We start from the raw sequence: 72,089 nt of genomic DNA on the forward strand, positions 1-72,089 counted from the left end.
ATTTCTTGTGTTTTTCAAATATGCTATAACTAAAAAGCAGAAATTTCTGAGTATAAATACAATTTCTAATCAAAAGCATGTTACTCTTCAAGGCTTAGTACAAGAAGGCAGAAGTAGAAGTGCACGCAAAAGTAGAACACACTTTTAGAGAATGTCAATATCTTTTTGGAAAGAAATCACACCTACCCGATCCTTCTCTTTCCTTTGCAAAAGTAGTGATAGTTGTCATATATTCCTACATTTTTATAGCCATTTTGGTGCAATTATGAGATGTTTCTTATGCTTTTGAACTTTGTGTGTTGATTTTTATTTAAGTTTTGAATAATTGTTTTCTATAGTTTAACTTTAAATTTTATTTCCTTCTACACTTGATCTTGTTTATTTTTTGTGAGTTTTGAAGGAAGTTTTGGAGAAGAACTTAGAGCTCTATCAATGACATTAGAGGAAAAAATGAAGGATCTCAAAAGATTCAAAGGAGTCAAAAAAGAGCTAAAAAATGTTGAATTTAGTTCTTGGAAAATAAGCACGACCCCTTCCATAACCTCATGCATAGGGCGTGCAGATCAGTCTCCGCTTCAAAAATTATGCAGGCCCCTTGCATAATATGCACGACCATTTACATAACTCCATGCATGAGACGTGCAAATTAGTCTAGATCTCTACTTCAGAAATTATGCACAAATTAGTCTCTACTTCAGAAATTATGACCAGCCCCCTACATAATATGCATAGTCCCCTGCATACCCTTGCGACTTAGCAAGCCCATTAAGCTTATAAATAATTTAGGTTTAGCTTTTGTTGGGAAGGCAGATTCTAGGCTATTTTAAGAGAGAAAAGCTTGTGGTAGCATCTATGCCTAAGGATTCTTCTCCATCTTTTTCTTCATCATCAAATTTTACCTCTTCCATGGCTATGAGTAGGTAAATTCATCATTTGTTAGGGTTTAATGTAATTAGATTACTACTCATGCAATTGCATTTTATTTCTATTCAATAAAGATTGTTATTGTTCTTCTTCTATGGTTAATGCTTATATTTGGTCTAATCAACCAATTGCATGATTCTATAATTTCTATTGTAATTGAAAAATTCTTTTAAATTGCAAATTGAAGAAGACAAACCAATCATTTTTATGCCTAAGGATAGGATAAAGAGAATTGATCATTGTTAAAGCCAAATTACTTTGGTTACAGTAATTTAAGGGATTGATAATGGAATCAATCAATTTAGGTTCTTTTCCTTAAAGAATTAAGCTTGAATAATTTTTTGGGTTGATGGTAATTAAATGTTAATTGAGTAGGAATAGTGAGTGATTGCATGTGAAAGACATCTAATGAAATTAAATCCCAACAATTTCTTCTATTGATATAAACTTTATTTTTTGTGCGTCCATATCAAGTGTTAGACGAAATTCTACAACCATATTTCTTCTCTTTAATTTATTTAATTTCTTGCAATTATCTTTATTTGCAATACCTTAAACTGTCTATAATTTTACTATTATTATCCAAGGATCGCACAAGTTCATGTAGAGGTGATACTTACATATAACTGTGCTACATTAGCAATGTGGTACTCTTGTTAATATCCCAACAAGTGGACATGTCAAAAGCAAAAACATGTCAACCTCTTCATGCATTAAATGAAGGCTCGAAACAGGAAGAAAATAAAGGATTCTTTCACAACAAAACCATGGTGTGATATGAACAGTAGATAATCTTGTTTTTTAAACATGTATCTTAGATTTAATCCTTAACTTATGGGTATGAAAAAATATCTTTTGAGAAAAATCAATTCCTTAAATGAATCTCAATGCTTTAAGTTTATGTTTGGAAGAAGAGAGAACAATTCCTTAAATGAATCTCAATGCTTTGGGTTTATGTTTGGAAGAAGAGAGAACAATTCGTTTGAGAGGCAAAAGAAAAGCGAGAGGAAGCAAGTTTGTAAAAAAATTTAGAGGAATTATTAGGGAACTAAAATTGATATACTTTTTTATTTTTTAAAATATAATTTCCTAAATCTACGGCTGTTAACTGTACACTTAGAAACATTGACTCAAATTATGGCATTTGACTAAACTCCCGCTACTCTTATTTAAACCGCCGCAAAAATCAAGCGATGACAGTTTAAGTGGAACCGTCATAAACCTAGTACCGTGAATTGACAATTTTCTTGTGGTGATACCTTGATTTGCACAAATAAAAGAAAAGACACATATAATCGGGGATGGACCCAAATGTAGAAACTCGGGGTACAAATATAATTAACCTTCAATGAATTTATAATAAAAGAAAAATCTATATTAACTGTATTTTTTTATTAAAATGAAGACTTAAAAAAAAGAAAAAAAAATATTTGTCTAGAAGGAGAAAAAATGTCATTATTTTCACGATGAATATATACTATATAAAAGGGAACAAAATATTTTGTAAAAAATAAAAAATAGATAAATAATAAGACTTAAATACTATTATTTCTATAATCAAACTTTTCACAAACATGACTTTGGGCTGGTTCCATCCTAACTATATTATTAGTTAGTGTAAATTATCCAAATTCGATCAGACTTTCAAATTCCAAGAGGTGGCCTACCTCATTTGCTCGAGCTCAATCCAAAAAAATCAATGAGAAGATGAAAATTTTCTCTGTATCAACCAAAAGTATTAGTCTTCATAAGCCTTTAGACTAGTGAATCCAACGAGGCAGGGAACAAAAACCATTTTGAAAAGCCGCAAGTTCAGGGGCTGCCATCAAGCCATATTGCTTTCACATCTCTCTTAGAGGCTAGAGCATGTTTAGTTGTTCACTATCCAAAGTGAAAATGAAATAAAAATAAAGAAAAATAAAAATAGAAGGAAAGATGTGGACGAAGCTCTTACAAAAATTCCTTTCATGTAACTATCATTTTTATTCTATACGGCACAAGGTACCTATCCTTTCTTTCCGCTCTTCTTTTCCTTTTCACCCAATTTTGTATACCCAAAAAACCCAATATATGTAATAGCTAGCAAATAACATTTGGCATGTTACTGGTATTTCAAATAATCTTAATTGTGTTAATTTTAAATGTATGTGTTTTAAACTTCCCTAATTAAGATTACTTAGGCTTATGTAATGAATAAATAAAGTACTTTTTCTCCATGCTATCACACCCAATTATTTAACTAAAGTCTAATAATGCCTTTCATGATTTGAAAATCTCTAATACATATTTTTTGTTCCTACCAATAAAAAAAAATACTACCGCACATGGAAATGTGAAGTACAGAGTTAAATACAGTTTATTAATAACATCACTTTAACTTAAAAAGAATCTATAACTAAGTATAAAGAAAAGAACTGTCTTTAATTTTATACACTCCATTATCTCATACAATACTGACTTCAACATTGAAACCTTTGCATATATCCTATCAAAACTTGGTGATAACAATTAAATACGAGTTATTTTTTATAATAAAAATATATTTAAAAATAATTATTTAGTAGTTATTTTTTACTTAAATGTTAGCAATTGATATTTTTCTTATTTATGATTTACAAATATGAAAAGGAGAGATTAAAAACAAAAAAGATCCCAAAAATATAAAAAATATGAATAAGGAAGATTTTTTACATCAGGTCCAAGTCCACTCCAACAATTATAAGAAGGGAGTCAAGTCAAAGAGAAAAGACATCACCCCAAAGACTCAGAGTTCTCTAATGAATACATCCTAAGCCTGAGTGTCTACAGTAGGAGAAATCTTTCTTTTTCTGTCCTTTTTCCATCCCTTCTCTTCCATTAGTTTCTAAACTTTTTTTCAAGTGTAAGACCCCTTATGGCTATGAGAGGCTAAATCCTTAATTAGGGTCTGACAAGCCTAAAAAGTCAAAAGATGTATTGTACACTTCATAATTATCAATGCAAACAGGTGTTTTCTTTCCTATTATTTTTTCTTATTTTAATTTCATGTATCATTCATCCTTACATCATCTTTAGGGGTTCGATGTTCGACAGAGGGTAATCCTTAATAGAAATACAAGGAATGTCTTACATGCATCAATTTTAGGGATTAGTCGTTCGATAGAGGATAATTTCTAATAAAACTAAAAAGAAATGGTATCTTAATAAAATCATTGCTAGACATAGAGTGATTGCATTATGCCCATCATTAAAGCAAACATCTAGAATTAACATTTTATCTATTGAGTCTTTGCAAAGACATTTGGGAGATGTGATAGGAAAAATAAGGCAAGTTAGGTCCCAACATTATCACATCCTCAATTTGTCTTTCTTTATCTTCATCTTAATCTTTTATTTTTCTTATTTTTTACTTTTCTTATCTTATCTTTTTTTATCTTCTATTCTTATCTTTATCATCTTTTTATTTAAATATTTTATCTTTTCTATCTTCTATTTTTATCTTTAAATCTTTTATCTTTTCTTTTAAATTTTTGTCTTATCTCCTATCTTTCTTTATCTATTATTTTATTTCCTTATCTCTTAGTTGTAAATTGGGTTTGAATCCATGTCAGTACAAATAAAGTCTCAGTAAATTCAACACTCGGACTTCCGAATACTTTAATATTTGTCACAAATTTGATGTACTTGTCAACAAGTAACACTTGGCTTATAAAAAAACAACTTTGATTCCAAAATTTGTCTTAAATATTCTTTGCCTAGAGCTGATGTTGAACAAAATTTTATTGATATTTTTTTTTACTTTTATTAAATGTTGTAATTTATTATGAATAGCTCAGTTGTAGAGTATATGAATTATTGTAAACTCACTTTAACTTTCATTAATGCCATTAAAAAAGTACATTGGTCAGTCTCAGAATAACTTTCTTTCGTGTAAATTAAATAATTCTGCCTTAAAATATACATAAAATATTTGAAAGAATAAAATTTATGCAAATATTATCAATGAACGCAAGCATGTACGGTATCCATTAATGTAAAAAAAAAAGGAAAATAAATATAAGATCATGATATAAAAATAGATATAAAATGTTGAGGGCAGTGGAATTTGGTACTGTCTAGGAGAAACTGCCCAATGAAATGCATGGTGGAGATATGGTGATGGGAATGACATGCAGCAGAGTTATAGTGGTTCGGTTAGTAAGGGACAGCCAACGGGAACTTTGGCCTCATCAAATCTATTCTGCTTCCAAATTTCCAATATTATTACACATGTTTTCTTACTGTGCTAGAAAAAAAAAATTTAAAATATATCTTTCCCGTGATTTAATTTAGCATGTCAAACTGCCAGAATTAACTGTGGATGTATAACTTTAACTTGTAACAATATGTTTCACCTCCTTTTTATTTTTTCATCACGTTTCTCTTTTAAGATACTTGGTTAGTCAATCAATAGAACTTGTTATATTTATCGGATTTTTTCTATTGATAGACTATGTAAATTTTATTATAAATTTTTGTCATTTCCTAACATTACAAGGAGGTGTATTATTTTTCCCTAATCTGATTTAAAACAAAAAATTACTTGATTAGTTAAAAATAGGAGTGTAAGTAGCCCGAATTAGATTGAATTTTCTCTATTTTTTTAATCTAATCAATTTAATTAACTGGATTAGATTGAGTTTATTTTTATTTATTTTGTCAATCCAAACTACCTTGGGTTGAATTGTGTTAATGATCTGGGTCATTAAAAAACTATCTCGTGTTTATGTCTTGAAAAAAAATATCAAACTAGCTAAAAACTAATAAGTATATTTTAGCAACAATATTTTTAAAAATTAATATTCATAAAACATAGTATTATTCATATGATAAACAATAAAAAAATCATAAATATATATTCACAATATTATTTATAAAATAATGTATTCCCTTAAAATAAATAAAAAAAGATAAATTTTAAAATAATATATTACCTTAAGATAAACAACACATGATAATGAATGAGTTACACTTAATTTAAGATTTTTATATTAGTAATTAATTTAATCATATACAAGTAAGATTAGGTTTTGATTAAATTTAAAACTCGAAACTCATCATTCAATTTAATTTTAATTGAATTTATTAAATTAAAATCAATCTTAAAGACATGATAAATTTGATTAAATTAGATTGAATTGAACGGTTGTTGCAATCCAGTTACACCGGTAGTCAAAGGTAAGCAAAGCATAATTATGTATATCCTGCATTATTAAATGGGAATGGCACAACACCCTCAATGTTCATGCTGATGCCACACAGCATGCAGTGCATCGTTTTACATAGTTTGCTTTTTAATTCATGATGAGTTTACATCCTTCTATTTACCAATATATACTCTTCCTTTTGGCTATCATCCATAAGTTAAATCACGTAAGTTAAGCATTCTCGATTTAAAATCTTATATATATATATATATATATATATATGATTTTATCATATGAGATGATGTCACATGAGTATTTTATATTTATTCTTTCAACATAATTCAATTAATTAATGTAAATTTTATATTTATTTTATTAAATTAATTTAATCATTCCATTAAATCTTAAATTTATATATATATATATATATATATATATATATATATATATATATATATATATATATATAAAGGATAACAGTGTAATTTTATATAATTTTTCATCCTAAAAAGAAAATATTTTTTAGCTCATAATTTCAAGGCTAAAATAGTAATTTTAAATGTTCTATTCTTTTTAAAGATAAAAGTATAATTTTAGAAGTATTTTTATATTATAATTATCATTTTATATTTAAAATGTTATATTTTTATTTAAAACGTCATATGTAAATTGAAGTAAATAAACATTTTTTTATAAAATGATATACTAATAATTTTATATATCAGAATTTAATAAAGGAAAGTAATAAATATATTTTCAATTATCATTTATGCATAATTGATTAATAATATAAAAGGAAAATAATAAATGAATAATTTAAATCAATAAATAATTTTGTTCATGAATATAAATAAATGTTATGTTACAATTAGGAGCATTTTGTGGATCAATTACACATATAATTGGAAGAAGAAAATTGGATATGATTAACTCAAATTCGTGTAAGATAATTTGAAATGACATTAAAAAATTTAAAATAAAATAAAATTAAAAGGAAAGTAAAAAATATATATTCAATTAACTAATTAACTAATAATATAAAAGGAAAATAATAAAGGATCTTAATCAGATTATATTTTTAGTTGTGTTTCTTAATCAAAATAAACAAATTAATATTTACGTATTAAATCACTAATTTTAAAAGCAAATTGAAAGAAAATTAATAAATATATTCTTTATTAGCATTTGTACGTATAAAATTAATGAATATATTATTTGAATTGATGAATAATTTATTATAAATTACCCACCATTCATTTCAAGCTAGTTTCTCCCATTTATCATTTTCTCACTCAGTAAATTTCAATTGCTTCTGCCTCATTTTTCTTTGAATTTTCTTCATTTGAATCTACATGGTTTAATTTTTTTAATCTCACTAAAGCATACTAATTTTGTTTTCTTCTATTTGCATATACATATTTGAGTTGGGAAAGTGGATTCTTTAGGTGGGAAATATTCGTAATATTTTTTCCTCCTTTCTCATGATGAATTTTTTTTACATGAATTTGCATCTATTTATCTCACAAAAGCATACTTTTTTTTTGTGTAGATACATATTTAAATTGTGAAAGAAGATTCTTAGGTTGTGAAACAAATTGAGTAACCACCTTTATTTTTAAAATTAAGTAACTACCCTTATCTCATGTATTTTTTTTTCTTCTTCAGAGAATCAGTGTTACATATCCCTCTACAGAGGAAGCAAGTTGGTTCCATGTTTTCCTTTGAACATTAAGAATTGTGTTAAAAGATATGATAATATATTCTAATTTTATATACTTGTTATATTTATTAGATTTATCTTTAATTATATCTTTAGCTATTAGGTTTATCTTCAGTTTTATAGTTGTTATATCTATTAGATTTATCTTTAGCCATATCTTTAGCTTATATATCTTTAGCTTGTAATCTTGTATATAAGCGAATGGTGCTTAATGAATTATTGAAGGAAACAATTTCTTTCATGGTATCAGATTGCTTAGGGAAGGATTTTTTAACCTTCCTCAGCCTTCTGCACACAGGCCCTAGCGTCGTTCAACCCCTTTCTTCTTCTTCTCCCATTCTTCTCCATCACCATGACTGACTTAAAATCTACCTTTCACCCTGCTCTTGCTGTATCCAACATCAAGAATCATGTCCCAATCATTCTTGAGATGGAAAATGTCCAATACGCGACATGGGCTGAACTTTTCAAAATTCACGCACGATCCCATAGGGTAATTGATCATATAATTCCTCCGCAGGATGGCAAGCAGAAGACACCACCAACGGAGGAGGAGACAGAACTCTGGTTGACACTAGACGCCACCATTCTACAATGGATTTATGCCACCATTTCTCATGATCTTTTACATACTATTCTTGAACCCGATACCACGGCAATGGAGGTTTGGAATAGGTTGCATGATATATTCCAAGATAACAAACACTCTCGTGCCGTTACAATACTTGAGTATGATTTCACCCACACAACCACAAAGGCCTTTTCAAGTGTCTCTGCTTACTGTCAACATCTCAAGTCATTGTCGGATCAACTCAAGAATGTCGGCTTTCCAGTCGATAACAGTAGGTTGGTTCTGCAATTGGTGTCCGGTCTCACTGAACCCTACAAGGGAGTGGCCACACTCATCCGTCAAAGTGATCCCTTGCCTCAGTTTTATCAAGCACGGTCGATGCTTGTTCTTGAAGAATCTGGCCTCAAGAAGGCGGCTCAGACCTCGTCCTCCGCCATGGTGGCTCGTGACTCGGATGAATCTCAAGAGATGTCTGATCATTCATTAGCACGCCGCACAAATAATGGTGGAAAACTGTATTCAAATCGTGGCAATTCTAGAAAGAGTCACAACAACACTGGTGGTCGTGATAACTCAGGCGCTGGCAAGGGAGGCTCTGGTGGCGGGGGTAAAGGTGACGGTGGCAGCAATCGCGGGGGTGGACAGCAGCAGCCCCAGAACAACCCCTGGCCTGCAGGTCAGCAATGGCCTTGGCCATGGATGTAGTGGGTCGTTCCACCTTGTCCATACCTAGCTGCTCCATGGGCCAGGCTCAATTATCAGCAACCTCCGTGCCAACAACCCGGTATTCTTGGGTCCAGACCTCAGCAGGCATACACAGCCACAACCCTCGGTATTACTTCTCCAGATCCGAATTGGTATATGGACACCAGTGCCACCTCTCATATGAAATCTACCTCAGGTAATCTCACGTCTTATTTTGATATGAGCAATCATCGTGGTATCACTGTTGGTAATGGTCAATCAATTCCTATTCGTGGTTATGGTCAAATTATCTTGCCTTCCCCACATCCTCCTTTAGCCTTGAAAAATGTCCTTCGTGCTCTTAAACTAATCAAAAACTTAGTGTCGGTTAGAAAATTTACCACTGATAACTCTGTGACTGTTGAATTTGATCCCTTTGGGTTATCTGTGAAGGATTTTTAGACTGGGATGCCTCTAATGAGGTGTGAGAGTCGGGGCACGCTTTATCTATCACCGAGTCCACCACTCCAGCCACTTCTTCCTCTACTTTTGCTGCCTTGGCTCCTTCTCTTTGGCATGAGCGGTTGGGATACCCGGGAGTATCTATCTTGCATTCTCTTAAGAAGAATGAATTTATTGAATGTAATCAAATTAGAGATTCTTGTATTTGTCATTCATGTTCTCTTGGAAAACATATTAAGTTACCTTTTGTTTTGTCACATTCTCATACTCTTATGCCATTTGATATTGTTCACACTAATCTTTGGACATCACCTGTTTTGAGTTCCTCAGGGCACCGATATTATATCTTGTTGTTAGATGATTATTCTAAATTTTTGTGGACTTTTCCTTTGTCAAACAAATCAGATGCTTATTCCACATTCATAAATTTTAGAACTTTCATCCGAACTCAATTCGAACGGGAAGTAAAGAATATACAATGTGATAATGGTAAAGAGTTTGATAATAAGCCTTTTTGGGATTTTTGTAAAGTGAATGGTATTTCTTTCCGATTGTCTTATCCTCATACCTCTCCTCAAAATGGGAAAGCCAAAAGGACAATTCGTACAATTAACAATATTGTTCGTACTTCACTTGCCCATGCGTCATTACCTCCTTCCTTTTGGCATCATGCCTTGCAAATGGCAACTTACCTTCTCAATATTCTTCCTCATAAGTTATTAAATTATAAATCTCCTCTTAGGGTTCTTTATCATAAGGATCCGACCTATTTTCATCTTCGAGTTTTTGGGTGTTTATGTTATCCTCTATTTCCTTCCACTACCATAAATAAACTTCAACCCTGCTCTACTCCATGTGTTTTTTTGGGATATCCTTTGAATCACTGTGGTTATAAAATGCTATGACTTATCTTCTAAGAAAATAATTATAAGTTGTCATGTCATTTTCGATGAGACACAATTTCCATTTGCTAAAATACATACTCCTCATATTCATACTTATGATTTCTTAGATGATGGCCCAAACCCATACGTGGTCCACCATTTAGTGTCTCAATCCACTACTCCTAATGCTCAAACTCCTAGTCTAGTTCCATTCAGGCCTAACTCCCCTAATATTGCAACCGGCCCAACCATTGAGCCAATGAAGAATATTGTTAATTGTACGAATTGTCCAGGGACTGCTTCCCCTCCTCCTAGTCCAACCCCTTCTTCACGTCCTAGCCCACCTCCTCGGGTTGTTACACGCAGCCAACATGGGATAGTTAAGCCAAAGAAGATCTTTAATCTTCATACCACTGTTGTTAAATCCCCTCTGCCACGTAACCCCGTGTCAGCCCTTCAGGACCCGAATTGGAAAAAGGCTATGAATGATGAATTTGATGCTCTTATTAAAAATAAGACGTGGGAGTTGGTGCCCCGTCCGCCTGATGTTAATGTAATTCAGTCATTGTGGATTTTTGTTCATAAAGAAAAATCTGATGGTTCTTTTGAGAGGCATAAAACCCGTCTTGTAGGTGATGGCAAAACTCAACAGGTTGGCGTAGATTGTGGTGATACATTTAGTCCGGTGGTCAAACCAGCAACTATTCACACAGTTCTGAGTTTGGCTTTGTCTAAGGCATGGCCCATTCATCAACTTGACATCAAAAATGCCTTCTTACATGGTGAACTTAATGAGACTATCTACATGCATCAGCCTATGGGTTTTAGGGACCCACAAAAACCTAATCATGTTTGTCTGTTAAAGAAGTCTCTATACGGGCTTAAATAGGCACCACAGACTTGGTATAAGAGATTTGCTAATTTTGTTCATACACTCGGGTTCTCTCATAGCACTTCGGATCATTCTCTTTTCATCTATCGACAAGGTACTTCTATGGCTTATTTTTTGTTATATGTGGATGACATCATTTTGACTGCTTCCTCTGATGAGCTTCGTAAGTCCATTATTACCCTTCTTAGCTCGGAATTTGCTATGAAGGACTTGGGACAATTGAGCTATTTTTTGGGCATTACTGTAACTCATCATGCAGGTGGTTTGTTTTTATCTCAAAAGAAATACGCCATGGAGATTATTGATCGTGCTGGCATGTCTTCTTGTAAGTCATCACCTACCCCTGTTGATACTAAACCAAAGCTTAATGCTACATCAAGCACTCCATTTGAGGATCCGACTCTCTACAGGAGCCTTGCTGGGGCTTTACAATACCTTACTTTTACCAGACCTGACATTACATATGCAGTGCAACAAGTGTGCTTATTCATGCATGACCCAAAGGATGAGCACATGCACGCTCTCAAGCGCATATTGCGCTACATTCAGGGTACTATAGACCATGGTCTTCATCTTTATCCATCATCTACATCCACTCTTGTTTCTTATACGGATGTTGATTGGGGTGGATGCCCAAATACGAGATGGTCTACTTCTGGGTATTGTGTATTTCTTGGTGATAATTTGATCTCTTGGTCAGCTAAACGACAGGCTAGTTTGTCCAGATCTAGTGCACAGGCGGAATACCGAGGGGTTGCCAATGTAGTTTCAGAGTCATGTTGGTTGCGAAATTTGCTTTTGGAGCTTCACTGTCTGACCCAGAAGGCTACATTAGTTTATTGTGATAATGTGAGTGTGATATATCTTGCAGGCAATCCGGTTTAACATCAACGCACTAAACACATTGAGATGGATATACATTATGTTCGTGAAAAGGTTGCTCGTGGTCAAGTTCGAGTTTTACATGTCCCGTCTCATTATCAGATTGCAGACATATTTACCAAAGGACTTCCTTTGGTGTTATTTGAGGATTTTCGAGACAGTCTCAATGTCCGTCAACCTCCCGCTTCAACTGCAGCGGTTTGTTAGAAGATATGATAATATATTCTGATTTTATATAGTTGTTATATATATTAAATTTATCTTTAATTATATCTTTAGCTATTAGGCTTATCTTCAGTTTTATAGTTGTTATATCTATTAGATTTATCTTTAGCCATATCTTTAGCTTATATATCTTTAGCTTGTAATCTTGTATATAAGCGAATGGTGCTTAATGAATTATTGAAGGAAACAATTTCTTTCAAATTGTTACTAACTTCAAAAAAGAAAAAGAAAGTGAAGAGAAAATTTTGATGTTTTGATCTAAATAGAGAAGGAAAAAAGGTAGGTGAAGAGTTAATGTGCTTCTTTTTCTTCTTCATCTTTTTTTAATTTTTTTTAATGTCTTTCTTCTTATGTGTTCTTTTATTGGGAAAGAAGAGAAAATTTGTTTTTTTCTCTTGCATGCTTAAGTCTTTTAATTTTTTTTATGTATTTGTTTTGATGATAAGTGATAACATGAGAACAATATTTACGGTTACATGTACGTTCATGTTGTAATAACATTATACTCAAAATTTTCTTATGTTTTGCGTTTTTTTATTTATCTATTTTGTTATCTTTTTCTTCATCATTTTTTTTATCTCATCAACTCTTTGTTTCCTTTTCTTCATATTAACCAAATTTATTTTTAATGTATTTTGTTATTAAATCATAGCAATTGAATTTGATTTTCAATCTGAAATTCCTTAATCATTTTTGCGTGTCAAAATCCTTTAATCCACACTCATTGTTTTTTCCTGCTAATTTCAATTTAAAATCATTTTTTGACACAAAAAATACTTGTTTTTTCTTTCTTTATTTTGCTTATATTTTCAATGGAAAAAGTTCTAGCAATTTTTGAATTAATGGTAAATTAAAATTTAAAATATCTTTCGTATAATTATTTTTATTTTATTTTTTTAATTAGTCGTTGGTTGGTTGAATAATTAATTTTTTTAATAACAATTGAATTTAAAATTCCTTGAAGTAAAGTAAGAATGATTTTTTTTATATTTTTAATGATAATTGAATTTTCTTAAAGTTGTTAAGTATACAGAGAAATCAAATAGAGTGACGATATAGTGAGCTTGAGATAAATAATGAAATCTATACATTATTAAACATGATTTATATATTCTAATTAAATTGCTTTCAGAGACTAGGTAAGTATATAAGGTGAAAAGGGAGAGCAAAATAAAAAAAAAATTGTTAGATTCAGAATGTACCTTTTTTATAACATGAGTTCCTCTATAAAATGTCATTTAAAATTAATTTTAAATTATTTTACAAAAATTGAAAATTTAAATGTTAATTGACAGTTTACATTAAATTAATGTTAAAACATTAATTGATAGTCTATATTTGAATGATCTGTTAACACGATTATATGTTTTTTTTTTATAAATTTCAATAAATTTAGTTTTTTTAGTAATACATGTCCTTACTTCTCCAAATCTTCACCAAATTAATTTGAAATTAACCTTTTTCATTAATATCAATAAACAAAATCGTCATTTGTTTTCCTAAATTTTAAGGAGGCTAAGAATCATCTTAAAATATAATTATTGCTTGGTCTTGAACTTAAGGGTGATTTTTATGATTACAAAGTGATTATAACTGTAGATAAATAATATATTTTCTTTGGCTTTTGTCAATTTATGTATGTTTACACTTGCATAATATTTTTAACATATTTTTTTATGTGTTTATATAATATAATAATAATCAAAGTTTTTTATACTATTGCATTACGAAATTGGGTAATGTACAAAATTTAACATATTGAATTAACATATTATCTTATTAGATATATATGAACTAACCTTAATGATCTACTTTTTAATTTACAGATCCAATTAAAGAAAATAGTTTATAAATTCATTTATAAATTTTCAAATGGTTCAAAAACTTACAAAAAGGAATTAAATTCATTTATATTTTTTCTATATAAATTAAAAAATTCTAACTAGATCAATATATTTAAAGGAATTAAATTTAAATTACAAGTGAATTACATATTAATGATGAAAATTATGAAAAATAAATTAAGTAAATTATGAGATATATTAATGATATAGTAAAGTGTAAAATAATGAAACAAAAAGAAAAAACCTATCAAGTTTATATATAATATATTTTTTAAAATTTGAAAAGTCAATTATTATGATTAACCAAATAAAACGTAATTCAGCTTCTTAAGATATGAAATTATATAAATATTTTGTTAACGGGTGTGCCATATTTATAGAAGTGAATAATGTAAAGTAATTTCATAAGGAAAGAAAAACAGCCATTAACTTCATATATATTGGTGCTTTGTTTTTATAATTACATTTAATTATTTACTTTGATTTAAAATTAAAAATGATTATAAAAAAATTCAAATAACTATATAAACTGATTTTATAACAGATAAGTTGATTATAAAACTTTATAATTTTGACTAAAAATATTTAGATATAGTTAAAATGGTCTGTAACTTTATTTATATACATATATAATTTTATTTTATATCATAAAATGTTAATTTTTAAAAAAAATTAAATTAAGAATTTATTAGAGACTATTATCCACTCTCTCTGATATTATAATTCCTTTAAAATTTCAGGGTAAACCATTTTTAATAACACTTTCTTTTTGCGATGACAACAAATAAGAGTATTCTCTTAAACATGTTTTTTTAAAGGATATTCTCTTTAACATGTTTTTGACTATGACAAACTAAAATAAAAATAGATTTATGTCTTCATGTCATATTATTTTTATAAAAATATATTCATTTCTTTTTATTCTTTTTAAGTTTTATTTTTTTTTAAATAATAAAAATATTACTCTCCTATGAATAGTTTGTTTCGTGCATATCACAGAAACATGCATTATATATATTTATATTTAAATTTAACGTATACACTTTTATATGAATGCTATTTATATTTTTTTATATCAAAATATTATTCATCTTTTTTTTAATTTAAAGTTATAAAAATTATTTTTTTAAACTATTATATAATCTATTTTATGATAAGATGATCCATATTTGTATTCATCTATTACATGAGTAATTATATTATAACAAATTCATTGAGATTATTAAATTTTTTATAATCATTTATTTTTTTATGTCAAGAGATTCTAAAATATTCATATTTAAATTTAATATATATCACTTTTATATGCATGATATTTACATTTCTTTTTATGTCAAAACATACTTCATTTTTTAATTTAAAAGAAAAAAATTATACATTTTAAACAATTATATATTTATGTCGCACTAGTCCATATTTATATCCATATGTTACACAAGTAATCATTCTAGGACAAATCCTTAGGAATGATTGAATTTATTTTATAATCATCATTTTGTTTTGTGTTTAGAGTGGAACTCTTATATATTTATATTTAAATTTAATGTATATAAATCTTATACTTTATATTAATAATGTTTACATTTCTTTTATATAAAAATATCATTCATTTTTTTTAATTTGAAAATATCAACTATATTTTTTAAATTATTATATATTCTATCTATGTTGTGCCAATACATATTTATATTCATTTGTTGCATGGGTATTCATATTAGAGCATATCCATTTTTTATAATCATTGGTTTTTTTTTATGTTAAGTAGGTATTGATATTTAATTTTAATGTACACTTTCATATTAATGATGTTTAATTTTTAAAATTTTGAAAGTATAAGAAATTATATATTATATTTATGTTATATTAATTCATATTTATATTCTTGCATTGCACGGGTAATCATATTAAAATAAATTTATTAGGATGATTAAATTTTTTATGATCATCATTTTCTATGTAGATTCTTAGATATTTATATTTAGATTTATTGTATACCATTTTTATATTAATGATGCTTAAACTTATTTATATGAAATTATCCTTCATTTTAAAATTTTAAAGTGTAAAATTATATTTTTTGAACTATTATATATTCTATTTATGTTTAATTAATCTATATTTATATTTATTTGATTCATGAGTATTCTGTACTAGAGAAAATTCATTCGAATAATATTTTTTTAACCATTAATTTTTTATGTCAAGAGACTCTTAAACATTTATATTTATTTTTAATGTATACAACTTTTATATAATGATGTTTAATTTTTTTATATCAAAATATTATTTTTTTTAATTTGACAATATAAAAATTATACTTTTTAAATTATTTTATATTCTATTTATATTGCGTTAATCCATATTTATATTCATGCATTTGACGGTAAAAAAATTGATGATAAATATATTAATTGATTGATTCAACCATATATATATATATATATATATATATATATATATATAATAAATGTTTGATTTTATTTGGTGATACCGCGTGTCAACCCATATTCATTTCTTCTAAAAATATTAAATGATATTATTCTATTTAATAATTAATTCAAATCAATATTATTCTATTAGTAAATAGATTTTATTTTATTATCCATTCTATTATAGCTATATTATTATTCTATTAAATGCAAACAATTCTATCTTTAGAATTTTTATTTTTAAAAAATTATTTCATTCATCTTTTAGTATTTTTTAATAAAAATTCTAAAATTCTTTAATAATGTAATATGAAGATGATCAGCCAGTTTATTTCATTTTTTTCTTAGTATTTTTTAGTTAACAATATATTTTTCTAGGCAATATGTATTAAGCTATAAATGCAAACTCATGTTTCGTATCATATAATTAAAAATTATAAGAATAAAATATAGAAAGAAAATATTTAATTTATGAATCAAATTTAAAAATTAATTGATAAAAATATTTTCAAATGTTATTTGAAGTTTTAATAATAACATTCACCCATTTGGAATAAGTTTTTAGTTCAAATCAAAATTTTTTCTTTATTTCAAGCTTGATGCATGTATATGAAAATACATCATACAAAATTTTGGTGTAATTTTTGTAACAATTAACATTTTATTGTATATTAATATAGTTATTGTGTGTATTTATATATACACTAATATATTTTATTAATTAAAATATACTTCTTATGTACTCATATATAAGTGATAAAATTATCTTGTATGTTGAACTTAAATATAAATAAATTTAATTAATTTTGTCTTATTTAATGTTATCATTCATAAAATATCATTCTAGTTTTATTTTCAATCACTCTTTTTTATTTATGATATCAAATTTCAATGAAAGATATTTTAAAAATAACCTTATTTTTAACTTGAGATTAGTAAAATTAAATAATATCAACTAATTAACTTTATTAACCAATACGAAATTAGTTATTTTTACTTATATATAAATACATAAAAAATAATAGATAAATATATATAAAAAAATTAATATACAAAAAATCATAAATTATAAAATTAATAAACACAAGATACGATATAATAAACTAGTTTTAAAGGAATAATGGAGCGTGGGAGCGCACACACAATTGTGGGCGTTTGGTGACTCCTTGGTTGCACGGTTTATACTGATTAATTATGACGTGGATATATAATTTATTTGAGAATAATTAAAAAAGAAAATAATAACATTTTGAATGGAATAATTGCGAAAATAAAATAAATATAATTTTATAAAGATTATGTTGAAGTAAACAATATATAAAATGTTGAAGAACAATACTAAATTACCTTTACAGTATATATATATGAAAGAAATATTTTAGAATAATAAAAATATTTATCTATCCAATAGTTATTTTTAGGCTTATTGTAAATTTTACTATTCAATTTTTATTATTTTTTAAATTTTATCATTCAAGTTTTATTTTATTATAAATTTTACCATTTAAATTTTTAATTTTTATGCATTTTACCACTACTAATGTGTCACAAAAATAGTTAAATATAAAATAAAATGACTTCATTTTGTTACCAACGTGATAAAAAAATGTATAAAAAAATTGATGGTAAAAAAATTGGTAAGAATGATAAAATTTGTGAAAAAAAATTAAGTAATAAAATCTGTGAAATTATAATTATGGAAGTTAAGTAGTAAAATTTGTCAAAATAAAATTTGAACAATAAAATTCCTAAAATAATAAAAATTTGGTGGTCAAAGAAATTAATCCTTTTTATGTGCCTATTCAATAGACATCACTATGTTTTTATACAAAAAATTAATTTACACATACGATATTAAATATTTATCCTAGTGAGATAGAAATTAATGCAGTTACAAGCATGTAATGTTTTCATTCCTATAACGTAAATATTTATCCTATCATTTGAATTAATGTAAGGTTTTAATACTCAGGGAAAATAGATACTTGAGATTTAGATATAATACAATTTAGATATAAAAAAAAGTAGCCTTATCCTAAGTTAACTAATTTAATTAAAAGTGTTTGATAGAAAAATTTATTTTAATACTCATTCCATTTTTTTATAATATTTTTTTTAATTAATTCATACCTTTGATTAATTTAGTTAATAACATTAAATTAAATTCATCAATGATATGTAATGTTGTTCTAAAAGTACTCTTAATTTTTTTAACCTAATCACAACTCTTTTATTGCTCCATTGTTTATCTCCTAATTGTTAATTTCATTTTCTCCAATCCTAATTAAAGAGAGAAAGAGATAATCTCATTAATTTTTAGAATTTGTTTTTTTACTAAAAAATTGTTAATAATTAATTAAGGGTACTGATGAAAACATTAATAATAATGAAACAAACAATTAAAAAAATTATAAAAAGGGATAAATAATGTTTTAAAAATATCTTATAGAGAAAGTAATTAATAGCTTATTTTTATAAGCTACTTGAACTAACTTATGAAAATAAGTTAGTTATAAACTACAATTTTTTTGTTGTCTCACTTTTATCCTCACTAATTTATTTGAAATTCTTTTTTACTTTATTTTTTCAATTTAAAATCTCTTTTTGTCTATTTTATTACTCTCACATGCACATAACATTAATCAACTCGTAAATTGTCACTATTATTTCGTTGGTTGCTATTGTACTATCTCTTAACACACTTTTTAAATTTATTTTAATTTAATTTTATATTTTTCTCTTGAAGAAAATATTTTAGTTTGGTCACTATTGTCTATGACAAAATATTATTTGTAAAACTTAATATATTTTTATTCCTTATTAACATACTAATATTTATTTTATTCCTTTATAAAAAAAAATTTGATCTTCTGTCAGAGACTATGGGTGTCCCAAAACCCACTAGTCAACACTAGGTCGGAGACTAATCTCACTTGGTAGTGTGTGATTGCCACAATTTCTTTTATTAAATAGATTGTTTTCTCACACGTAAACACAATAGGATTTTACACCATTAAGTCAACTCTATGGATTTTATTCCTTTATAATTTGAGTTTTTATTTATGTTTCATAATTTTTGTTGAAAAATGTGTTTTAAATCTATTTTCATAGATTCATTACATATTAAAATGTCACGGTGAGCTAAAAAGACATTCAAATGAACTTATGAAGATAGTACATAAAAAAATAAACTAACAATCAACATGATAATAATTTTTAATTACATATCACATTTTAATTTGAACAAAAAGAGACATGAAAAAAAATTATAATTCCAATTTAACTATAAAGATAACATAAAAAACATTATTACTTGACCATAACTTTTATTTAAATTTTGTTGAGTCACTTTTAGGTGTGGGCCTTATGTCTAGATAGGGTTCAGGGCCCGCCTAGTTGTATTGATCTAAACATGTTACTAAGTTATTTTAAGAATGTTAGGTAATTGTTCACATTCTTAGATTAATATCTTGGTGTACATTAGGTATCATGGCAATTCTAGAATTTGTGTTTAAAATTTGATATTAAAATTTCAAAATTGAAAATCACAAAATATTAAAACCTATTTCATTTTTTAAAAATTTCAGAACTTATAACCGGCTACCAAAGCATCACATTTTAATTAAATTATTGAAGTTTACTTTTATGCATATGATAAGTAATCAATATGATGTGATATAGTTAGTTAATAACTTTTTTCCTTAAATATGTGGTCAAGAGTCTATTTCCTTGTTCATGCTTATAAACTTGCTCTAATTCTAGGAATATCCGACTTCAACAAAAACAAAAAAATTCACCTATAAGTTTTTGACATATTATGAATGTGGAATAGTACAAACTCCTTAGTAAACTCGATCTCTAGAAAAAAAAGAGAGGGAAAGAGATGGAAAAAAAAACCACCTATGAACTTCTACTGCATGCATTTGGCTCTAAACTGAACTCTTCAATACTTGGGTGCCACATAATGTCATTCTTGAAGGTTTTACATCCTTCATTAGTGATTGAATTTCACTAATCGTTTTAACATATATGGCCACATTTGTTTATCTTTTCCTCCATAAAAAATCAGCTAGCAAAGGAGACAAGAAATAAAAAATTATGGTTGGGAAGAGGGATGATAAAAAGACAACGTAGAGAAATCAAGAAATTGCGAAAGTCACTGTTTGGGAACTTGAACCACTAATTAGCAAGTCTATTTAAACTTTAAAGCGTTTTGCAGCTCAGCACTTGCTGGACTTGGCTCAATTGTGGGATCCGAGCACTGTGCATTCTTGACAGTGAAATCTTGCAAAAATTTCTATATATTTTACTTAGAGGATCTCCAAAGCTGATTCACCAAAAATGAAGGTAAGAAAAACTTGCTTTCTCTTATGTTCACATTATATTGTTCATTGCCAATTATCATGCATCTCTAAGCAAGGTAGGTGATGTGTCCCTTTGCAGATTTTTGAATGGATGCAAAACAGGATCAATGGGAGCAACGGGAAAAAGAAACAAAGTAACTCAATTTCAACTACCCGTAAGCTTTCTATTTTTTATTTCTTTTTCTTTGCTTTCATCACTCTCCAATCAAAGCATAATTTTTGCCACAGTTTTTACATGGTTTAGTATACTCCTCAGGTCTGATTATGACGTTCGCTAGCTATGAATTTTGTTTTCTAGATGCACATAATAATAAAACACTATTTTTGTACAGAGTTAAGAACACAATAATGCTCACGGCTAAGAACAACAAAACAATGTTCGCAGAATTAAGGTTTGGTTGGTGTCTACTGTGTGTTGGGTAACCTTGTTCACTTCTACAGGAAAAGAAACATGCCACTTGAGCTTAATTAGGTAGAGTCAGTGGAGATTTGGGTAGAGGTTGGTTATAGGATTCAATTATTACACTTTTCAATAAAAGAAGGGTAGTACAAGAGAAAGTAACAGTTAAAAAAAATCAGTTGATATAGTTATAACTTATAAACCAACTAGCTTCAATTCTAAAGTACTTGAAACATATATCCATTTGAACTTTGTGTTTGCTATTTTATATCACCTAGTATTCTATCATCTTTGATGATTGATTTTGTTCCATCAGATTACATGAGGCATGAACCTTGCAAACAAGAGTTCAGTGACTGGCCTCAAGCACTCCTTGCAATTGGAACGTTTGGGGGCAGCAACTTGAAAGAAGATTCGGGTGGAAGGAGTAACCACGCCGCAGAGGATTCATCTTCCTTTCAGGATTGCACACAAGAGGTCACTCTTGAAGATGTTGGCAATCTTCAGAGTGAGTTCAGCATATTTTTTAAGGGGCAAAATTTGGCAGCTGAACAAGAAGAACACACCAATGATCTTATCAAAGAAAATGACTCTCTTTGTGATGGCTCCAATGTTAGCCGTGGTAATTTCTACCCAAGCAATAGTATAATATTCAGCAGGGGAAAAGATTGTAGTTTGGATCATAGCAGTAAGAAAGGTGTTGGGAAGAAATCACTTTCTTTTCTTCTTAAGAAGATGCTTGCTTGCAAAAGTGGATTTCAACCTACCCCTTTGTTCAAAGATCCACTTTCCACTGAGTCAAGAATGGAGAAGGTAGATTAGAAACCAAAACCTTTCAAGCTTGTTTTCACTTCTCAGTTCTCATCCTTTAACTTAACTCCTCCTTTTAAATTACTCTTGTTACTTTGCTTGTGATCACAGATTTTGAGGGCAATACTTCAGAAAAAGATATATCCCCAAGGTTCATGTTCAACAACACCGTTTGTAAAGAAGTACCTTGAAGCCACACCAATTTCTCAGTTTGATGATGAGGAGGATGATGATGAAGAAGAGGAACTTGCTGCTGCTGCTGCAGAAAATGGAAGTAAATGGGTCAAGACTGATTCTGAATGTAAGTTCTACACATTGATTAATTTATTTATATTATATGGTCTATTAATCACATACATTAGTTTGACATAGTGCTTAAGTTCATGTAATCATGTCTGAGTTATTCAATTATTGAGAATGTTTTCCTACTTTTCAATCTAGGAACAAAGTCAATTTCAGCTATTTTTTACAATATATACGTATTTTTTTTTCTTAACAGATATTGTTCTTGAGATATAATCGGCTTCTTCTCCTGTACAACTCTGATTATACATGCTCAACTTTGCACATGGAAGATAGTATAGCATAAACATCATGCAAGATGAAGTAGTGTACCTACTCTTTTGGATGTATGAATCACGCCAAGGAAAAGGTGACAAACTGGAAGAAGAATCCGGAAAAAGTTTTATACTTTAAAACTTTGTAGCACATGAATGTCAGAGAACATAATTCCAGTTTCTTAAGGGAGAGATCTTAACTTCTATATTTGTACTAAAGTGTGATTAATTCAACAATAACAAGCTTTTTTTTTTCTTTTTCTTTCAAGCTTTGAAGGTTGACTGCATTATGGTGTTAAAACCTTGTGGACGATAAATTATTGCATGATACAACACCAACTTGAATTTATAATATCGACTAATCTTTACTTGACATATATTCAATTTACTGGAAAAAAAATAATAAAAACTTAATACCTGAGAAAATTTGGTTGGAACCAAATTAATTTTAGATGATTTAATAAAAATAATTTTTCCAGTTTACATTATTTTACAATCTGGCAGGTTGAGAAATAAGGCTAGCATTAATGTTTCATAACGCTGGCTGAACAGGTCGGAATCTGAGTTACATTTTATTGCATTTTTGGCACAAATCAGTCCAGATAACTCGATTTTTGATATAAAACTAATTGAATTAAAGTAACTTAACTAGTTTCCTAACAAAAGACACAAAACACCAAACAAATATTTATGTATGACAATTTATATTTACACAATAAACAGAGAAAGTTTACGGCCCTTTATCAGGACTATCAATGACTCAGTGGTTCCATAGTAGCTATTTTTCATAGTTATTTTTATATCTGTATAAAATAATCAGTTCTTATTATTTTCTTTCTTTCCTTATTATTTTCTTTCTTTCCTTTACCGGAAAGAAAGAAAATCAGTTCGTATTATTTTTCATAATTATTTTTATAGTGTAAAATAATCAAAGAATTAATTAAAATGACATATCAAATATTGACATAATCTATGATTATTATTAGTATATAACTTATTTCTTCTTTATTATAGGATATTGGAAAATACATGGAGTTTATTTCTTTTCAATTCCAATGAAAAACGGGATCACATCTCTTCTTTAAACACTTTGGCTGGTTGGTAAGAAGTAGGTGAGAAAAAAAAAAGGAGTAAGAAAGAGAGAAATGCATTTTTTTAGTAGTTTTGTTGAGTGGAAAGAGAGGGAGGCTTTTAAATTTTTTGTGGGACCCATAGCTACCAATTTCATCTCTTAAGTGAGTGAATTTGGGTAGGAATTGGCACTGTGCACTTAGCTTTTATCTTGTTGCCCTCCACACACTTGAGCAAGTTGTTGGTCTTGTTCTTCGTTCGTCATCCCATTCCAATTGGTATTCTTCATCATTAGCATTGTACACTTTGTTTTCATGGTTGATTCTCTTGTATATTTTTTTTTCCTTTTCCTTGCATTCTGTTAGGCCACATAATTGAACAAAGAGTGCGACTTTGTTATCACTCTGGACTTTGAAGAACAACACGTCTACACGCTACACGAAAAACTACACCAAACTAACCGAAAAATGCCCATTGCGCTGTTTCCTTTCCACTGACCCCGTCCTCAAACCCTAATATATATTCCTCTTGCTCTTTCCTTGTGCCACATAAAACATCTGAATCGTATGCTTTTGGATTTGACTGTGGATGCAAATCAGGTATCAATTTAAGATGTAGTAAATCATCTTATCTCACTAACTCCTCTCCTTGTTCTAGATATCAAGTTTATGGTTTTTGAACTCTACGATTTCTCCACTTTACTTCTAACTTTATTTTCCTTTCCAGTTACCTTATAGCTCATACATATTCGGGTGTGGAGACAAAGAAAGATCTTGTTTGCACTTGTTTCAATTCAACACCATACATTTGGAGTTACAAAAACGCATTTGCTGAGCATGAAAGGAAATCTAAGACCAAGTTGCAGGTCTGGAGACATGCTTGGAATGAATCTGCTGGTTTATCTAGAATTAAGTCATCAAAATTTATGTAAGCTCTTCTTCCCCCTTAAATCTTCAATATTTTCTAGCTGTTTTTATGGTTATATGCATATTATCAGAACTTGGTGGCTTAGATTACATAAACATGAGACCTTTATTTTTTTTTAAAACAAATGTTTTCAGCAGAATATTATTAGATATTACCTCAGCATATATAATTTTAGCCAATACCGATAATCGATATGCTACGACCAACCATGCTTTGGTGGTCCATTGAGTTTACTGGTTAAATTACGACCAAGTAATACATTTAAATATATTTCAATTTCTAAATGATATTTTTTTTCTGAGATTTTTAGATACATTTAACAAAGCCACTTTATTTAGTTTTTAGTACTTGATCTATTAAGGAAATCCCTACTAGGAAAGAAGGAAAAAATAAAGGGAATTTTCCATCATGCATGTTGAAACAGGTGAGCTAATATTAGCGGCTTTGATTTTAACACACTCTCTCTCTGTGTTCCATATAGAAATGGTGCCGAGTTACATAAAGGAATCGTCGATCTTTAGGCGACAAGGTTGAGTAAATCCCTAGTTAACTCAATAAGAATGGTTGGAATTGACAAAAATAATTACATAAGTAATAGAATCATTGATATGCAAATCATTGGAATTTGGGGCATGGGTGATATCGACAAGATAACCTTAGCAGAAGAAGTATCTAATAAACAATGATATGAATACTAAAGTTGTTATTTTTTAGCAAATAAAAGAGAACAATCAAGCAGACATGAAATAATTTCTATGAAAGATGATGTGTAAATTAACACACCAAATTGGTTGTCCAATGATATTTATAAAGTAATTGATCGTCTGAAGGTTCTTATTGTTCTTGATGACCTCAATGTGTAAATTATCCAGAATAATTGTAACCACTAGAGATAAGCAAGTATTTAGCCAAGCTCACAAAATATATCGGCTTAGACTTGAACTTTTCAATTTGAATGGCTTTAACCAAAGTGATCATCAAAAAGGAGATTCATGACCTATTAAAAAGGATGGTTAATTATGGCAAATGTATTCCATTAGCTCTTGAAGTTTTACTTATCTTCTTTGAGGATGAGTAAGACGATTTTAAAAGAAATGTCTCTTACAAAAGTTTAAGATGTAATGAAACTGAATTATGGCAAATATATTTCATCAGCTCTTAAAGTTTTGGCTTTTTTTTTTTTATGTAAATGAGTTAAACGAGTTTGAAAGAAATGTCTCTTACAAAAGTTTATGATGTAGTGAAACTCAATTATGATAATTTAGAATGCAAAGGGCAACATTTTTTCTGGATCTTGCATATTTATTTATTAGATGGCATTAAGCTATCTTAAATCTTTATGGAAGATGGTGAAATCGATAATTCACAACCCGTAATAAAACAAATGTTTTAAAATAAAAATTTAGAAATTTGAATGGTTCAAAATATTTTAAATACTATAAGTAAATGAGTTCTTACTTAAATAAATAATTATATTCACAAATATGGGTATCTACAAAGTTCAATTAATAATGAATTAAGTTTTTAATTTTTCTCATCTCAAAAGCTTCTTCCGCTGAAAAAAATACTTTAAATGAGATAATAATCTCAGCGAATAAAATAATAAGTTCTAAAAAAATTCACATATAGTGTTATTTTTAGCTAGCATGGTAATAAAAAAAATTCAACCATAGTATCCACAAAATTAAATTAAAAATAATATATAAATATAGCAACCACAAATAATTCACATAACGAAATAATACTCCAACAAATAAACATCGACACTTCATTGCATTCAATTCTTGAAAAAAAAATATCAAAGCATAACTCAGTGATTCCCAAAATCACTAGATTCAACTCTTTGGTTCTCACAATAGTGTGGATCTCAGATTCTTCAAACGATCTATGAACTCATATCCATACAATAAAGTCTCACTGTCATTCCTATCATAAATGGAAGTATCTTATGCATATTTAATTTTCAAAATAAAATATGCATTGTTACTACTTCCTAGAAGATGATGACCAATTCATACATAATTACAAAACATTTCAAATAACTACCAAATAAATATTCTAATTCCATACACACTAATAACTCAGAAAGTCATACTCCAAATTATAGTATCATATGAGTCAATTAATAATTAACTATGAAATAAAACACAACAAAATATATTTTAGTTGATATATATGATAACTAAACACAAAACTCAAGCAATCTATTCATGAATTTTCAAATAAATTTCAAGATTTAATATGTAACTACTGAAGATTTGTACATTGCAAAACCCCTTTTTTGTAAAATTAAATTAAACCCTACCAATAGTAAAAATTACATGTTGGTATGATTATATGAGACACTTAAATAATTTCTTGCAAGAATACTGCGTAACCTAATTTTTTTCATTCATCACAAGGAATTAATTCACACAAGAATCAATGTATTAATTTATCAATTTATAACTGATCAACTCAAAAAGATGCATTTCCAAAAATCTATACAATGAAAGCTTAGATAAAGAAGGTTGTTTTACTAGTAATTCATGCATTCTTTGGTTATTATCATCTTCTCCATTTAGTAGATCAATAAAATTCTATTTGTTTCTTCTTTCTTTTTAATTCTATAAAATCTACTAATTTTCTATTTTTGGAGAGAGACCGTCTATAAATATATAAGAGAAGATAATTGTTTGTTCTTATATAATACAAGAGTATATGATTTAAGATTGGATCACATGAGATATATTTTTAATAGATTTGGCTAATCAAATCTTTTTTTTTATCTTTTTCTACTATATTATCTAGATTTATCTTATTATTAACATTATCTAACATTTTATTTTCTTTCAAGATATATTAACATAAAACATGATAAGATTTAAATCGTTCTCAATGATCACAAATTCAAATATAACAAATATCTTATAAAAACTATATATACAATGTTATATTATTACTATAACAATTATCATTACAATAGTAATAATCTTTTAATCCTTTTAATTAGGATATGGAGTTGTCACACTTTCTTTTATAATTATAAAATAATATCAACCACTTAATCATTTTTTATTGATAAAATAATTATTTAACTCAATGAATTTTAAATAAAATAATGAAAACAGACATAATTAACTTTTTATTCAATTATTTCAATAATATTTAATTTATAATAATACAAGCATCATATATATATATATATATATATATATATATATATATATATATATATGATAATATTTTTAATTCAAACAAATTTTTATACCAATAATTTTTAAACTAAAACTAATAACATTTGTTATATTAAAATTTTAGAATGTTACATTTTGATTCGAAAGGCTGAATGACCTGTTATAACTTTCTCTGAAGATAATTCAATATCTATGCATAATTGTTTACTAGCTAGAAATGGCTTGGGAGATTATTTGTTGAGAGTCTAGTGAAGACCTGGTAAGCCTCAATCGTGGGAACCCGATGACATTTATGAAACATTGAAAAATGACAAGGTTAATAAAGCCTAACTAAGTATAACATAACATCTTTTTGAAAAACATTCGAATGCTTTTGGTATTGATGATGTTCGAAGTTTTCCCTCTGCCTTGATGGCAAGGTAGAGGCCATTAGAAGCATACAAATTCACTTGCTAAAAATTAAGAAACAAAAGTTAAGCCCTCACATTATTGCTAAGAACATTCTACAATTTATGTGGAATATAATTATGATTCCCTCTATCAACATGATATTCTAGCTGAAGGGCTTCAATGTTTGACAACTGAACATAGATTTATTTATTGGTATTATTATCCTCTAAAATTCATGCTAGAGAACTTTTTTGCCTAAAAGCTTGTTATATTGAAATTGTGAGGTGAGTGGCACAATCAAAACCTTTGCCATCGAGAAGCTTGTTATATTATTACATGTCTCACTGTTATAATTTTCTGTTAATTCAAAAAATACGAAATTAACTGTGATATCTTTATTTTGTATCATTTTATTACAAAATCTGATGAATGCTAAAGAAGTTGACCTAAGTAACTCCATATATAAGGTTAGAGAGCTGTCAGATTTACCAAAAGCTACAAATTTTGAAGTACTATTTTCACTGCAATCGTTCTTCTCTAACTGTTGGGTTGAATGCGCAAATCAGCGTGATAAAAGTTGCAAACAAGCACCTATGTACACCAAATCACAATCATGTTGAAAATTACAATGATTATGATTATAATCATTCTTATCAAGCTGTATGCGTGTGTCCAGGAAGCTGTGTTCCATAGTGGTCGGAGTATAGACAACAAAGGATTATATATATAATTATTGATTTCTTTTCTGCTACACCTTCTTCCTTGTTGGGCTTCAATTCCTGCTTCGTCCTTGGTCGCACGCCACAAGACACAGAAATGATTGGAAGATTTGACAGGATGCACATAGATAATTGGGGTTGCACAATTGAATCATGTCTAGTGAGTGATGTAAGACCAAAAAAAGCCAAAAATCAAACAAGTTTTAGAATTGAAGGTGCGAATCTACAGCATAGAAACTCATACACCGGCATAGATGTTCAAAGGATTTGAGATCAGCCAAATATCACCTTGGCATATAATAGTTTCATTCAACAAATGGAAGTACACAACTCAATTTCATTAAACAAATGAAATTGGGTTGTGCTTCATATTATTCCAGGTATTTCCTTCCTATGGTTTACAGCAAAGTCTTTGATTTAGATGAATGTGTATCATTTCATGTTATAAGAACATAATTAATTACAACAATCAAGTTATTAATGTACATTAGTTTTAATAAAAAAGTTATTGTATGGATCTACCAACTTCTTAAACAAACAACACTTTCCTGAAGAGAGATAACTCTTAATCAAAATACTTGAGCCTTATCATATTTAAATTGCAATTCAAAGAGTATAGCTCCTCATAAATCATATCTATTAGCAAACATGATTCTAATACAAGTAATCGTTTGTATCTATCTGCGCAATAGTACAATCTACCAAAATTCTAAAGATATTTGTTACAGAATTGATCAACCTGCTGGGCACATAGAGAAATTAGATGCATAGGTGATTGCATGTTAGAGATAGAAAGGTGACCTTTCCATTCCCAACCATAGACAAGGAGTTTGCTTTATAACTACCTAGATTTTTAATAAGCTGATAGGAATGCAAAGCAAGGAGAAGTAGCTATGCATGAGCATGTGGACTGTGTTAGTTAGAGTTTCAGAAAAGTACGAGGAAGGATGATGCAGAATGTATTTTATCTTTATTTTCTTTTCCTGATTTCCTCAACCGAAACACCAAGTAGTTGAACAATTTCTGTTGGTTGATACTATAGGAATGTAGCACGTGCGGGGCTAGATCCCTTCTGATTGGTTCTGTGTTCTTATTCTTTGTATTTGCTCTTTTTTCATTGCTATTCCAAAGAAAAGTTGTGCTCCTCTCCTTCTGCGGTTAATATTCATTGATGCCAAAATATACAAAATAATAACAATAATAAAAGGGGGACTTGGAAATGGGGCATTTCATAAAGCAACTGGTATTCATGGCTAATATATATACAATAATAACTTTACATGTTGAATGGGGAGTGAGCAAGAAAATAGAATCAATCTCTTGTATATGATACACATAGTAAGACGAAAACTAGAAAAATACTTTTAACCACTAAAATTAAGTTTCTACAAACTTGAAGGATGCTGTCCAAAAATGGTTTTCTTTTGAGAGTTGCATATACTTGGCAAGGGCTATGAAGTTAAACTTGTACTTTTTGACAATGAGAAATGCTCCAAGCTATGAAGTTCCGAAACAACATATAACCATTTTCCAATCTTTCTCCCTTTCTACCCTGCTATCTTCCTCCATTATTCTCTGTTCCGTTCTGTTGTTATCTCTTGCACAAAATCACACTTAGTGCTAACTACTTTGCTTTCACAAGATCACTAATGAAAATGTCCGAGAGTTGGATCAAGATGCTGCAAGATATAATATTTCCAAAGGTCCTGCAATTCTGACCTACAAAAGAAACTTGAACTAAGCTAGCTTAATTACTGACACAATTTTTAAACCTGTACCTCCTCTATCCTTCTAACAGCTTCCTTCATGTTTAGTCTTTGTTCAGGGTTGCTCTCAGCGCAACAAGCCCCAATGTGTAGAAGATGCAGCATGTTCTTGCGCGAATTCGCGTCGTTTGGTAACTCCGAATCGATCAACTCTGCTTCTGTTCCCTCAGAAATTGCGGTGAAGGCCCATTGCACAACATCAGTGCCACCCTTGCCATTGCTGTGATACTGGGAAGGGAACTTCCCTGTGATGATCTCAAGAATGATGACACCGAGGCAGTAAACATCGGTCTTCTGCGAAACCTTCTGATTCTGAACAAAATCTGGGGATTTGAAGGCGAACAATGCCTGCACGGAGACCTTGGGGTTGATCAGTGGCTGAAAGGCGTAGTCACTCAAGAGAGGCTCGTAATCATCAGTTAGAAGAACGTTGCTGGACTTGAGGTTCCCGTGGGGCAGGTCGTAGGTGGAAAATTCAGAGTAAAGGAATTTCAACCCTCTTGCAATTCCCTTAACAATGTTCAAACGTGTAGGCCAAGTTAACTCAGAATGGGATGTTCCTCTGTCACCTGAGAAAATGTAATGTCACAAATATATCAGATATTGCACTTGCACCCTATCAATATTCAATAACACTAGAGGGAGGAATTGACCCATGGAACTGACACCACAAATAGAATTGTTTTCAGGCACAGCATCATGATTCCAGAATCGCTTGGTAAAGGTGTTTAGAAGCTATTAACAATTTGGTTGAATGAATAAGACACTGTAAAATAATGATGCCATTTAACTATCTTTTCGGTTTCTCCAATATGTGAGATTGGCAATTATTCGCATTCGTCCTTGAAATACAGGACCTGTTGTTGTACTAGTTTCTAAATGGCTGAAACTACGCTCAATGTCCTCCAATGTGCATTTTTCCAATCAAATTACTTATCACGTCACGAATTTCGTAGACTAATTTGGTGATGTGTACTTAGGGAAAGGACTACTAGAATTGAAATTATATCTTTTAACAACCAATTGCATCATTTACTTGTGAAATTGATTTATGGTATGCTATTTTTCTCACAAAGAGATAACCGACTCAAATGGAAAATTCGGAGACATAAAGAATAGTTCTAATTCTTTTAGGTTTCAATTTTTACATTGACTTTACACTTTTTTTCATTTTTATTGGGTAGAATGATGTTTGAACTTAATACATCATGCAAATTCTGAAACTCTCCACTATTAAGCAGACCTTAGTAGGTATTTTTTCCATTGTATTACATTTACATCTTTTGCTTCTTTTTTTTATCTTTTCTATTTTTTTAATTCTATTATTATCCCTCTTCCATCATTTCATGGGTGAGTAACAAATATTAGTGTATAAAAAAGCTATTTTTTATTATTAGATGAAGCAAAATATTATTAGTCGGGAATTGAATAACAAAAAGTTATTTGTTAAGCTTAAATATATTTTTTATTCATGTAAATTTGTATTTTTTTAATTTTGGTCCCTTTAAATTTGTTGTTTAATTTTAATTTTTGTAAATTTGCCTCTTTTCAATTTTGAAGGAGTTTTAGTGTGAAATTATTAATTTGGATTGAAATAAAGAAAGTGCGTAGGTACGTACCATGCAAGACATACAACAAGCTTCCCTTGGGCATGTACTCAGTAATAAAGAGCTTCTCCTCCCTTCGGTAATGGTAAGCGAGTGGCGTGATGATATTCCGGTGTCGTATCCTCCCGAACTGCCTCATCTCAGCGTCAAACACGTCCTTCCCGATCTTATTCATCTCCCTCATCCTCTTCACCACCACGCACAACCCTGTCCCCATCATCGCCTTGTACATTGATCCCAACCCCCCATTCCCTAGCACCTCCGCTGACGCCTTCATCAAATCCTGAAGCCCAAATACGCCCCTCTCCTCATTCACCATCACAATATCCCCTCTTTTATTTCCTTCCTTCTTCTTATCTCCTACGCCCCCCCTCATGCTAGGTACCTGCACCATCAATACCTCCTCTGTGCTGTTGCTCCTGCTCCTGCTCACCACCCTCAACTCCCCATCCCCCCTCCGACTCCTCTTCACGAACAGAAATATCATTGCCGCCACCACTGCTATAACCAATATTACAATCACCTTCGTCGCCCAACTCGTATCGTATTTTTCCTCGTTAACATTACTTAGAAGAGAAAACAAAGAAGACCCATCATCATCACCACAAGTCTTCTCTAAGGGCTTACCACAGAGACCTTCATTTCCTGCGAAAGAGTTAGGGCCGAACCTTGCCAAGCTTACAGGAATTGCACCTTGGAGTTTGTTGTTGGACAAATCCAGCGACTTCAGATCTTGGTTGAAGTTTGGTATCTGGCCTGAGAACGAGTTGTATTCGAGGTGGAGTTCTTTCAAGAGTTTGAGTTGTGTTAGGGATTGTGGGATTTCACCAGAGAAGTTGTTGCCTGAGAGCCAAAGTTTCTTGAGGGAGTTTAAGGTGGAGAAGAAGTCGGTGGGGATTGTGCCGGAGAAGCGGTTTTGGGTGAGGAGAAGGGACTTTATGGAGCCAAGTTTGTTGAAGTTTGGAATGGGGCCTGAGAAGGAGTTGTTGATGAAGCTAAGGGTGCGGAGGCTACGGATCTCGACGAGGGCATCGACGTCGATCGAGCCGGAGAGGCCAAGGTCAGAGAGGTGCAAGCCCGTGATGGTGTTGTCAAAGCAGACCACGCCGAGCCACGTGCCGGAGCATGGGGAGATGTTTGGGATCCACGAGGAGAGGGAGCGGTCAGAGTTAGTGAGAGATTTCTTGAGGTGGAGGAGGGAATCAGTTTCAGTCCCGCATGAGAAAGAGATGAAGAATAAGAACAAGAAAAGGAATGAGAGGTGGTGGTGGATTCGAACAGCGGCGGCCATTGCGTGATTGCAAGAAGAAGGGACCGCTGCTCGGAGAAACTAAGGTTGTTGTTGGTGGTGGTGTTTTTCTGTGGGGGTTGGTTTTTTTGGTTTTGGGTATGTGTCATGTTGGAGGTTATTTTGTTTGGGTTAGTGTGGATTTTTTTCTTGAGTTTGTGTGTGAGAAAGGGGGGATGGGTGATGAGGGTGTGTTTTGCCAGAAATGAATTATGGGTTCTAAGAATAGAAGGAGGTTGCACTCCACATGGTTCTCCTTTGGTTCATTCCGATAGATTTGGAGCTTATTTAGGTAGGAAAATAAATAGACAAATAAAAATAGAAAAGGAAAAGGAGGCTAAGCTTGTAGTCAAATTGAAGACCCTATTTTGCGTAACACTTCTCCTTTTATGCTTCTTTTGCACATTGTTTATCCTTCGCACTCGTTAGAGGTGGCCTAGCTGTCAACGCCAAAGCGAGTTTATGTAGTTGCTATGTTTTTCCTTCTCATTTGTCAAACACAAAACTTGTCACTCCCTTTATTTCTCCTATTGCTACCTCCATTGCTTTGGCTGCCACCCGTCGCCACCCACTGTGACCCACTTCTATTGTTTCTGGGGCATCTCATTTGCCGCGATAAAGTTTGCTTTCTATATGATAAAGATAGATCCTTGAAAATGTTCGCATGGAACTTATATATATGCTAAACAATGTAATTTTTCTTTTCTATCCCATCCTATCATTCATTTCTCTTGAACTACCATATGTTGTTTTTTGTTGAGTGGTGTCTTCTTCACACACTACAACAGAAAATAAATTGAACATTTTCTACAAATAAATGAGTCCCATTTGTAGCCTTGACTTTGCTTCATGTGCTTGTTTGCACCAAGTTGATTTGTGTTTTGATTGAGATGGCGAATTAACTAATATGACAAAGTAACTTTTTAATTTCCTAATAACAAGTATCATGCCTTCATGTTGTCTTACACCCCCCCTTCCAATAAAAAAAAGGAACTTAAATGACTACACTGTCTTTATGAATTATTTGTCAATAGATTAAGAGGTCAGAACAGGAACAAGAGTGTATTTCTTTCCTTCTTGTAACATTCTAGAATCAAGAAGTCAACTTCTCATTTTATTGATGACTTTGAATTATTATTTTTTGTTGTTTCATTAGTTCATTTGATAAAATCTAAGTTATCCCTTCATCTATTTACGTGTATTAAGAACATAATACCACCATGCACAAGTCTTTTTCTTGTGACATGGGTCTAAAAGAGGAATGTAGATATCTTAGTGTCTAATATCTTTATATTTCTTGGCTATTATAATAATAATGCAACACCTATAATTTTACCTGCATGCTTTCAAAAGCCGAACCCTTCCATATATAACATCTTACTACACGTACAATTCAATTCTCAAGGCTCATTTGTTGCTTCTCAATCTGTCTAGCTGAAGATCTTAATGTGTTTGCTTTCGTAATCATTGTCTCTGTGATTTCTCTTAAAGGGTGAGTTCAATACAATTCTGTTGTGCTTTGGGTGTGCTTCTGTGTTTCTCATAATTGTTATGCTTGCATTTTGATTCTAGCTTCTCTTACACAATTGCTTTTTGGTCTCTACTCCATTGAGATGTCATCTTCAGCTTTCATTCAGTGTGTGCTTCAGTGCTTGCTGCAATTTTGGTGAAAGAAACAACCAAACTACTCATTACTTGTCTTGTGTATTTATAGCATGTAATTAATGATAAGAGGAATGGATATTACTCATTGCATTTTTCATTTTATTAAATTCGTGTTATTGCTACCATAATTGAAAATATTAAGTATCTATGTAGTGTTATATCCATGGCAAATTAAGTATCTAGGCTTCTTATCTTTAATAATGTTTTTTTTTTAATGTTCATTTACTTGTTTCTTTTGGGTATATTATTTTTTTCTCATGATAGTTATGGACAAAAGTTGGATAATATAATCAAGATTATCTAGTGGATATTTTGATGGATTGAAAAACTTTAAAGATTCTATTTAATATAATTTTTTCATTATATTATTGAGGTTTTTACTTTGGTTCTGTTTTGAATAACATTGGAAGCAAAATTTATTGTGAAGGGGGACCAAACCAAACATATAGCACGGGGAAAGTTTTTAACTCTTTTTTTAGATATGACCTTGTTAAAATTACTAACTTTGTTTTATCCCAATTGATATGCATGCATGTTTACATAATTAACCTTTAAATCACTATAAAGTAATTTAAGAAATACTTTAACAATAAGTTTATAGCTTGTGCAGATGCAAGAAGAAATATAGGCATATAGGCCTACAAGCAATAAACAGTTGAGGACACCAATATTACAAGTTCTTATTTGTCTACGTGAACATGATCTTCCATTAATTCATAAGGACCTTAAATGTAATGACATAATGGCTATTTTGCACAAGTGAAAATTGATGACTTTTGTTTTATTTCTTTACTTATATTCCCTTTCAATAAGAGTAGAGAATTACACGTGTAACCAGTCATTAGTATTTTTATGTGCTTTCACGATGTTATGCAATATTCTATGATTTGTTTTCGATGAGAAATCACTAAGAACCTAAGACTAAAATGTGATGGATAAATATGGTTAATAACATGTCAAAATATTCTTAATAAATTTGTTATTCGAATTATGATAGACATAATCACCTAATGTATAACATAAATACAAATTTTTATCATATGATGTGCCTAAATTTAAAATAATAGTAAGGGTTAACATATGCATTTTATACTTATCAAATCATTTAGAATCATCATTTTTTGTAGTTTCTAATGAAAGTTTAGATTTAAAATAAAATTCAATTTATTGTAACCACTTAAGTTACTAAAGTAACATTAACTTTTGACATAAATAACTAGTAAAAGTAGCTCTCGTGATTTCCTTGGTATAGGTAAAATTATTCCCTCAGATGACATAACACACACTTCGATTATACAAGTTTAGTCTTTCGGGCATGAACAAAAAAAATTCTTGTCCACATGTAACTTTTGAGTAATAATATGATAAATGTTAGAGTTAACCATAAATTATAAGATGTTAACAATTATTTATGATAGACTTAACCACTTTATTCATAGCAGAAATACAAATTTTTATATGTTGTGTCTAAATTTAAAATAATTATTAGAGTTACCAAGTAAATATACTTATCAAATCAATTAAGATGGTCATTTCTTGTAGTTTCTAGTGAAATTTTGGATGTAAAATGAAACTCAATTAAATGCAACCATTTAAGTTACTAAAATAACATTAACTTTGGGCATGATAAACCACTGGAAGTTTTAATGTAAAATGAAATTCAATCGAATGCAACCTCTTAAGTAACTGAAGTAACCTTAACTTTAGGTGTGACACCCTCTATCCCAAGATACATATTTATATAATAACATACATGAAAATACGGAATTACATAAAATGGAATTTTATTCAATGAACATAAAAGAGTTCACGTGGTAAAAGGTTCACATTCACTTCACTATTACCAAATAAAACTTGTTAGAAACATTTTTGGCTCAAAACATCATGTAATTAAACAAAAACTCATGCTCCAATGTCACATCCTATCAAAGCATTGTGTCTCGATGTCCTTCAACACAAGTTTCCTTAACGCAATTCACTTAATCATCTACTCCCACGAACACAAAGTTCGAGATCATCACAAGATCCAAACACAAACAACACAGGGAGTGAGTTATCACATTCATAACTAATAGAGAGAAATAAGATAACATGTAGATATACATATCATATAAACAAAATACAACTTACTTAAACAAAGCTTACAGTCATTCCACCACTTTGTCGCTAACATCACATTTCAACACAACACATCTAATTCATTTTCACATCATTCACGTACTCAAGGATCAAAACATAATATCATTAAATCAATCAATACACAAGCATTATGCAATAGATACACTAAGACTCAATCCTATGTGTAATGTGGTACCATGTCAGTGAAAAACCTTGTCGGACGCCTATGAGTAAATGACAAGATAAACCATACACTGGTAAGTCAGGTCACTCTCACTAGGTAAAATCATAGGGAGACCAGTCATAGTCACACTATTTTACGAGAATGCTCCAACCATGTGCGATCGACACAGGCTTAAAGGAGCACTCAAACCAGATGTATTTACCCCCAAGGCCTAGACTTCGAAGAGTCTGTCAGGTTCAACCCAGAAAATATTTTAGCACACATACTCTATCTATGAATTCTAAAAAGCACACGACTCCTCAATTGTTCTTAAAATAATTTTATCTTGTCACGCTTGTGATTAAACTCGTTGGGTCCCATAGTAGTTCTCATCACAATACTTGTCGCGCATTAATTCGTCACCCCTTAAATGGCCTTATAGTCATGTGATTGTACGATTTATAGCTCACAACTCAATGCACACAACATTTCAATGTACATATGTATTACAAGTTAATACATACTCAATTTATCACATACATTCGGTCTCAATCACAATAGTACAATCCTAAAGTAACATGTTATCACACCTCATGAATCATATACACTTTACATATGAACTATGCAATACACACACTACTCAATTGTTTTCAAAATCATTTTAACTCATTGCGCATCAAAGTGATTCAACTCATCAAGTTCCCACAGTGGATCCCATCACAATACTCGTCGCACAAAAATTCTTCACCCTTAAAGGATCTTACAAGTGTGATTGCACAGTTCATAGCTCACTTCTCAATACATACAACATCTCAATACACATGTATCTCACCATTCATCACAGGTTCAATTTGTCACTTACTCACAATTTGAATCACCATTTCATAATCTCAATATAACAATTTACCATGTCAATCTAGCAAATCTTTCCCAAAGTACAAAAAATTTATACAAAAATATTTCTCACAACATGTGGAGTAAAATCCCTCAAACAATTTCACACAATCATATCAAAATCATAGGTCAAAAACATGAAAATACTAAGAGCACTCAATTTTATCAACCTATTTGCATCAGGACATTCATTGGTCTCTCAAACACAACAATATCATATTTATAATCATAAAGGAAAATTATAATTCAATAAACATCTCAAATAAACCCCAATTTAATCATCTAAGGATCCCTACACATGTTCATTCAAACCCTAATTGTGATAAACTCATCCCTTACCTCCAGTTTTTCCTTTGGTTGTTTTGCTAGGATTTCGAAGCGTCACATAGAAGGAGAAGAGATTATAGCCTCCATTTCACTGTCAACGTGCAAGACTAATTTTTCTCTTCAAAAACATTACTTTGCAAATCCCAACAGTGAGACTGTGCAAAAATGGGTTCCAAAGGTTATGTCCAAATTTCACGACGATCCAACGGTTAACGATTTTGAGATCGTAGTTTTACTGGATAGGTTTGGGTGTTTGTGGGAAAAAAAAAGTTCAGTGTGAGGGAAATTTCTTTCACCATAGACATTATCTTGAAAATCCCAACAGTGAGTATATAGGGAAATATGTTATGAACCTCGTGTTCAAATTTGATGACAATCCAATTGTTAATGAGTCTGGGATCGTCGTTTTACTGAGACAGGTTTGAGTGTATGCAAGAAAAAGAGAGGGTTCTTGGAAGGGGAAGAAGGAAACATGAATTTGAGAGGAAAAGAAAGCGTAGAGACGTATTGTGAGTCTAAAAACTGACTTAATATGTCTCTATTTATAGCTAGGATACTCTCAGCCTATTATTTACTCTATTTTTCTTTATTTTTATTATTTTATAAACAAGAACTATATTTTATTTCCTATCAAATGAATAAATAAAATATCATTTTTATTTTCCTTTAAACCATTATTTTAATTAATAAATTTATTTCTACTTGTTTATTTAATTATAAAAACCTCATCATTTTTCTAAAACTCTATTTATCTTTAAATAAAATTCCTTTTTAATTTACTTTACGAAAAATGGGGTGTTACATTAGGCATAACTAACCAATGAAAATTTGGATGTGAAACAAAATCCAATCAAATATAACCACTTAAGTTACTAAAGTAACCTTAACTTTTGGTCTAACCAACGAGTAAAAGTTTAGATGTAAAACAAAATCTAATCGAATGTAACCACTTAAGTTATTAAAGTAACTTTAATTTTCATTAGAGCTAACCAATGAAAGTTTGGGTGTAAAACGAAATTGAATCAAATATAACCTCTTAAATTATTAAAGTAACCTTAATTTTATTCATAACAAGCCAAAAATTATTGTTTGTCTGATCCCCATATGATAAAGGTTGAATTATTCTCTGATGACATGACACATGTTTTCCTCATATAAGTTCGGTCCTTGATGCATAAAAAAAACAAATTCATGTTCACAAGTGACTTTAGAGTAATAAATATTAGAAGATAACATTTGTTTATTATAGATTTAACCACTTCATTTATAGCATAAATACAAATTTTTATCATATAGTGCCTAAATTTAAAACAATAGTGAGTATTAACATGTGCATTAGACACTTATCAAATCATTTAGCATCATCTTTTTTTGTAATTTCTAATGAAAGTTTAGATGTAAAATGAAATTCAATTCAATGTAACTACTTAAGTTACTAAAGTAACCTTAACTTTGCGCACAACTAACCAATTAATATAGTTTGTAATTCCTTTGGTACAGGTAGAATTTATTTATAATAAAATCATTTGTGATTTCCTCAAATGGCATGAAACAAACTTTTCTCATACAAGTTTAGTCTTTCAAACATGAGAACCTTATTGTCAAATGCAACACATAAATAAATTCAACACATGTATTATTGTCAAACTTAACAATATGAAAACGTTATTCAAATAAATATAATACATGTCCATTCACAAACATTCCTTTCTCAATGTTTGAATATCAGTATCTACTATAGGATTTGGATTGATTCTATGAGAACCAATGAAATAGGTTGACAACAAAGAAAGCAATTGAAAAGGAATGACAAATTCCTTTTCAAGAGTCAATTGATCTTCAAAGAGCTCTACATGATCTAGAGACACCTATTCCTGAGCTAAGAGCAATACAAATGTGGCAACAGGCCAAGCCTTCATTTGAACTGATGGAGCAAACATTAATCCACATTAGAGTTAAGAACAACATAGCGACAATATTTAGATTAATTAATCACACGATACACGAGGTTAGCCACATATTTAGATTCAATTAATCATTTTTGTGAGTGAAATATTAGGTAGCCTTAAGTTGTTCACATGCTATATTGTTCACCATTAACTTGGCCAATTCTTCATAAGCATATTTTTTCTTTAGATTATGAGGTTAACCAATTTTTATGCGACGCTAATCATTTTAATATAAACAATTAACCAACGAGGTCTAAAATTGATTTTTACTATTGACTATTTTTTTAAAAAAAAATTACTTCTTAAATTATGCATTTAACTCAAATGATTATTTAAGTGTTTAAAATCTAACAATATAATGTGATGCATTTTTTTAGCCAATGTTGTTAGCCTATATGTGATTCATGTGATTAATAGCTAACTACAATTGCCTTAAATTGACTTTTGCATCTCTATATATCAAGTGATTCTTTCTTACTATGAGGAATACAAGTGACTTTTGCATCTCATGGTATAAGTAATTAATGTAAGTAAATTACTTGGCCAAAGATTGTGCCAAATTACACGAGGAATATGCAAAACCAACCACACCACTAGGAGAATAAACAAAGGTCATGAGTCTTTCAAAAAAGTTGCACATTTTAATAACAAATGCACGTAGTAAATGTTACTCCAAGACCTTCTTGTCAACAAAACTTTTGTGTCTGAGCTTCCTCTTTTTCCTCATGCAAATAATTTTCTAAATGAGCACAATTCATCTATAATGAAAGAGCAAAAGTACATTAGAATATAAAAGCCAAACACACTATACTCAACCAACAATGAGTATGAAATTAATGAATCTTGGCCTTTGAGGCAAAAAAAGAAAATCAACCGTGTATAGATCATCTCATATTTCTTCCAATCTTACACAAGTCTTTGACATCAAATTCATAATAAACCATACCAATTCTACTTCATCTCACAACTCAATCAAATTTATAAAAGCATTAATTAAGTTCTCAAGCTTATGGGTTGTAGTGTAAAACTCCTTGGCTATTGTTACTTTTGGTTTCCTATCCTATTTCTTATTCTAAATTTTAAATGTTATAGTAATTTGCAACACTATTTCTGTAAATGAATTTCATTTGAAATTTATATTGTTTTTTTTATCAAACATGAAAACCATCAAATTTGATATTGTGTGTGTTCTTAGGATAACAACTTGTGATTATTTGTCACTCTTGACCATCAAAACTTGAATTGCATCTCTACCACCAAAGCTGACCATTTGGCCTTAATAATAGAAAGTTATTTGACATAAGACATAGATACAAAAAAAAATCAAAACAAAATAGATAAACTTTATGTTTTTGATAATGACAAATTAGGTAACATCATTTCTACTTCAATTCAAAATAAAAAATAATTGTCACAATGCCTAAAAACTGAATGAGGAAGCATATGCTAGTTATTTTAGTTTTGTTTCAGCTTTTAAGCATTGTGGATTAAACTCTAAATAAATAATGCTTAAATAAAGCCTAGAAATATTTGGCCTTGAATGTACACAAGTTAAAAAGAAGCAATACAAATTTAGCCAATAGTTTAGATGAAGGGAAAATTAACAAGCCTTCAATACAAACATGGAACACAAGAACTTATTCATGCCATAGTCAATTACTAACCAAAGAAAAAATCCATTTGGTGTTCCCCTCCTATTATTTGTCAAATCTATGACTACCAAAAGACAAAATAAATTTGTTGAAACAAATCATTTTGTCCAAAGTGCAAAAATAAAAAGTCACCTAATACAAATTTTAAAAAGAAGAATTCTTAGTGACATCAAATCATTTGGAATATGCATGAAACACAATCCAATGAACAAAAGGCTTGCAAAGTCATGAAATTTGATTGAATTTTACTTATGAACAAATGTCATCTTTTGTCCATGTTTGATGTAATATAATTTAGTATTATTATCTCACAAAGCAAAAGCAACACAACCAAATTGCCCTTTTAACATCAACACATTAATATATATATATATATATATGGGTTAAATCATAAGGATATTAAAATAGATTTGTTGATGTTTTGTAAGCCTAGGAAAGCTACAACGTACACATGAATTATGCATATTTGCTAATTGCTTTTCAGGACCTTGGTAAAGATGCTAGTACATAGTCCTAATGTTTGCATGTATTTTATTCTTATATAAAACCTTTTTGAATCTTATTGAATAAAAAGTGGCAAGTAAATGCCAATATACTATGGATTTTCATGAAGTACAAGATTAGAGTTGGGTATACATAATAGGCTTGGCCAAGAATTCAATCTTTATTGCCTACATTGTTGTAAATATAAGTTGTATATCAGCACAATGTAAGTGAGAACATTATCCTCACTTAAGGAAGCATGTTATATAATACATGACAAGAGAGATGGTGCTACAACTAGCCTGCATAGAACCTCTATGTTTGCTATTACATGTAGTCCTACATTTGGTGTAACTAGCACCCTTACATTCGGTAGCACAAGGACTACACCTTACCTTATAAACTCAAATGCGCATCATCTAAATCAACATTGAATTTTTGTGTCCAAACCAAAAAACTCTATTTGTATGTTTTACAATAATATTGAGCATGCATATTTGTCAAATATTTTTTTAAAAAAAGATGTCAAAGCGTTGAAGACTAATATAGACCTTGTTAATGCTTCTCATAATAAACCCAAAAAGTCTACGAAACTGTGGTACATGTCCTGCAAAATTTAAGAACAAAGAGCATTATTTTAAAGTATCATAAATAATCCAAGTTATCCGAATAGATCACCCAAACACCCCCTAGTGAAGTTAATTACCAAATTGATGAGGCCACTTCCTAACTCGATCTCAATAATGACCGAAACAAAAATCTCATATTCCAATGAGGTGACAATGAGTAATCATAGAGATCCTTATTCTTTTAGAAGGGTTTAGGATTCTAGTGCTCGGATGTGGAGGGAGGGATATACTCTATCACATGCTATTGCAACTACCCTTAAATAGTAACCAACCCCCTTCATACGTAACTAAAATCAAAAAATGTTTTAAGAATGAAAAATAGAACAAATACATTTTGCCGTATGTAACTAAAATGAAAAAAAAGTCATTTGCAAGGATGAAATTGAAAAAAAAATGCTAAATTGCATGAACAAAAAAGATATTTAAATAAAAAAATATAGGTATGATACGATTTATGATGTGATAGGAAGAGAAATAGAGAAAAAATGTAACTATTGACTAGACGTTTAAAATAAAATATGGTTCATGTAGCATTACTCTATGATATTCTACACCTAGATATAGAAAGAAAAATATAAGTATAATAGGATTTATGATATGATAGAATGAGAGATATAGAGAAAAATGTGAGGTGTTGGTGGATTGTGTAAAATGAAGAATGGTTCGTCTATCATTATTCTTTTTTTTTTTTCTAAATTAGGATATCCCTTAGCGAATGACTATTTTTTTTTTTTTTTTGAACGAGGTATCCTTCCATCTAAAGCCAAAGATCAATTTCCTGAGATACACTCAGATCCATTTAAGAAATTCATCATTCCAATACTCATGGTATTTTTTTTGGTAAAAATATGTTTGTCTTATTAAATCTTAAATTTCTGGTTTATTTTTTATTTATATTTTTTCATTTTCAGTTTCTTGTTTTTATTTTTTATTTTTAATCCTTCCCAAAGTAGAAGGAAAATAAATGAACAAAATATTTTATAAAAATCGAACACATTTAACCTTTTTTTTCTCTCTCGTTTTTCTACCTGTATCTCCCCATGGGTTTGAACACTTTGTTAGGAAACGTATTTATTATCCAAAAGTTAATAAACAAAGCATAGTTGTTTTAACTTCAATTTTTATTTTACATTTTTTAATAACAAAATAACTAGTATTTTATCTTAAATTAAGTTTTTCAATTGATTATAGTTGAAGTCAGATATCTAACTTTTCATTTCGTATCAGTTTACACTTTTTTCACAGCAAAAAAGAATATTATTGATAAAGTGATTGTTCAAAGTCATAGATATGAGCAAAGAACCAATCAGAACATTACATATCTTTCATATAATTATTCAACAAAAGCCTTAAAAAAACGTAACACCAAATTATCACTTGGGGATAGTTTGATTATAGGGGAGAAGTTACTATTTAAGGACAAAATTGTAAAATACAGTATGAATGTCATATTATTTTTTCTCTATTTTAATTTAAATATTTTTTTCTCTTTCACAACCAAATTTATCCTTAGCATATAGCTTTTGTAATCTGTTAATGCAGCCTTTAACTTCATTACTTTGAGGTTTGACTGATTCAGAGAAAATGTTCCGTACCATCCACGAAATTGCCCTTTTAATTTAAAAGATGAAAAAAAAACAATAGTAATTCGAATTTGTTTAAAAAAATCAAACCCTTGTGTCAATTGTAAAACTTGGATTAGGAAGCAAAGTACATGTATAAAGTAAATAACGGATATTGCTGGTGCAGCATAAAGCTATGTTCATTCCGGACGCACGTCTTCCGTCTTCTTTTCTTCAAACTATACATTGCACTAACGCGTGAAAGCCTGCATTTTCAAGGGAAGCAATTTTTCACAATTTTTAACTACCACCCTAGCTCATAACACATATATCCTTGAGAATTGTTTAAAAATCTATAAGAATAGTGGAAGAGTAAATTTAAATAAGGAAGAAATTTAAATACAATTTTTTTTTTTTGCAGTGTTCTGTAATAATCTGGCAATCTTTAATGCAAGAATTTATAAACAAAGAAAATAAAAAAAATATTTTCATAAACTAAAATTAGTTTATACATAAATTAATATATATATATATATATATATATATATATATATATATATATATATATATATAAAAGTTTTCTCATTTAGCTTATTCAAAAGTTTATTTTATTTTTCATTCTTATTTTCTTCTGTTAAAAGACAAGTATCAACGAAGAAATTTGCGTTTACTGAAATGAAAATTCAATTCAAAGTAAAAAGTAACTGCATTTAAACTTTGTAATCAAATTAATAAAGGTGAGAGTAGAATAAATGAAGCAACAAAACATTACCGAGAAAATGTTGCAGTGACCAGGATCAGCAAGGTGTGCCATCAAATTTTCAATGGGTCCTTCCCCAGTGTAAATAGCTTGGAACCAGAACCCAACAAAGGCCAACATTGCAAGTCTTCCATTCTTGATCTCCTTGGTCCTCAAAACCATCACTGGCTCCGGTGACCCTCTCCCCCACATCATTGGGTCAAACCAAAGCCCACCTGGGTACCCAACATCGGGCTTCGGGTTCGTAATGTGTGGCACTTTGGGCTCAATGTCAACGCTCCCCGGATTGACCATGTCGGCCCATCTTCGGCCTTCCACCCAGCCCATCAGGCCCATTTGCACAACGAACAATGTTGTTGGGTCCACGAAATACTCTCGCGCACCAGCATCGTACCAAGAGAAGTTTTCGATGTAACCGATTTTTTCGAGCAATTCGGGTACGAGAATTCCGAACACCGCGAGCATTGCCCATCTTGCATGCATTAGTTCTGCTTGAGCAAACCACTTTAGCAACTCTGGATCAGACCCTGATTGAAACAAAACAAAACAACCACATGGGTTGTTAGTGAACCACAACTAGGTTAAAAACTTCCTGCATTTTCGTAAATTGCTACCAGCATCTCGTTATATTTCGGAAAGTCCAATGCAGAATATAATTTTACATTTTGAATTGGACGAATGTAATGGAGCGCAGGAAGTAATTTATGGAGGTGCAGGAAGCAACAATCCCATGACTATGTACACTAAACCATTTTGAAGTACATAGTAAAAGCAAGACTTGTATACCTAATCCAAGAGGGTCAAAACCGAAATCACCAGGAAGACTGAAATGGGCAGAAAATTGAAATAAGTAAGCCGAAGTGTTTGATAATAGGGCTTGCTACTTGGACCTAACAATTAAGCACATATTCCTATGCTATATTCTTTTGTTTTCTTAAACCATTTTCTATTCATAAAGTTTAATTTTGTACATGTGAGAGTGCAGTTACACTATTAATTAACAAGCAATTACTCTTTTCTTAATTTAAGGTATAATGACAATAACAAGGTTTGGACTTAAGAACTTGTGTGAATTAGAAATCATTCTAGTCTTTTCTAGTCATTTTCTATTCATAAAGTTAATAAATTTTAATTATATGAAAATTTATAATTACATCATTAATAAACATTTACATTTAGTATATTTTTTTGGTATAAACCACTATAGACAGTTGAGCTCTCCCATTCAGTGTATTCTAATTGAATTCAAACCTTAGATATATAGAATAAAAGTATAATTTGTGTAACGAAATTAACAGAAAATTGATTGAAAGTTGAAGAATTTTTGTGACTAATTGAATTTATGGGAAGGATACCTTCCATCAAGCCACTCAGGAGGTGAGCTACCAGGGAACCACAATGGCCTATCTGGAGGAAGTGGCTCACAGACAGCTGAGACCCCTTTTGTAGCATTTGCAACTGTTCTTCTGGTCAAACTCAAGCATGTGGGTGTTCTGTCTGGGAAACCCTTTTGACGAATTTCTCTGCATAAAAATAAATAAATAAAGTAGACATACTCAGAGAGTTTAAGAAGCAACACAGAATGTACAAAATATTGCAGAATAAAAATAAAAAAAAAGGTACAAAATAATGCTAGTGATTGAGCCCAAAGGGAAAGACCTGTTTGGAAGGCTTGACAATGCAGTGGAGGAAAGTGCTAAAGCCATGAATCAAATCAGAGAAATTAAAGAAGGCGTGGCAGAATGAATTAGGTGGAATGGAACAATATAAAAACCTCGTTTGTGTTTTAATTCTGACGCTTTATCTGCTGCTATATCCAGATGATGGATAAGGTGTGATGTTCTGCTTGGAACGAAAATATGAAATGAGAGCCAATGGAATATCAAATCCACACGTGGCCTGGATATGGGAGCTTCAGAGGCTCAGAACTAATATGGATAATCAGATAATAGTTGTATTATTACCCATGCAACTGGAAAAATTAAATTAAAAATATACATATGTTAAAAATAAAATTTAATAAAAAAAAGTAATATTATGAAAAAATAAAACTGACTTTTATTTTGCTTAGAACTCGGTAGAGATTGCATAAAAAATAAAGAAAAACCCTCAGAACTAATATAGATTTGGGCTTTTTGAGGAGGTGTTGATTTCAGATTCAGAACAATTTTTTTAAAAAAGTTGTTATTTTCACTCCCCTTTTATACTAATGTACTATCCCACTAAATACACACTATCATCATCTCTCTTGTCCGAAAAAAAAAAAAACACTCCCCTCCGCGACACTCCAAGTCCAAATATAACAACACATTTTACAAATAGGAATGATATTATTAACTATCCTCTCAATCTCTTTAATTAATAATATGAATGATATTTAAGTATTAACTATTCTTTCTTGGTTAATTCTTGGACCTGTTTATTTTTCATGGATGAGAGCATTTTGGTCACTGATCATGTTCAGTCTTCCTCAAGTCAATATAGTACACGAAGAAAAACAAAAATTTCTAGCTTATAACTTTAAACACTTTCACTTGTGGAGGTGTCAAAATTCCATATACATTGTTGGGAAATGCGATCACAATTTCCCTCTTATGTGAACTCAAAATAGGCACCAATACAAAAGCTTAAAAATAATAACATCTTAAATTTTTAGCGAGAAAAACCTTCTTAGTGTAACTACGAAAAAAAAAACCACCGAACTCAAACCTCTTAAATCTCCATTATAATAATAATGGGAATACAAAATACAATAGTAATGTATCTTCAATTTGTGAAAACAACTCTCACAAATTGGTACACTATTTTTTTTCCTTAGAAACTCTCTCTATTTTGCTCTCACAAAATCTCTCTAAAATGTGAGGCTTGTTTCCTGCTTTTGCTTGTGTTTCCATTGCACTTCACATCCTCAATTTATGTAACTTGATCCTCCCTCTCTCCTCTCTACACTCGGTCTTGCTCTTCACTCTCGACCTACACCTCAGTCGTTCTTGCTCATTCCTCTCCACCCACACACTCTCTCTTGTGACTTTGAGACCCTCATTCTCACTCTCTCACAGTCACGATAACCTTCGTTCAGATCGCACACTCTCACGGTGGCTACGACCTCCGTTCTCTCTTGATTCAAATCGCACACTCTCTTCATACAAGGTTGGTTTCTCATCTCCATTATCTAGGGTTTCTTTTTTATTTCATTAATTTGCTATTTGTGCTTTGTTCTCATTGTCGTGTTATTTAAAACATTGTGTCCTTCTACTGAATGCTTGATATAATTAAAATATTTTTCTCTATTTAATGTTATTTCTGTGTTCTATGCTGAGGACTAAAATACCAATCATCTATTCCTCGCGTGAATGGACTAATTCTAATTAAACCTCATTCTCGGATGTCTCGTCGAACTTAGCCTAACCGAACAACATTACAATCATAGCATATCAAAAACTAAAACCCTGCACTCTATGTCTAGCAATGCAGTTGTCTAGCCCTACTCTATCCAGTTCTAAGGATTAATACATTTTCCAATGCTAAAAATCCTAACTTTACACACCAATGGGTGATCAAACCAAAAGCATGCAATAATTAAGTGCAGATAGAAGCAATGAACACATAAAACAACTTTAAATAGATAGTTAAGAATTTACATAAAGTTTTAGCAGAATTTCCCAACAGAGATACTTAGCCTTCCATCGTAAGGCAGCACTTTTTCAGCTACAAGATGAGGGTTCAAGAAGAAAATAACAGATTACACAGTGGTGGGGATGTCTCCTCCACCTCAAGGAACCTAGAAATTACTCCTAAACCTAAGATCCTCTTGAAAGATGAGGTTTTTGGCTTTCTTGCTCTGTTTTGCGCCTCTGTTGTGCTCTCTTAGCCTAATTTTATCCGAATTAATGCTTGATTTTTCCAACTTCAGCCTTAAAAAGGGCTTTCTGTCCTCGAAGGCTCGCTTAGTGCCATTTTCGCGCTTAGCGCTAGTTAGTGAATATCTACTAAGCGAGCTGTGCGCGCTTAGCGCGGGAAGAGACAAACGCCTCGCTGAGCGAGCTGATGACGCGCTGAGCACGCAAACGCTTCTCAGATTCTCCTCCAGATTCTCCCAACTCGCTAAGCGGGTTAAGTGCCTCGCTTAGCGCATGATTCTCGCTAAGCGCACAAGCCTCGCTTAGCGAGACACCAACTGCAAGCCTTCACAATCTTCATCCTTTTTACCTGAAAATGAAGTTGAAACACATTAAATTCACATTATTGGGCATTTCTACTGAACAAAATTAAATTAAACCTAAAAATATGTACAAACCTACAAAAAGAACCATAAATTGGGGAAAAGATAAACATTTTATAAAACTTTTCTATACAAAAGTTAGTCGTAAATGACGACTAACAACCATGTGTTTGTGAATATGCATGAAAGAGGAAGAGAAAAATTATTTTACTTCTTTCGTTTGAAACTATTGTTAAGGAAGATAATGTTGACAAGTTATCCTTGATGGTGCCTGCAAAGAGTGATGGTTCCTGCAAAGAGTGATGATTCTTGGGAAATAACCCCTATATTTCTTCGCAAGAACTTTAGATTGAAATCCTTTATATTGCAATGACCAATAAAAATTTATCTTGAAATATGTTAAGCATTGTCAGGTTAGGCAACATTGATTTACATGATCACACATTCAATTCCTACAATACTATTAATTGTCAATGTAAAGTTTATATATTTATCATCTAATTTTGTATTTACATCTAGTTCAATATGATTATATTGGCAATTACTTGAGATGTTAAACTTATACACCTTCTTTGTCTTATGTAACATCCACACCCTGCTCTTCAGCTTACCTGTGGCAATAGGTGTAGCCACTATTGGTCCTCCCTTAGTCACATTGACTTGCTCTACCTAGATTTGCCTTTAGTTGGCCCAAACAAAAACACATAACCAAGCTTTTGACCACTTGGTAGAAGAAACTCCAATACTATGTTATGACAAAGAGTCATCATCATTCCATGATTCAAATTATGGGTTCTTAGAAGATTCCCTTCAATATGGTTCAGTTTCTATGTCCCTTAAGGGTAATATAGCTAACTTAGGCTATTGTACGCAATTATTCCCATTGAGGCAATATGTCAGATGTAGGACTGATTGGCAAGATTTTGGGAGTCAGAGGAGTTATAGTCATTGATTAAAAAAATGAATGGTTGATTTTGTGATTAAATACATGCATATGCATTGTTTGAATATTAAATGTTAATTTTTCAATTAATAAGTCCTCACTTTACTCTTTAAAGAAAACAATTTGTGTTAGGATTTTTGGCAAGCGTACCAATTGTTGTTGTAGGTTTGACATTTATAAAAGAGTTCGTCTTCACAGGAACTTGAGTTTACTTAATTCATTCGGATAAAGGTAATCAGTTTAATAGTTATGTACAAATTTAATCAAATGTCATTGGTTTTGATTTAATTAACTAAAGATAACTTAAAGTAAAAGAAAAGTAAAAATAACGGATTTACAAAAATATGGAAAATACGAAAATAACAGAATTTAGTGCATCAAAAAATACGTAAATTACAGAAATAATAATAACGACTTTAAATTAATTCAAGAAAACATAGACTTGGATTTCATCGTTCATACCCTTAATATCCTAAAAAGATTAATATGTATAACTCATTTTCTAACATTACTGATGCACACAGAGTTATCCCTAGTCGATTCCTCGCACTTGAAACCTAAGAATATTTACTAAATATGGATCCCTCACATATGCAATAAATATTCCAACAATACAATTATATTCTCATGTTTTTTGCAATCAAAACGTTATGCTTTATTCCTAGCAACGTAACTTAAAGAGTAAAATCATTCAGTTCAAATTCTAAGATTACTTTTCAGTCTCACTTAGAATCCAATTTCATGACACTAGTGATCAAATAGAATCAAACATTATGAGTAGAATGAAATTTCCAATAATGAGTAGAAAAGATTAATATATATATGATATCAAAAAGGGATACATAAGGGTACAAAGATTGCATCCAATCCTTAAGAAAAATTAATCGATCATTGTGCAGAGCACAAGACTAACAAGAAAAATGACGAAGGAAGTGATCCACGGTCACAACTTTGCAATGCCTCAGCTCCACTTTTCCTCTTCTCCTTCTTCTTATGCGTTTTTCTCTCTGGTTTCAGGCTGCTAGATCTCTTTTCTTCTTCCCCTGCATGGCTATTTATAGAGAAATCCATTAAGTGTAGGGAAACTTGCCCAAGCGAGTTGCTTGCTTAGGGCTGAAGGTATCAACTCGCCCAGGCGAGCGAGCTGGAACTCACCTAGGCGAGTGGCTTGCTTAGGACTGAAGTTTTCTCTTAGCCCAGGCAAGCTAGATGCTAGCCTAGGCGAATTTAGGGTTAGAAATCTTCATGAAAAAATCATTTTACCCTTCCTTTTAGCTTTATTTCTAGATCTAACAAACAACCATCAAAACCTATAAAATCATTGATAAATCTTTCATATTTAAATAGCAATATTAGTAAATGTACAATATATAGTTACAAATATTTTTAAGGGTAGTTTATAAGAAAACCATTACGATTAAAGGATAAGTGCTAACAATTTAATCCCAAAAATAACTAAAATTTGGCACTTATCAATTAGTTGACAAAAAATCTCATTAATTTTGCGATTATAAAAACTTTTCCATTAGATGAGAAGGAGGATTGCATCTCGTCTTTTATGCCTTGATGCAAAATTAGAGGCACATTTGATATCATGACAAGTATATTGATGTTGTATAATGTCTTTCTTTATTTTTTTTTATTTTTAATGTTGAACTAAAAAGGAAAATTTTGAGTTATGTCAGGTAACTTGTTTTCTTCTGCAGGAAAGATGTGAAGGCATTCATGTGTTAAAGCAAAGGCAATTAAAAAATTTGGTACTATTTTGGAAGTTGAACTTATTTTGTGACTAGATTTTGTTTCAGTCCAAGTTTTTTTGTGTGATTGCATTACTGGATAATGACTTCTACATAAAACAAGGTTTACTTGTAGGCTTTTAAATAGCATTCCAAGGTAAAACTGTACATTCATACCTCAGATTTTATTGTCCAAACAACCTACTGAATTTTGATTTGAATATTTTTTATGCATGTTGTGGTGATTCTAAGATCATATTAAATAATCAAAATATTAAAATTAATTTTTTTAACAAAGATTAAAACACTCATTTGTACGTGTGTGACTCCGTAGGTTCAATACTAAGTTGATAATATATTAATCAAGATAGGCATCTAACAATATTTATCAACGTTTGGATAACATGAAGTAATATATATGTGTGTGTATTACTTTCAAGAACCATTAGAAAAATAACATAATATTTTCTTCCATCCTTGCCGCTCTCTTAACTCTGTGGTATAATTGTCAAACTTTAATAAGTTAACTTATCATGAATAACTTAAGAAAATTTATTTCTTCCTTCATTCAAATTCTTTAGCCAAGGTTTTAATTTTATTATAGAGTTCAAACCCATCACCTAGAGTTGATGAATCTCTTCTTGAATAATCATTAATCCTACAAGTATTTAGTTATATTCACTATACATTCAACTTGTACTCTAAAGTATTATGTGTATGAAATTAAAATATAACAAATAACTTGTTAATTACTATGATAATTTCATGTCAAAGAAAATTTTATATTTCCTCCTAAGAATTTCTTATTGACAATACAAGGTAATATTAACCAATAGAAAATCTCAATTTAAGTCTGTGCAATCACATATTCGTATGTGCATCATCTATATATGTAAAATAATAAATAAGATTTATTAATATCCATCTGATAAATATTATCGTGTGTGTGTATATATATATATATTAACATATCCAGATTATTAATATATATTTTATTTATAATAATTTTATGATCAAGAATAATTTAAATTAAATTATAAGAAACATATTTCTTATTTTTATAATATCTATTATCATAACAACTCTTTAATTTTAATAAAAAATCTTTATCAAATAAACTATTTTATCAAAACAGTGTATAAAAAAATAAAATAATACTTTATTATTTTAACTATAATGAAATACATGATAATTAAATTGAATCTTGAACCAATACATTTATTTTCAACATCCTCGGCCAATAAGTGGCAAGCTGAGACCAATGTTCCTTCTCTTTAGAGTATTCTCACTTTAAATGGCTTTGGAAACTCAAGCTTCCTGAGAAACTCAGATTAATGTTCTCGTTAATTCTCCAGAACTCCTTGCCAGTTAACCTGGTCCGGTTCGAGACATATGTCTCCCGCTGCTGCTTGCCCTCATTGCTCTCACGGTTATGAGTCCCCTCTTCACTGTCTTCGTGACTGCCCTCATGCTAGGGAAATTTGGCTCCACCTAGGTCTCTTCCCTCTGCCTCGGTTTCATATCTTTACTACCAAGAATTAAATTGGGGGAGGATGAGAAAAGGGGAGTTTCAAAAAGAAAAAAAAAAATGAGAAGGGAATGATCTTTTTTCTTTTTTCTCAAAAGAGAATTACATGAGAGGAAGAAAGAGATAACGATATATAGTGTGTTTAGTGGGATAATCTTGACGTAAAAAATGAGAAAGAAAGTGTATTAGTTCGAATGGGGAGTAAAAATTGTAATTGTCTTCTTTTTTTTTTCTTCTTAAAATACTTGTTCTGAAGTCAATACCTCCTTGAAAAGCCAAATCTGGAAGTGAAACTATAAAATTCTCTATGATTACTCGAGGATAAGTTCTATCCTTTAAAAAAAATCAAAGAGAAAAAAATAATATGAACATTTTTATAAATTAAAATTAAATTATACATAAATTAAAAACCATCTTTTTAAAAATTCATGAGAGATCTTTTATAATTTAACTCTGGAAGAAACTTTTTTTTTATTGTCTTCTCCTTGAAATAATTTTGGAAAAGTTTATCCAAACCATTCTTTTCATAAACGAATTCAATAGTTGCATGTAATCAAACATACTGAAATTGTTTTAAGAATTGTATGCTAAAAAATATTGATGTTGCTTTTTTTAGAGGATGTAAATGCGTTGGTTTATATATATATATATATATATATATATATATATATATATATATATATATATATATATACGAATTGAGTTTCTTAGTTAAAACTATTTTCAATCTAATCAGAATTTTTCGAATTAAATTAAGTTGAATTTGTACAATTTTATTGACAAATCCTAATCCAACCAACCCGATCATAAACATATTGAGTTGAATTAAATCAAATGAATCTAAATATTTTAAAATTATTTTTTATTTTATAAAAATTCATTTTTTAACAAAATATTTTTTTACCTAACTTTATAAATATATAAATATATAATGACTACATACCCTCCAAGGAAATCAAATTCAGACAATATTTAATTAATAGAATAAATGGTTTGACCCAAGTATTAATCTTATTCTGTATATACAAAAATCCATAGAAAAATTAGAGTTTGTGAAAATAATAATTGAACTTAAAATGTGTAACTACCCTCTTTTACTCGTGGGCAAAGTCACGACTGCATCAATCTTAAATCATAAAGTGCAATTAAAATTACTAACTAAATTAATAATAGTTAATATATAATAAATTTAGAATCTATTATTTATATATTTTATCATAGTATCATTTATTAATTTTTAATTTATGATTATAAATATATTTTGTTATAAGTTATATTCTCCTTAAAAGATATTTTTTTTTTTTTACAACCTCCATAAAAGAATCAAATCTTAAAACATGTGTAACTTGTAAAAAAGAATATAGTGTATCGAATGTTGATTGGTCTCCATCACGTGACGCAAATAAATTGCTCTCTAAGAAAATCATGTTACTTTGTCACTTTCACCATTATTATTTCAATACGTTAGAAATGCCGTAGACAGTCACGGTATAGCATCGAATTTTACAAGAAGAAAATAATAATTTATTAGTCACTAAATTTAATGACAAATATATAATATTTGTTACTGATATAAGCGTCGCTAAAATTTTAATGTCATTTTTAAAATTTATATTTAAATTGGTTCGTGGTTAAAGTTAATTGTTTTTAGTATATATATATATGGAACTAATTGATATTTACATAAATTATCAAAATAATTTCCACCAAAGGCACCAACAATATATATATTGTTAAGTGTCTTCTATATAAAACAAGTTGCCAGAGATCTCTTTATTTGAGATTTTTATATTCATCGTATCAACATATTTGTATTAAGTAGTGGTTCCAACGATTACATCACCTAAAACTCGCATTGACTTTCAAAATAAATGATATTTCTTATGAACCAAGACATTCATGAATTTGGTTAGCTAACGTCCAGGATAGTAATGTGTTTGGATGAACTTCTCCAATATCCTCCGCCTAGAAAGTGGAGAAGATAAGTGTTTAAAAATAAAAAGAATAATTTAATTTGTTTTTCTTTAATTTATAAACCAATAACTTAATCTTTTGAATAAAATACCTACATCTTTATGGCTAGATAAATTTGCATTATGATTTCTTACATCTGCATGGTCTTCCAATCATCATTTAAGGGTCTAATTTATTTTTTATTTTATCATATATTTAATGTATATAACTTTTTATGAATAAAATTCCAAGCAGTTACTTCACACTTCATAAATTTTGCCAATCATCAAATAAAATATTGCAAAGTTAATAATAATTATTTTTGGGTATGAAAGTTAATAATAATTAGGAAAATGAAATTACAAATAAGTGATATGTTTCCTTAATTTCTTAATTAAATAAAAAATTTATTTTGAAGAAACCAAATCTGTTAAAAAGAAAATACTAAAACTCAACATAAATATTTCTTACATGAAAGGAAATGAATAGTTCATTTTTTTTTTACAGAAAATGAATAATTCATTTTAAGGAATGATAAATGGGCATATCAACTAACATAAAGTCATTTACGTTTAACTATATTTTCAAATTCAAGTTTTAACTAAGTACAAGTTATAATAAATATTAAAAAAAAAAAAACTCAGGCTAGACGTAGTCTCTAAAAACAATATGAAAAATGAAAAAAAAAACGCAATAATTATATCTCAAGAGCTTTAAAATTCAACAATGATTAACTCACACTTTCTACGTACTTATATATGCATATGTATCATATTAGATTAGATTACATAAACGAACCCAACAATACAATTATACAAATATGTTGTTAATATAAGTATTGATGATGTGCCATACCATATTGTCGAATTAATTCCAAATTCTCAACCACCATTCTGAATCGTGGTTGCAAATTGCAATCGTTCCATCATTTTCCTAGAAACATGCAACTTTCAGTTCTCGTTCCCTTTCAACCTCACACACCGTGCAGTGCTTGCCTTTGAATACACTCCATCAATCATCACCCAATTCTGATTTCTGACTACTACTACTATCACTTCTCTCACCATTCCCTCCAAAACCAAGCCACGTAAACAAATAAATAAATAAATAAAAACAACCTCGTCACGTTCTCATTCATCATAGGACGACCGTTTTCGAAGCAACCCACGTAAAGTAATTACCAGTTCGAGGCACGAAGGATGGTGGAAAACACAGGACAAGGAGGAGGCATATGGTTCCAGTTGTTCCACCCCAAAACGGCGCCGTTCGCGTCTCACAAGACGCTCTTTGTGTTCCTGTGGGTGGTCACGCTGGCCTCGGTGATGGTGTGGCAGAGGACCACCATCAGCGGGTTTCTTGTGCTCGGCGGCGTCCCCGTGAGGACGCCGCCGAAGCTAAGGCCGGTGGTGTTCTGTTTAACGGAGTTCGGCGGTGTTGGCGACGGCGTTACTCTCAACACGGAGGCGTTTGAGAGAGGCGTTGGTGCCATTTCCAAGTTGGGGGATAAGGGTGGTGGACAACTGAATGTGCCACCTGGGCGGTGGCTCACTGCTCCGTTTAATCTCACCAGTCACATGACTCTCTTTCTTGCGAGAGATGCTGTCATACTTGCAGTTCAGGTGGGTTTTCTTTCTTTCAAATCTGAATTCAATAGTAATGTTAATGATAACAACACTAAAAGTGACTTGTACTAGTTGAAGATTGTACAAAAAAAATATTGCATGTTTTGGAAGAGAAAGTTACAGATTGTGATTGTTCGAAAAAACAACGCATCAATTTTATTTTTTTCTTATATATATCTTGTGTGATTTCATGTGCATCAGATAGTTTTCTTAAACATGTTGTCTTAACTAGTAGATAAATTTTTTAAATGTTGTCAGATATTCGATTCCTGGATCCTAATCATGTGTGTTAAAATTTTTTATTAAAAACAATAAAATTTACTTATCCATTATGGAGGTGTGTCTGTGAGCCAAATAGGCACGTCCAACTCAACCTGCATACTGTAGCTTTTACCATGGGTAAATGTATATCTTTGAAGCAAATTCAAACACATTATTAATTGAGGAATATCCTCCGTGAAAATAAAAACAAAAAATATATTCGAATGTTCATTTTCTATGTGATTTAAAATGAAAAAAATTGTCAAAATTCAATTAGATTTGTATGTTGGTATTATTTTTAATTTAAATTAAATTTATCCCAATAATTAATGTCAAGTATATTGTTAGCGGTGGTCTCTTCCTTAGAGTCATGTTTACGGTGATCGTGAAGCTAGTTAAGTGACTGATGAGCTTGCGAAATATGGTTTGTTGGGGGCTTTAGTTCCCTTTCTGCACACACGCCAAAAATATTATAGTTAAACACTAAAAAAAATGTTAGTTTGAATAGAAATGGACTTTATTATCATAAATATTTTAATTTTTTATGGGAATGATAACTAGGTGTTAATTAGGGAATTAAAGGCAATTTTTATAGAAAATACAATATTATATTTTTAATAATACTATAATATTTAATAAAAAAAATATTAATCAATTTACTGACCAGTGTGTTTGTTAATAAGTTTTCTTACAATGAATTTAATTTTTATATATTATAATGAATTTAATTTTTATATTATTAATCAATTAAAAATTATTATGCGCGTGACTTTTAAAATAATTGACATAAAAAAACAATAAGTTTTTCTTATATTACAATCTATATTGAGATGATAATATAAAACTTTTTAAATCTAATCTTACCTTACATTAATCTTGGATGATAAGAAATTTAAAGTTTAAAAGTTATGCATGGTTGATGATCGTTGGAAATAAATTTTTACCTCATCAACCAATCAAAAACCTTTGTTGGATGATAATATAAGAAATTTAAAGTTTAGAACTTATCATATAAAATAATTTGTAAATAAACAACTTTATAAAAATCCTTTATACCGTCAATATATTGTTTACTCAAACTTTAAATCTTACACTTTTACATTGTGAGGCTATTTTAATTTAACAAAATTATTTTATAATTACTTTTTATTTTTATTTCCTTAATCAGGCAGTTTGATAATAATAACCAAATGTCGGTCCCACTATTCCACTCTAATTCTATATTTTTTGCTTTACATCTAACCTAATGTCTCTTTCCACATCTCTTGATTAAAACATTTTACTTACTATATATTTGTTATCCTGTGTGATGATTAACAGGATGAAAAGTATTGGCCACTGATGCCTGCATTGCCTTCATATGGGTATGGAAGGGAGCATCCCGGTCCTCGATATAGCAGTTTAATTCATGGTCAAAATCTTGTAGATGTTGTCATAACAGGTAAGGATAAAAAAAGTCATTATCCTCTCTCGAGGACAACTGTTTTTACTTCAGGATTTAGATAATTTTTTCTTTTAAGAATTTAATTATAAGAGAAGAAATATTGAGTTTTTCCTATAAAGTTAAAATCAACGTATCAATTTAACTTCTATAGAAGCTATTTCATCTAACTCTAGCTAAGATGTATAAATTAGGAAGACTCAATTCATTTCACCACTTCTAATTTTCTTCTCTTATAAATGTTTATGGAGAAACAAATTTTAGCATCCAAATATAATCTAATTATTATATTTTGAAGAAAAGAAGGAACATCAACTGTCTCAAAGAAAATAATAGTGTCCAACTTTAGCCAATGCAACACAGTACTACTATTTGATAACTTTTGCATTTCGACAGTAGTTCATCAATGCAAAACATGTGGAACCTCCTAGGGCGGCTTGTCTTGTTTAAATTTATTTGCTAGGTTAAATTTTCAAGTTTGTGTATTAATATGAACCAATATTGTTTTGATATCAGATGAGAAACCAGTTTATTTGGTGTTTTTAATTAACCCCTTCCTATTATTTTCAGTTGAATAAACTGGCCCGTGCCACCATTCAACAACCTACACCCCATAAAAGGGAAAGGCCTAAGCTAACATAAATCTCTCTTTAATATCATCAATCATCATGAATCTAAAACTGATTGTTTAATCAATCATTCCAAATGCCGTATAATAGTTTAGTTTGAAGTTTACTTGTTTCACATTAGATGAACTACATGAAGTAGTAGTACAGAGAAATTATAAGCAGGGTGAACTAATTAGGAACAAACATGCCACAGTACTGTTCTACAAACCACAAACACCTCTCTTGTTCGAAATGTTATCATGTCGGACACGTTTTCAATACCGACACACTTAGACACTTGTTTGATATTTATCTGACACTTCTTATTAGATTTCTGATTCAAAAATTATTCTTTATTGGCTTAAACATTTAAGTCGTCACTTTTACACGGTTAACACACTTAAAAAATCATAGAAAGTTGGTTTAAAAAGATGAATGTACCATTAATTTAGATATTTTATTATATGTTACTCATTTCATTTGATTAGAATCTTTCTGTTTTTGTGTGTATGCAGTGTCCCCATATCTTGTATTTTAGACATTAGTTTAAGTGTCCGTTTCCGTGTTGTTTTAGAGTCCGTGCTTCATACATTTCTTTGTGTTATACTTTCTCTCTATGTTTCTCTTGTTTACAGGCCACAATGGTACCATAAATGGACAGGGACAAACATGGTGGACAAAGTATCGCCAGAAGCTTCTGAACCACACAAGGGGGCCACTTGTTCAGATATTGTGGTCTAGTAACATTGTGATTTCAAATATTACTCTGCGTGACTCTCCCTTTTGGACACTTCATCCATATGACTGCAAAAATGTTACAGTAAAAAAGGTTACTATATTGGCTCCTGTTTCTCATGCTCCAAATACTGATGGCATAGATCCTGGCAAGTATCTTCTACAAAATGCTATATTTTTCATATCTTAATATATGATGTCCTGATTATTTCTATCCCCTGCATTAAGTTACTAAGGTAATTGATGAAAGAATCTATCATCTTGATGGCTTCCAAATAAATAAACTTAGAAGAGGTTACATTACATGATCTGACTCACTATCTGTTCTTCTGTTAATACCTTATGTGTCAAATGTTATCTGTAATGCTCTCTGGATGAAATCAGAGAGAATCCTTTTGTGATTACTTTTTAATTTTTATTGCTGACTTCACCTAATGGGATAAGACTTTTGTTGTTATTGTTGTTCCGTTTGTTTGTTTGTTTGTATCAGGAATTTTTACAAGTCTCAATTTCTATGATATGAACAGATTCTTGTGAGGATATGTTGATAGAGGACTGTTACATAAGTGTGGGGGATGATGCAATTGCAATAAAAAGTGGCTGGGATCAATACGGAATTACTTATGGAAGGCCTTCCAAGAATATAGTAATTCGAAACCTTGTTGTTCGCTCTAACGTCAGGTGAAGGGAATTCCTAACTCAAGCCAGTTGTACTTATTGCATGCCTTTCAGCATCTTGTTTATCATGCTTGCTCACAGGCTGCAGCCATATATTGCTGTTTCACAAGCACTGTTTTGTCCTTTACCATAAATTCTCTAATCTACAACTTTCTATTTACCAGCACATCCATATATTCCATATCATAGATGACCATAAGCTTCGAGTCTATTCTACAATACCAAACAAATTCACTGGCATGGAAACGATTTTGGTGTGTAGTGTTGATTTGAATTGTTTCCATAGGCTTAAGGTTCTGTTTATTTTTTAGGAGAAGATAAGAAGATAAAATGAATTAAATTTTTTTGGTAAGTTAACTTATACGCTTTAATTTTTATGGAAACTCTCTCAGCTAACTTCTCCAAAAATTTAAAGTACATACGTTAATTTCAATTTATGGGAAGTTTAATTCATTTACCAATTTATTCTCTTCTCAAATAATTTTGATATACTATTCCTAATCAACTGTTGTTTGGAAAAATCAATCCTAGTTAACAACTTGATATTCATTAGTGTCTTCCCATGTGCTAAAGTCTTCACATTGTAATAATTTAACTTGGGACTTTTGTTTGTATGAGATGCAACAGTGCTGGCATCTCAATAGGCAGTGAGATGTCTGGTGGGGTATCCAATGTCCTGGTGGAGAACATTCTTGTATGGGAATCAAGGCGTGCCATGAGAATCAAGACTGCTCCAGGAAGAGGCGGATATGTGCGGCAAATAACATACAAAAATCTAATGTTAAAAAATGTGCGCGTTGGAATTGTGATCAAGACAGATTACAATGAACACCCTGGTGCTGGATATGATCCTAGAGCACTTCCAATACTCAGAGACATAAGCTTCATGAATATCCGCGGCCAGGGTGTTCGCGTGCCGGTTCGAATTCAAGGCAGTGAACAGATTCCAGTTAGAAATGTGACTTTCCAGGATATGAAAGTTGGCATAACCTACAAGAAGAAACATATCTTCCAGTGTGCCTTTGTCCAAGGTCAGGCAATAGGGACCATATTTCCTTCTCCCTGTGACAGCTTTGATCGGTACAATGAGCAAGGACAGCTTGTTAAGCATGCTGCTTCACAGAATGTCACAGATATAGATTATGAAATTTGAGTAGTCTTGTTTTCCAAACTTTGTGTGTGTATGCGCGCGTGTATATAAGTGGCATGTTTAATGAAAGCATGAGAGGAACTAATCTTGGTCATGAAGGATCAAGGTTGTTACCTTTCTTAGGGTTATGAGTTGTATATAGGTAAAATTTTCTGATGCTAATATAAATTTTCCAGGATTACAAAAATGCATAGGCATGCTCATTTCATTTTTTAGGATTTATTGCTAGTGTATTAAGTTGTTATTATTTTTCTGGAAAGGAAGATATACAACAGGTGATACTAGTCTAGAAGAAGGGAACTCTTTTGTTTTATTATCCAAAGTTACTTGGAGGCCAATCTAGATCTCTTTAAATAATAGCCAGAAAACCTTTTGAAAATAGCTTAAAGATGGAAGCCTAGTCACTGCTAGACAATTAGTGGATGAAAACCCGTGTTAGATTTAAGTATATTTAGGTATCATAAGCTCTTGTTTTACCTATATGAATGCACGATTGTTTATGAAAAAGTTTATTTCATATAGTAATTTCATTATGCTTGATGAATGACTCAATAAGTTGTTATATAAATATAAGCCGTCTATACCTTGGATCCCGTGGAAAATCCATATAAGCTATATATTAAACTAGCTGGTAAATCTACATAGTTTAATTAACTTAGTTGGCTTAACAGGGTGAGTATGAGTTATTATAAATTTTTTAGTATATGTTTTTAATTGACACGGGTGAATGTTTTTGTTGATTGAAATGAACATTAAAACATATTTCTTCCTTTCAATTCATTCATTGCGTGATCATAAGTTCATAACCCATAAGCTCCACTTCTCCAAATATAGCTTGGCGCCATGGCTGATTGATGGTGGATTCTCCAAGAATGTCTACATAAACTATTTAAAGTACTCCCAGTTGTTAAGATATGTTGCTGCCTTGTATAATGAATTGGGTAACCCTTTCGATCTTGAATTGGGCAGTTGCTTTCTGCACCTGTTTTAAGCTTCTGGAACACCTAATTTAAAATATAAAATTACATTCTAGAAAGGACTCTTTGGAATATAAAAATTTACATTCCGAAAACACCTTTCCAAAATGTAATTTTAGATTCTGGAATAGGTGCAGAAAGCAAAGGGAGGTGCAAGAAGAACAAGCCCTTGAATGACATATCGGAATTGAGCTAGTGGTTGGACTTTTGTGTAGTTGGCCCAAACAGAATTTAAGAAAAAATGTCAAAAACAAACTTTTAAAAAGACAACTTATTTTCATGAAAAATTAAAAGAAATTTTGAAAATTTAGTTTAATAACTTTTGACGTCTATTTTTTTTCTTTATTTCAAATCTCAAAATTTAAAAATTCACTAAGTAATTTTGTCTAAAAAAAAATTATGTTTTGTGTTGGTCTAAAACTAACTTTTTTAACTTTAAAAATTATAGAATTGTCAAATAATTTAAATTGAAATTTAAAGTTTTTTTCTTCAATCTAATATTGAAAGTAACTTTTTAATTATAAAAAAAAGTGAGACCAGACATTGCTTTAAGTTATTAGTTAGGCCCAATTCATTCTTAATTTTAATACCGTTCTTCTGCGGTGAAAAACTGAGGAAAGTTTATAATGATTCGCACAATAACAAGAGTTAGCTTTTGTTTCTAAAAATACTATTCTTAGTTATATCAATATGACAATATATTCTCTAGTATCTACTATCTAGTCACGTTGTGGTGTCTTCATATCTTAAATTAACAGACAGTGCCTGTAACAATTAAGATGTCTAGTGGCGTAATGGGTATCTAATATCACTTATAAAGGGACACCTTCAGGGAATATCTATGTATGCTTGATATTATCAATATGCATGGGGATGGATATTTACACAGAAATAGCCTATACGCATCTGCCATTTGATAATGTTCCTGTTCTGATTGTTATCAAGACACTGCAAATGAGCCGACACTGCAAAATGTTCCTATTGCTTCCGGCACTTTCTTTTTGTCTTCTAGAATAGTTAATCCAAAATATAAAATTATATTTTAAAATGTAATCTTTTTTTAACTGCAAATCCGCCTATTAATTAATTTATACCTTAAAATTATATTAAAAAAATGCAGGAAGCAACTTAGACAGTGCAGAAAGCAACAACTCAATTGTAATATAAAGCATGAACTTAAGCCCTTTTTCTAGTCAGAGTTTGTTTTAAGGTATAAATTAATTAATAGGCTGATTTTCCTTGCTGTTTTAAGTCCTAATTTTTGCATATAATTGTTACAAAATGCACTTCAAATGGGAGATTGTTAGAATATTGTGTTTAAATAATTAATGTAGGCTAATATTTTAAGATAATTATAATCATTAGTGATTTTATTTTATATGATCAAATTAAGTTTGTCCGTTAAACTATTGATATTGACTTAAATGGGGGAGATGTGGTTGTTGGTCATTAAGGGACAATTGATAATCCTATTAGTTAATATCCTATAAGGAGATTATGGTCTTCACTATATCGAATTGTTACATATAGTTTCTCTTCTTCCCATTTGAAGAGTTATCAAGATGTATTGAAAAATAAGGAGACTCTGGTTGAGGAAAAATCATAAAGTTATTGGCTACATTATTTATCATTTTTTCATGATTCAACGATTGTCGAAAAATATTTTGATCACGAACCAACTACGGATTTAGATATTTTACTCTTGTTTAATAATTAAGTATATTGTAGATCTAGAGTTTTTGGTGATTTGTTTTAGGATATGTACCTATAAATTCTTTCACATGAAAAAATAAGAATTAAATATTAAAAATTTTCAATAAGTAATATAAGAGGAGGTCCTATTGTTTGGTTATTAGGATTCAACGTTTCAATTTGTTTGATTCCGAACAAAGTTTCATGAATTATTTCTTTTATGGTTGTTATTTTTTTTTTCTTCAGTTTTTTTATTTGGAAACGCTTTGACATTTTGTATGAATGCCTTTGGTACCTCTGTAATTTAACTATGAATCAGATAGCATGAATTCAAAAATAATAAAAATAAAATGTTAATAAAAGATTAAATCTTTTACGGCTTTTAATTGTCCGATTCTTAAAAACATTTGATTGAATCAAGAAGTATATTACGCATTATATATGGAATCCGTGAATTTTTTATTTGGAATTTATGATTCGGTGAATTGGCTTATTGATAGCCATTTGATTTTGATTCAGATTAAGTATTATTGTTTTCACCTCACAATGAATTTACAATTTCATTATAATGTGAAATTAATTTTCTTGAGTAATAAAGTTATATACATATTTGGGATTCTTATTTTATTGTATTATAAATTTTTGAAATCTTTTGGAATTATGAAAATTTATTGTTGATATACTGCATTTTTTTTTACTGTGTCTCATAAATAAAGTTACATAAGATAAAGATTTGTCAGTTAGATTTTTTTTTCTATGATTCTAGTATCGAGAAATTAACATGACCGGATTGAGATATATCACATTAATTTATGATTAGGTTATTTGTGATCACATCAATGATTTGAGTGAAATTGAAAATAATTTGTTAGATATTTTTCTTACTCAAGGATTGTTATGCGATCATGTGATTGCTAAACAGTAATATACATGTATAGGTTTTGGGTTTTTGTACTTATGAAAATTTAAGACCTTCCATTTTAATGAGATAGTTTGGAATTTTTTATTAGATTAATTGAAATTATATGTTGTCAAAGCAATCTCTATTGCGTAGGTTAATTTAATTGAATTTACATAGAAGTTGCGTGAAATTATTCATGCGAATTGTGTTCATTTCAAAGGAAGACGCAAATTGGCCAGATAATTACATGCTTGTGATGGTGGATGTGTGGTGATTCTAATGATTGATTTTTTCATGCGAATAATGGAGTGTCAAACGACAATCATTATTTGATAGGAGTTACCATCAGATTAATTTTTCTTGTGTGTAACTGAGTATCCAAAGATAATCATTGTTTAACAAGACTTGTCACCAATGTTTGATCATTGCATTGAGAGTACCACTTGCAGTTAGTCTTTTCAATCCAAAGATTAGGGATTAATGGTGCGCTATGTATCTTGTTTGAGTCTTTAAATTTACTATAAAGATTAATTGTTATTGTTCTCTTTAGTTGTTGTTGCTACCGCACTTTTTTCCATCACTCATTTTTTTTGGAATCCAAGTTTTTTTTAAAGGAGTTAGTTGAGAAAATTCTCAGTTGCATGGAATTGGACAAAATGATCTTTTTTTTAACTATGGAAAACTTTAATGGAACTTTATTTAGCATGATGCTAGATTAAACTAGGTTGTTATTTATCGTGATCCTAGATCAAACCAAGTCATTCTTAGAATAAAAAAAGGAACAAAAGACCAAGATGAGGAAATTGCTAGCTATTTTTGTGCAAAGAAGGGTAAACTTCTCATGTTTGTTTGTTCTAAAGTTTTTGTACCCAAGGATATTTAGTGGGTAGATTCTGGTGTTATTATTCACATAAAATAATCTATATGGGGCAATGACAATAAAGTTGCAGTTATATGAACTTTTAGGTTATTTTTAAAGACTTATTATTTGAATTTGGTTAAGACGTATGTTGCATCGCCTATTAGACAGAATTTAATTTCTATTTCTATTTTGGACAAATTCAGTTATTATTGGTCATTTAGAAATAATAAAGGTAGTCCCTCTTATGATTCAAATGTTAATGGTTAGAGGTCCTTAATTGATATTAAGTGTTCCTATTACAAATGGATTCACACAGTATGAAACATATATTTAATAAGAATTCTACCACTTTATGACATAAGCGTTTAGGTTATATCTCTACTAAAGAATTCAGAAGCTTGTGCTGGAGAAAGCTCTTGAACTATTAGATTTGTCAAGCTTTCAAGTTTGTGGTGAGTGTAAAGGCAAACAAACAAATAAAAGGATGAGGGTCCAACTGCTATTTACGATGTCTAACTCTCTAACTAAGACATTGGTCACATCAAGGGTTTCTTACTCAAGCTTCAACTACTAAGCTAGCTCTAACTATGGAAAATAAACTCAATAAGATTCTTAAGAATTCTACCTATCTACCCATCTATTCTACCTCAGATTTAACTCTTAAGATTCTCACAACATATTAGATTAATGGTAATGCCTCCAAAACGTGAAAGCGAACACCATGGATACAAACTTTAGATCATGAATACGGTAATTCCTTTCATGAATATTGAGTTGTCGAGAAAACATAGGTTGCTACTTGTCCTTCTATAAGCACTCCTCTAAACTTAAAATTTACTTCAAATATTTTACTACTTCAACACGGACCTACTCGGCTAAGATAGCACTCAACGGTTTACGGTGGTCGACTTCTCTATGAACTTAGGATTTACTTTCTACAAGGATCTCACCGAAAGCTTAAACTTACTCAAGTCATCTCTAACAAGGGTTAAGGTTAATTCAAGGAATCCTAGAACAACTTCCTGGTTCAACTACTAGTTATTGGTGTCTCATCTTAATCTTAGGTTTCCTCTCATCTTAAAACAACTTCTACACAAGAAGGATTTATAGTTATCTCTCACCTAGATGTCACATACTCTAAGGGTCATCGTCATCTAACTAAAATGCATAGCAAAACTCTTAGCATGAAACATGATTCCCAAGGGTCTATAACAACCTTAAGATACACCCCATAATCCAACTTAACTCAAAACATACTAAGCACTAATCATCGAAACCACTACAAGAGCTAACTAAGGGTGTGAGATCTTGTCACGCATTCCACGAACACACATGGGCATCAATCATGTTAAGACATTACCAGGTACACATAGAGGTCACGATAGGTACTAAGGTATTCCTCGAAGCATCCACAAACTTTTTCCAGATTAAGGTAAAGAGGACTAACATTTATCTCGCTAATAATACAACTATCATCACTAATCCTTTAGGTCACCTATCTTACACAAGAACACTCACTCTTGAACCCTTCCATGCTTAGCAATTAACGCCTTACTAACTACCTTACACTATTCTTAAGGTTTAACACTAAACCTTTTAGCTATTCTTCACAACTTTTCCAACTACTCTATATTCTTAAACAACTCTTTACGAGACATCTCTCTGGTACTACAGTTACAATTTTCTATGGGTACTACACTTATAAGATTCTCAATCTAGCACTTAGGCGGTAACTAAGCATATCCTCAAGGAACACAAGTGCATGACTAACTAAGTTTAACTTTCATTTACAGGTAACAAGGATCATGCCTACTCAAGTATTTCCTCTTGAAACACCTTAACGTGATTGACAAGGGCGAAGTCTCTCTCTATTCATAACAGAAGTAACAACATGACAGGTTATCAATCAGTTTAACAAGACATGATTGGAAGACGAGCAGCCCATAACAAGATGAACACTCGATTGATTAGGAGACGATAATTTTTAAATCAAGAAGGATCACTCATTCAGAATCAACAATAGACATTCCAAATGAATTCTAGAACGAAAACATGACCACAATGTACACCCATATGGAGACGTTAACAATCACTTGATAGTGACAAAAACATTAGTAATCAGAAACTATTTAACGTAGGCTCACAACACAAAAAAAATGAATTATACTAGGGCTTGCAAGTATAACCAAGTTACTTGACTTCAGTATGCAACACAAGAAAATGGGTTGCACTAGAACTGAAAGGTATGGTCAAAGGAGTATTCCTTATGAAATATATATTGATACATGTCATCAAACTATAAGGCATTAACATCACTACGAACAAGGAATCGCAAACATCCATACAACAAGCATACATAGACTTATAGGCTCCTACCACAAGCATATAACATACATAGAAGAAATAAGAATCAATATGTCATTAATAGTGCATTACTGAATCGCAAGCTTCAACAATCACATTCATAACTACACACAAAAGAAAGGAGTTAGGTAGTTGTGTGTTTACACATCAAGAAAGACACTCATCCAAGGCATATATACAATTCAAAAGGTTCTCACAACACTAATCCACACATCAAGAGAGAAATAAGCTTACTAACAACATACACGCAAGAAGATAAGGGCTTATTAAGGCATTATCAATCAATATCAAGACTACTTGCATCACCTAGCGACTTGCCATAATATCCAACCGCACTTCACCAATTATAGAGATGGTCAGTCTCATAACTCATGACTCAACAATGGATTTATGGTATAGCAGACATTAAGGATGCATCGCACATCACAAGCATCATTCAGTCTCATTTGATCATGCAAAGGAAAATATAATTAACAATTCAGGCATGCTCAACAAAAGCATTCATAAGTAATCACACAGAGTGCACACCAGAATATGGTAAGCAAATAACACACTGGTCGAAAGGTTCGACCTGCTCTGATACCACTAAATGTCACACCCTCTACCTCAATATACATATAAATAAATAAAAACATATAAAAATACTGATAAACAAATTCACGTGGGTAAAAGGTTTACATTCACTTTACTATTACCAAATATAACTTATTAAAAACATATCTGGCTCAGAACAAGGCCGTCAAAGTTTACAAAATAAATTTTGTTAAATTAGTGAGGTAAAATAAAATAAAATAACATAATGTAATTAAAATAAAAATGCATCTCCAATGTCACATCCTATCAGAGCATTGTGTCCCAGCATCCTCTAGCACAAGGTTCTTTAAAGCCATCCACCTAGTCATCTACTCCCACGAACACAAAGTTTGAGATCATCACAGGATCCAAACACAAATAGCACACACGGAGTAAATTATCACATTTAAAAACACGAAACAAATAAATAAATACGTAATCAAAATAAATTATGTAAGTAATTATAACATAGCTCAACTTAATACAATCCACGTCACTTCACCACTTTATCATTTAAAATTCATTTCTCAAATACCAATCACATTACGTATGAATCACGCACTCGGGTCAAGATGAAATAATACTCATCTATTTCATAATAAACAATTAGCAAGCGTTATACAACAATTATACTAAGACTCAAGCCTATATGCAATATGGTTACCATGTCAGTGAAAAATCACCCTGGGATGCTTAGGAGTACATAACAAGACACATCATACAATGGATATGTTAGGTCACTTTTACTAAGTAAAATCATAAGGTGACCATGTTCACTCTGTTTTGCGAGAATGCTCCAACCATATAGGATCAACATAGGCTTAAAGATGTACTCAAATCGAGTGTCTTTACCCTCAAGGCCTAGACTCCGAAGAATCCGTTGGGGCCTCACCTTCCTGATTCGGGTCCAACCCTTAAAACAATTTTTGCACACAGACACTACTCATGAATTATACAATACCCACAACCTCACACTCGTGTTTCAAACATGTTCAACACATTGCACTACAATTTAACATTAATTCCTTGCTAGGTATCCTACACTTTCCCTTTAACATTATGCATAAACACTTTTCTCAAGATAAGCACTGGTCGAGTTATTGTATAATTCACAGCTCACAACACAAATATTGTCACATCAAATGTTAACCACTCACTTATTCACAATCAAATTTCATATCCACAATTTTAACAGCTCACAATGTCACAATCCACCATCACAGGTTTACGTGTATCTCAATATTACAATTTATCATGTTCACCTAGTAAATCTTACCCAAAATATAAACAATTTATACAAAAAATAAATAGGAAGTAAAACTCCTCATACAATTTCACATAATTATATCAAAATCAAGGAATTAAAATCATAGGAAAAAAAACATGAAAACACCAAGAGCACTCAATTTATCAACCAATTCGTATCAGGACATCAATTGGTTCATCAAACACAAAAATATCGTATTTATAATCATAAAGGAAAAATTATAATTCAATTAACATCTCAAAATAAACCCAATTTAATTCTCTAAGGATCCCTACACATGTTCATTCTAACCCCAATTGTGATAAACTCATCCCTTACCTCTAAGCGGACTCACGTGTGTTCCGGCAGCGATAGAGGCATCTCTAACGGTTCCCTAACATTCCTCAAGCTTTTCCTCTGGTTGTTGTGACAAGGTTTCCAAACGTTAGAGAGAAGGAGAAGAGATTGAAGCCTTCATTTCACTGTCTACGTGAAATGCGTATTTCTCCATCCCCTGATATTATTACACAAATCCCAATGGTGAAAATATGAGGAAATGAATTTCAAACCTGGTGTCCAAATTTCACAATGATTCAACGGTTAACGAGTTTGGGATCATAGTTTTACTGGGATAGGTT

General features: G+C 30.5%; 5 protein-coding genes across 6 annotated transcripts; 3 read left to right on the forward strand and 2 right to left on the reverse strand.

Annotated features, from left to right (window-relative positions):
- The first annotated feature begins 8,200 nt into the window (after window positions 1–8,200).
- On the forward strand, window positions 8,201–9,085 carry LOC114385907. The gene has a single exon (XM_028345942.1). It carries the CDS (start codon window positions 8,240–8,242, stop codon window positions 9,083–9,085), a length of 846 nt encoding a protein of 281 aa, XP_028201743.1. The 5' UTR covers window positions 8,201–8,239.
- An 11,842-nt stretch (window positions 9,086–20,927) lies between these two features.
- LOC114387734 lies at window positions 20,928–23,050 on the forward strand. Its single transcript, XM_028347940.1, has 5 exons — window positions 20,928–21,029; window positions 21,126–21,201; window positions 21,763–22,259; window positions 22,368–22,557; window positions 22,756–23,050. Exons 1-5 carry the CDS (start codon window positions 21,024–21,026, stop codon window positions 22,773–22,775), a joined length of 789 nt encoding a protein of 262 aa, XP_028203741.1. The 5' UTR covers window positions 20,928–21,023; the 3' UTR covers window positions 22,776–23,050.
- Window positions 23,051–30,384: 7,334 nt separating this feature from the next.
- LOC114386602 (pollen receptor-like kinase 3) lies at window positions 30,385–33,859 on the reverse strand. The gene is made up of 2 exons (XM_028346629.1): window positions 32,482–33,859; window positions 30,385–31,431 (listed from the first exon to the last, which is right to left on the reverse strand). Exons 1-2 carry the CDS (start codon window positions 33,758–33,760, stop codon window positions 30,863–30,865), a joined length of 1,848 nt encoding a protein of 615 aa, XP_028202430.1. The 5' UTR covers window positions 33,761–33,859; the 3' UTR covers window positions 30,385–30,862.
- Window positions 33,860–45,234: 11,375 nt separating this feature from the next.
- Window positions 45,235–47,874, reverse strand: LOC114386386 (photosystem I chlorophyll a/b-binding protein 6, chloroplastic-like). 2 transcript variants are annotated; one of them, XM_028346389.1, is made up of 5 exons: window positions 47,619–47,874; window positions 47,315–47,482; window positions 46,746–46,783; window positions 45,972–46,486; window positions 45,235–45,465 (listed from the first exon to the last, which is right to left on the reverse strand). In XM_028346389.1, the coding sequence occupies exons 1-5, from the start codon at window positions 47,663–47,665 to the stop codon at window positions 45,451–45,453; spliced, it is 783 nt and encodes a 260-aa protein (XP_028202190.1). In that variant the 5' UTR covers window positions 47,666–47,874; the 3' UTR covers window positions 45,235–45,450. The 2 variants fall into 2 exon arrangements, with proteins under 2 accessions (XP_028202190.1, XP_028202191.1); XM_028346390.1 differs by lacking the exon at window positions 46,746–46,783 and having other exon boundaries at window positions 47,619–47,862.
- A 9,275-nt stretch (window positions 47,875–57,149) lies between these two features.
- Window positions 57,150–63,131, forward strand: LOC114386504 (probable polygalacturonase). The gene is made up of 5 exons (XM_028346519.1): window positions 57,150–57,960; window positions 59,545–59,665; window positions 60,909–61,157; window positions 61,536–61,689; window positions 62,314–63,131. The coding sequence occupies exons 1-5, from the start codon at window positions 57,541–57,543 to the stop codon at window positions 62,837–62,839; spliced, it is 1,470 nt and encodes a 489-aa protein (XP_028202320.1). The 5' UTR covers window positions 57,150–57,540; the 3' UTR covers window positions 62,840–63,131.
- Window positions 63,132–72,089: the final 8,958 nt, after the last annotated feature.

This window comes from Glycine soja, chromosome 15, assembly GCF_004193775.1.
Source record: "Glycine soja cultivar W05 chromosome 15, ASM419377v2, whole genome shotgun sequence".
Taxonomy (NCBI): Eukaryota; Viridiplantae; Streptophyta; class Magnoliopsida; order Fabales; family Fabaceae; genus Glycine; species Glycine soja.

Coding starts and splice junctions, on each gene's coding strand:
- LOC114385907 (XM_028345942.1), top strand. CDS start 8,240: ATGGAAAATGTCCAATACGCGACATGGGCTGAACTTTTCAAAATTCAC.
- LOC114387734 (XM_028347940.1), top strand. Junction 21,202..21,762: donor TAACTCAATTTCAACTACCC/GTAAGCTTTCTA, acceptor TTGTTCCATCAG/ATTACATGAGGCATGAACCT. Junction 22,558..22,755: donor GGTCAAGACTGATTCTGAAT/GTAAGTTCTACA, acceptor TTTTCTTAACAG/ATATTGTTCTTGAGATATAA.
- LOC114386602 (XM_028346629.1), bottom strand. CDS start 33,760: ATGGCCGCCGCTGTTCGAATCCACCACCACCTCTCATTCCTTTTCTTG. Junction 31,432..32,481: donor CTTGTTGTATGTCTTGCATG/GTACGTACCTAC, acceptor ACATTTTCTCAG/GTGACAGAGGAACATCCCAT.
- LOC114386386 (XM_028346389.1), bottom strand. CDS start 47,665: ATGGCTTTAGCACTTTCCTCCACTGCATTGTCAAGCCTTCCAAACAG. Junction 47,483..47,618: donor TTGTCAAGCCTTCCAAACAG/GTCTTTCCCTTT, acceptor ATTTTTATGCAG/AGAAATTCGTCAAAAGGGTT. Junction 46,487..46,745: donor TTTTGACCCTCTTGGATTAG/GTATACAAGTCT, acceptor TGTTTCAATCAG/GGTCTGATCCAGAGTTGCTA.
- LOC114386504 (XM_028346519.1), top strand. CDS start 57,541: ATGGTGGAAAACACAGGACAAGGAGGAGGCATATGGTTCCAGTTGTTC. Junction 61,158..61,535: donor TACTGATGGCATAGATCCTG/GCAAGTATCTTC, acceptor TGATATGAACAG/ATTCTTGTGAGGATATGTTG. Junction 61,690..62,313: donor GTTGTTCGCTCTAACGTCAG/GTGAAGGGAATT, acceptor GAGATGCAACAG/TGCTGGCATCTCAATAGGCA.